General features: G+C 45.4%; 1 long non-coding RNA gene across 1 annotated transcript; it reads right to left on the reverse strand.

Annotated features, from left to right (window-relative positions):
• Positions 1 to 12,065: 12,065 nt before the first annotated feature.
• LOC143818027 (uncharacterized) lies at positions 12,066 to 32,524 on the reverse strand. Its single transcript, XR_013224270.1, has 3 exons — positions 32,434 to 32,524; positions 30,771 to 30,934; positions 12,066 to 12,429 (listed from the first exon to the last, which is right to left on the reverse strand). It is a non-coding gene; the product is annotated as an uncharacterized LOC143818027 (long non-coding RNA).
• Positions 32,525 to 72,089: the final 39,565 nt, after the last annotated feature.

The raw sequence follows: 72,089 nt of genomic DNA on the forward strand, positions 1-72,089 counted from the left end.
TGTCTGGCACCGGCTCTTCTGGCATTTGCCAGAAGTGCCCGATGGCCAGTCCGGCCCTGCTCTGACCTGCCGGCCCCCTGACCTGCCGGGCCCGGTCGCTATGGCGACCGCTGCAACCGCGGTAGTTACGCCCCTGTCCACACTGTACAATGGCCACACATAGTGCTCCATACTGTACAATGGCCACACATGATATTGCCTACAGTATAATGGCCACACATAGTTACTCCTACACACGCGGCTGAGCTCTGTACACATTGCACATGCGGCTCCGCTCCGTACACCTCGTACACACCCGGCTCCGCTCCGTACACCTCGTACACACCCGGCCCCGCCTTGTACACACCCGGCTCCGCCTTGTACACCTCGTACACACACGGCTCCGCACCATACACCTCATACACACACGGCTCCGCTCCGTACACCGCATACACACCCGGCTCCGCTCCGTACACCTCGTACACACCCGGCTCCGCTCCGTACACCTCGTACACACCCGGCTCCGCTCCGTACACCTCGTACACACCCGGCTCCGCTCCGTACACCTCGTACACACCCGGCTCCGCTCCGTACACCGCATACACACACGGCTCCGCTCCGTACACCGCATACACACCCGGCTCCGCTCCGTACACCTCGTACACACCCGGCTCCGCTCCGTACACCTCGTACACACCCGGCTCCGCTCCGTACACCTCGTACACACCCGGCTCCGCTCCGTACACCTCGTACACACCCGGCTCCGCTCCGTACACCTCGTACACACCCGGCTCCGCTCCGTACACACCCGGCTCCGCTCCGTACACCTCGTACACACCCAGCTCCGCTCCGTACACCTCATACACACGGCTCCGCTCTGTACACCTTATACACACACTGCTCTGCTACATCCACACAAACCCCCTCCTGACCTCACACAAAAGCTTACCCTCCTCCAGCACGATGACAACCAGCACTGCACTACTGTCCTGCACTACACGGAAGCCCTTAATCATGTGACTCCGACTCCTCCCCTCCTGTGACCTCATCACAGGTCCTGTGCGCACAGAGCAGCTGCAGCCATAGTTGTGGTGTGCAGCTCTGTGCGGTGGAGGGGCTCTGCTGCGGGACAAGTGCAGTCCCACCCGTGATCGCGCATGCACTGAGAGAGTGCACGCGCACCAGGGCCTGTAGAGAAGATAAGATTTATTTAAAGGGCCGGCGGCCCATTTTGTAGCTCAGAGTTCTTAGGGGCCCCTAAGCACTGGGGCCCCGTCGCAATTGCGACCCCTGCGACCGCGGTAGTTACGCCCCTGGAGAACATACAAACTCCTTGCCAATGTTGTCCTTGGTGGAATTTGAACCCAGGACCCCAGTGCTGCAAAACAACAGTGCTAATCACTGAGCCACCATGCTTACCATGCTTGTGCTCATAGGGGGTCAAACTTGGCAGCAATAGTGACATTCAGGAGGCCCCGGGCTGCATTTATAGCCAGCCTGCACCCCACAATCATGGCATTTAAATGTTTAAACAGCTGCAATTGGTTCAAGCTCCATTTCCTCCCGTTACAGTCAAATGTGTACCAGTCGGCATCTATGACTAAGGGCGCTTTTAACGCGCCAGAAACACGTCAGGTGTTCTCTATGCTTTTAACCATGGCATGGTATGCGGGAATAAAGATTTTTGAATTTTATTAACGGGTTGGTGTGCCGGATCTATTCCTCTCCAATTTTCCAGCTGGCATCTACAGCTCTGAGATGATCCATACATGGGCACCCCACAAAGGAAGTACTATTAGCTATTACTATTAATGTACTATTATGTACTAAAGCTCTGTCTGCAGAAGCGCTTTAAAATGCTGATAGCCTTACAGTAACAATGCAACCTGACAGAGATATATCAGGAATAAAGAAGAGCAAGTACAAAAAAAAAGCCATCACCAACAGAACAGTGGCATTTACACCAGGCTAGGTAAAAAATATATACCGTATTTTGTGGATTATAAGACGCACCAGATTATAAGATGCACCCCCAAAAATAGGAAAAAAAACTTTTTTAATAAAATGGTGGTGCTGCTTATAATCCATGCCTCCTATTGCTTACCAGGGGTGGTGGCTGTGGTGAAGCGGGTCCCAGAGTCGCCGCTGGAGGAGGCAAGAGTGGAGCGTTGCTGCAGGCTGCAAGCTGGAATGAGGGGGTGTTTGGATGTGCGATGCGGCATGCCGCTGCAGGTGTTCGGTGCTGCGGGTGTTCGGTGTTGGCTCTGCCAACATCTTGTGAAAGCCCAGAGTCCCCCACAGTTACATGGTTTCCTATATGGTGGACTGGACTCCGGGAAAATGGCTGCCAGCTGGGGGCGGCGCATGCGTAGATGGAGATCTTGGCACCATTATCTCAGGAGGTGAGCGCCGCACATCCAAACACCCCCTCCTCCTCATCCTGCGGCCTGCAGCAACGCTCCACTCTTGCCTCCTCCAGCAGCAACCCTGGGACCCTGCTCCACAGTATGGTATATACACATTATAAGACTCACCCCCATTTTTCCCCAAAATTTTTGGGGAAAAAGTACATCTTATATTCTGAAAAATATGGTATTTATTGCAGTTTAGAGCTCCCCTTTAATAGTCAACAGACATGGTCCTATTTGAGATTCATTCAAATCCAGAAAGTGATGATCATTTTACTCTTCTAGTAAATAATCAGTCCTCCTTCTTTGCTCCATGTGGATAACGAATCCTACGTCATCCACACAGTGTTCCCCATCGCACCTCTGCTGTAATGCGCATGTGCCAGCGCTCTTTGGCCATTTTCCATTCATGCCCATAATTATACTTTGCTCTTCTCTAGGCACAGCAGTGAGAAATGCACCTACGTAGGAATAAGATGGTGATCAATGTGTGGATGACGTAGGATGCATCATCCACATGAAGGAGAGAAGCGGGACTGCATCACAAGAAGAGAGGAGGTGGCGGATCTAGACCAGAGACTTCCATCGGACCAGACGCCCCATTGGTGAGTATAATAAAATATCTTTTTTTGTTTTGCAAGGCAGCTTGCAGACTTATATTCAGCATTCCAGAATGCCGTAACACAGGACTGAAAGGTGGCGGCCTTAGGTTTTTTGGGAAAAACCTGGTGACAGGTTCCCTTTAAGAATTTTTGTGGGGATAAAAATTTGTAATTTGATGCCATCAACCTAGAAGCAAGGCTGGTACCATTTTTATTGTGTGTCTAAGTATTAAATTAGATTTGGATGGTCCAAAAAAAAATCCAAATCTGGATATATGGATGAGCTTACTGATCTTTCTAGCATTAGAAATTGAGACAGTAACTGTGTCAGATGAGATGAATAAGAGAATGTTCCTAGTGAATGGGAGATCCAGACAGTAATTGCATTCCGCACTTCTATCTCACGCACTCGTTACTCATTATTCATTGCCAATAACCTTGGGTTATAGCTGTAGATGCCAGAAACCCAGCGTACAGCTTCATGAGCCAGATATCGAGTGCATATTCAATGCATGAGAAAAGGTTAAAGCGCAAGGTCTGGGTTCACTGACGACCTCACTCGGACGCAAGCAATTCTGGCTCACACCGTGTCGCTGGTTAACTCCTTGGCCTGGATTTATTTGCTGCTTCTAAAATAGATCACCCATTCACTAAAATGATTGTCCTGCATACCAGAAACACAGATTTATTTGTTAATGCTCTAGGATTGCCTTCTAAATGATTAGCGTTTCACAAAGCAGAAGATACTTTGCTGGGGCTGTCCCATTCAGTGCTTATGGGGTTAATGAGAATTTAGCTCTCCTGCATTTAAGCACAGATTCTCTAATCCAATTTTAATGGCATTTCCCCAGTGAACGCTACTAATTTCTAATGGAGATAGTATTGCGAGGTTTAAGCTCAATCTACCTATCTAAGATCGAATCGCGCTCCTGTTTTTCTGCTACTGGTGCATCCAGCTCAGTTTAATATGCAGCCATCACATGAAGAAAGAGCCCCATACGGCTCAGGGGAGAAGGAAACACGATAAAATTGACACAAATCTTGGCAGCTTCTCCATCAGTCTCCACATTTGGTAAAAATGTCATCAATCCACACTGATTTCATATTCTGCGAATAGATGGAGGCTTAGAGACATAGGATGCACACTAACGCAAAAACAGGGACGAGGATGAAAAGAAAAAAGACATATTCAAAATATATTGATATTATGTATTGCTATGTATTGGTAAGTATGTATTTTTACCATAGTCATATGCCTGTCATTACAGAGGATATCGAACATACATACAGATTAGTACGTATACCCCAAGAATGGAGCTCTTCGGCCATTGATGATAACATTAGGCTATAGTGCTTACCACGGTCATGTCATTGGTGCTGATATTGGATTCGTGTTAAGGATTAAGGATTTGGACACTTTCTTCAAAAATCGCACCAGGACTTTATGTGTCCAAAATATCCAAAGACTATAAATATATGTCAAAAGATGCTACTTTTGTCATGTTTTGTTTAAATTAGTACATATTTGTGTGAGTCAAATATACACTCACCGGCCACTTTATTAGGTACACCTGTCCAACTTCTTGTTAACACTTAATTTCTAATCAGCCAATCACATGGCGGCAACTCAGTGCATTTAGGCATGTAGACATGGTCAAGACAATCTCCTGCAGTTCAAACCGAGCATCAGTATGGGGAAGAAAGGTGATTTGAGTGCCTTTGAACGTGGCATGGTTGTTGGTGCCAGAAGGGCTGGTCTGAGTATTTCAGAAACTGCTGATCTACTGGGATTTTCACGCACAACCATCTCTAGGGTTTACAGAGAATGGTCCGAAAAAGAAAAAAAATCCAGTGAGCGGCAGTTCTGTGGGCGGAAATGCCTTGTTGATGCCAGAGGTCAGAGGAGAATGGGCAGACTGGTTCGAGCTGATAGAAAGGCAACAGTGACTCAAATCGCCACCCGTTACAACCAAGGTAGGCCTAAGAGCATCTCTGAACGCACAGTGCGTCGAACTTTGAGGCAGATGGGCTACAGCAGCAGAAGACCACACCGGGTACCACTCCTTTCAGCTAAGAACAGGAAACTGAGGCTACAATTTGTACAAGCTCATCGAAATTGGACAGTAGAAGATTGGAAAAACGTTGCTTGGTCTGATGAGTCTCGATTTCTGCTGCGACATTCGGATGGTAGGGTCAGAATTTGGCGTAAACAACATGAAAGCATGGATCCATCCTGCCTTGTATGGAGCATCTTTGGGATGTGCAGCCGACAAATCTGCGGCAACTGTGTGATGCCATCATGTCAATATGGACCAAAATCTCTGAGGAATGCTTCCAGCACCTTGTTGAATCTATGCCACGAAGAATTGAGGCAGTTCTGAAGGCAAAAGGGGGTCCAACCTGTTACTAGCATGGTGTACCTAATAAAGTGGCCGGTGAGTGTACTTCTTATTACAATTTTTTACAACTTTTTTACTTATTCCCACTATGGGACTTTCACTTTCTGCAGTCTGGTCTCAGTTATAAGGTATAGCAATGCAGGAGCTGTGCCTTATAACCTGTCAGTGCTGCAGACACAAGTTAGTTAGCTCATACACTGTGAATGATCTAACTAAGTTCCTAGTGCCTGGTAACCCGAATGTCATCATGACGACATCGGGTCACCATGGAAAAGATCGGGACCCCGCAATGACATTGCGGGGTCTCCAATCCAAGGGCAGAGGGGCTTTCTTCCCTTTGCCTGCTCGCTAAATGCTGCCTGATCACAGCATTTAGGGTGGTAAAGTGCCGGAAGCGATGCGAGCACCGCTTCTGGCACTGAGAGCCAGGTGTCAGCTATCAGAATCAGCTGACGGCCGGCAAAATCGACTAGACGTATCTATACGTCCAAGGTCAGTAAGTACCAGGTGACCTAGACGTATGGACACATCTAAGGTTGTAAAGGGGTTAAAGTTAAAGGGGTTGTCTACAAGTCTGCAGTCACTCTATGTAACTGCAGACTTATGAATCCTAACATCACTTGAACTGCAAGCTGTGAGAATTCTCAATGCAGGTGCCGGGAGTATGCGGTCATGAAAGCGCAAATATGCAATATGCATACTCCCGGTCACATTCCGACTAGATAGGCGCATCCTCACTCATTGCAAGTGTATTGAGTAAGGCTGAAACAATCTAGTGAGAATGTGCATATTGCATCCTTGTGGTCACATGACTGCCTGCACCGGAGAATCTTCACAGTGCACAGTGACTACAGACTTGTAGTTTTAGACTGGAGAACTCCTTAAATTCATGTATGAAAGGCACCTTAGAAATCATGTGGTTTCTCACCTGATCCGGTTCCAGATCCTGGCTCTGTTGTTTCCCTCTACTGTCTATTCCCTGTGTGCTGGTCCGCTCCAGGTTACTATGCTCACCTGCCATGCACCTCTGATATTATTATCCAAGGACTTTTAAGGCCGACTCAGGTGGCTACATACTGACTGAGTTTCCAAGAGTCAAACCACACTACCCATTTGGCTCTGAAAAAGCCAAGACCTGACTAGTTAGTTAGCTGATTCTTAGCACATCCAGCTCCTTCGAACTTTTTCTGGTGTTTTCTGCTGTATCAGGGTATACTTGTCTCTACTATTCCAAGTCATGTTCACACTCTTAACACTGCTACATTTATGTATCTGCAAGTGTACTTGTCTCAGCTTTTCCAAAGTTCTGTCTGCAAACTGAACTCTCCAGGAACCTATTCAACTGTTCCTGTGTACTATCCACACTACTGCAATTAGGTGCCTATTTGCTTGCTCAACTCTGCTGTTCCTGTGTGCTATCCACACTCCTGCATCAAGGTGCTATCCACACCTTTGGCTCTATTGCATACAGTGCTTTTTGCTCTGCTAATCCACCGTCCTGCTTTATGGGTCCTCGCTGTTACGCGCACCGTTCTGTAGTCCTGCTCCGTTGCATTAATGCCTCAGGTCTGTGCTGCTTACCTTTATATATGGCTTAACAAATCCAATAAACTAGGTGAGCCCATAGCACATTTAACAAAGGTACCTGTCCATATTCGCGCTCTGCCCGCCTATGCTGCCACACTGACTTTAAGGACAAAAATGAAAGTGGGGGAAGTTATGGAGATGTCATCACTCAGCTGCATGTTTGTCCTGCAATAAATAAAGAAGTAAAGAAGGTAATATTAATGAAAATAAAGGTCAATTGCAGAGGTCGGTTAGCAGACGAATGGCAGGGAATATTCAGAAGCATTAGGGCACATGATGCCCATATTTATGGACCTAGTAATATTATTCTCTTGTCATACATGGCTTTACTGCCCCTCTTGAAGTTACATTTTAATCGACCCTTTGTGTTCTGCCTTGGCTTCTGTACTTTGCTTACTTAGCTGATTAATACCTTGGATGTCCTTCTAGATTTGACCATGGATGCTAGTGTACTCTTATGCCTCATGTCTCTGCCTGGTCGTCTGCACTTGGCCCTCAATTTGTCAGGTCGTTTATTATTACAAGGTGCATGCAATATGTTCTTTCAGTATAAGTAGTGTTCAAGGAAAGCGCTACAATTTACTGAAAATTAAAATTAGAGTTAATGTGATCAAACAGATATGCGCTCATTTGTAATAGGTCAGATTAAAATTATAAATGCTTATTATCAAGTTAGTTTCAATATTTATTTTAAAGCGGATAAAACAGGAGTCTCTGGCATTATGAAGACTTGTACACGTTCTCACTTTTTCACATCCTTGGGTTGGATCCTTAGGGGAAATGGGGTATGTGAACTTTTGATCAGTGTCATTTGGATGTTTTGGGTTGTCATTATGATTTAAAAAGAGAAAACACAGTAGTTTGGCAATAAATGGCTTCACCCAACCACTAACCATGAGTGGAGAAAAAGTTTTGGTGTTATCATTCATATCCTCTGGGAAAAAAAGCCAAGAAAGCAAAAATTCAGCCAGAGTATGTAAACTTTTGAGCACATCTAGAAAACCACTGTAAGGTAGCACAGCATGATGTTAATTATTAACACGTAAAGATGCAGACAATTTCCACTTCTGGTATTTCCTCTATTTTCCAAGCCAGTACCATGAATCTGCAGGTCAGTATGATTACAGCGATAGCAAACATATGTTTTTTTACTATTTTAGTAATTTAAAAAATTCTGAACTTTAGAAAAAAAAATGGCCTGTGTCGGCAGTTTCCGAGACCCATAACTTTCTTATTTTTCTGTCGATGGGCATGATTTTTTGGATACTCATTTGGGATAGATAAAACATGATCACTTCTTGCTACATTCTTGTGTCAGTACCTAAATATGCTTAGTTATTTGTATAATTTTATTGTCTTTATTTTTAGTTACATTTTTTATGTTTTTTATAATTATTTTAACATATGTTTTTAAACTTTTTTTTACATTCTACTTAATTTTTTAGTCCAAATAGGGGACTCAAACCTGTTCAGAATAAAATATAAAACACTGTCTCCTATAAAACCTAGCTCTGTGGCAAAGACGGAGGGCTTTCAGCATGCAACTGACCACCATAGATACTTATCGGCCTAAGCCTGATCTACACAACTGTTACCCATCCTGCTCCTGACGAATATATTTGTCATGAAGTAAGAAGGGGGTTTCTAGGATTCCCAAAAATGAAGCAAGGAGCATGAATGAGTTAAAGACAAAAGTATAGATAACTCTTCAATCCTCAATGGCTGCTCTCCTGTGTTCCCACTGGTCTCTATTTACTTTCTATAGTGTTTATATGCTGGTGTGGTAGGTGGTTCAAGAGGTGAGTTCAGATTTTTATTTTTTTTTTACTTTATTCATTTCTCTTTGAAAACTGAATTTGGAAAATCCATTTAGATTTGACAAACAATTAGTTTATATTGCATTCTCGAGGAGGTAAAATTTATTTTTACATTATTTTAACCTATAATCTAGTACTTGAGCAGAAATACTTGTTTATGCACATTACATTACATTACATTGTTTTTTCTCCATTTGCAGTAATGTTCTAACTCTCAGAAGTCCAGGTATATGAAGCATAAAGATCAGCGATCTTTACTCCAAGTTCATTCACCGGGAAGTGAAGAAAGAGAAACTTTGAATCAGGAAATAACACCCATGTGCAGGAGCCCATAGGATTGCCAGGTCATGCATTTAAAGGGAAATAATCATTAAACCACCAAGTTTAATATGTTGTGGGTGAGTGAAAGGAAATTTTTCTTCTGCAATGTGATATGTGACTGTATGTGACAGCTATCAGGGCACTGGAAATTGGAAATGCTGAAATCGGTAAGCCATTGCTTCAATTCTGAAAGCATTCAGCAAGTTATTAAAAAGGTCAATGGAAAGGTTTCATCTCAAAATATACACCGTTCACAAATTTCACAAATGGTGGAATGCTAACAAAAAATCACAAAGAAACTTGTTAACCCTAGTTAAAAAAAAAATATAAAAATGATAATATCGATAGTAATAATATCTTTATTTTGGAACATAGTTATTATACCTTTGTAAAGGACCTGTCACTATTTTCTCCCCAATGAGACTGGTTTTCCTTGTTGACATGCAGATCGAAGGCTTCTTTACAGCAATGCATCCTGCCAAAATAGCTCTCACCCGGAAATAAATGTTCCCCTGTTACCACCTATGAGATAAACATATGCAGGTCTCCTACTTAATACTCAGGCTTATTTCCTTGTTTTATATGCTTGCCTCTGAGGAATGAGCTATGGAATATTTTCTACAAATAAGAATTTCTAGAGTTTTGGGTAAAAAAAAAGAGTCCTGGCCATATTTGACATGTGCAACTACTTGTTCAAAGGCAAATAAGGAACTTTTGTCCTTTAGACTACGTTCCCACAATGAGCTTTTGGCGCTGTGTATTTTTGCTGCAACATAAGTACAGCATCTTACAGTGTCAGCAAAGTGGATGGGATTTATAGAAATTTCATGCCCACTGTGCTTTTATTTTACTCAGCGTACCCAGGTACGCTGAGTTTTCAGTGCGGATTTCCCCCATAGACTCGCATTAGAGGTGGAAAATTCGTAGGTAAAAAAATGCAAATGCCTTCTTAGTGTGTTTCCGCTAGGGAAACGCATCAAAAACGCATGTAATTCGTACATGATTATATCAATAACGTTTTGTGAAAGCCAAATACCAGGCAATATAAAAAAGCAGCTTTATTTAAAGCATAACAGACCAAAAGGAGACATAAAATGCAGCAACAAAAACACAATAAAAACGCATGTTTGAAAAACGCATAGAAAAATGTAATGAAAAACTGGAAGTAATTGGATTTAAATAATAGGTGTACAAACTCTGCAGCATAAAAAAAACAACAAAATCTCATTGTGAGAACATAGACTAATGGGAAGCTATCATCAGAAACCAGACAATAACCTATTGTTTTATTCAGGATCTTGTAATAAATGTATTTTTTTAAGGAGGGGGGTTCAGGTGAGACCTGGTTTGGTACATTGAGAGGTGAGATACATGTGATAGTGACCATCCATATAAAAAGTACACCTTAACATAGTTGGACGGCTTTTGCACTTTGGTCAAGAAATGCTAACCAAGTACCTTACATTTTTAACGTGTGTAGCAGAAGTGAAATTCATATACCGGTAGTTATATATTGCAGTGTACTGATGCATATTGTGTATATATATATCTGTTTATTTTCTAAATCACAATCTGTATTACAATTAAAAATATAAATCTTGCAATTTTCACACTGGCCACAGGAGCTTTTTCAGACTCTAACTTACTGTTGTTTAAGGAAACAACACATGTACATTAGCTACGGTGAAACGACGCCAACACTATCTTTTGCACTGAAGCATCTAATGAGTTTGTGCAAAGGTCATTGTGAAGGGAGGGGGACAGGGTCAGCAGGTATGCTTTATCTGTTATCAAGCCATTAAAAGGTATCATAAGATTATCTTGTTTTTCTCACTGAGAGCATTCTTTTTTCAACTTGCTAACATGGTACAAAGCTTTATTTTCTTTTAACCAGCCTGTCATATCACACTGAAGGTCTACTATTTAAACCTCCTTACTGCTCGCCTACTCTACTGGTGATAGCCTTTAATGGATTCTGCTTGGAGCTCTAGTCGTAATTCTGAAAATTTAGGCCAGTCAGATAAGTGTATTGCTGAGGTTTCTTTTTATGCTGCGCTCTCCCTCAGTTCCTTAGGAGGTATAAGATATGCTTGATGGCCTTTCAGAGAGCCAGATCCTAGTGGTCATCATCACTAGTTTTTCCTTCAGAGGTCAATCAGGTTGCACTGAAACCACTATGGCCGGCATTACCGGATACTTTAGTCTGTAAAGGAACCGGGTCGGTTTGTGCAGTTTTCTCATAGTTAGTTCCTTTTACCCCGTGTTTATTACCACATGTGCATAACAGGTGTTACCTGTCATTGAAATCCTGTCTCCGATTATCAAAAGCCTTGCTAAAAACACTTCCTGAAAGGACAGGAAGTATGAGTCTAAAATAGTCCCAGTGGAAAAAAATAGAAAGATTACTCATATTGATGGTTTTTATGAATAAAGATGACATGACATAAAGAAAACTGACAATAGTTTTTTACAAAAATGCATGTAATACAAAAACTTGATTTAAACAATCAGTCATTTTCTAATTATAGCTTCCCTTTAAAGCTGTAGATATCAAACAGAGCCAAGAATTTATCTGCTTCAGATTCCATAAATCTACAGTGGCTTGCAAAAGTATCCACCCCCTTGACATTTTGGTGTTTTGTTACCTCACAACCTGGAAATTCACTGTTGTTTTTAGCTTTTGCATCAGTTCATGTAAAGAGCATGCCTACAACTGTGAATATTTGGCTTTCTCTTTTATTATGAAGCAATCAACAAATAGTACAAAATAACTGAAAACTTCTGTGTGCATAACTATTCACCCCCTCCTAAAGTCATTAGTTTGAATGGTGTTCTTTTGCAGCAATTACAGCTGCAAGTCGCTTTGGATAAGTCTCTATGAGCTTTCCACATCTTGCCCATTCATCAATGGCAAAACTGCTCCAGCAAGTTAGATGGTTTCCTCTGCTGAACAGCAATCTTCAAGCCTGACCACAGATTCTCAATTGCATTAAGGACTGGACTTTGACTAGGCCACTCCAAAACATTTACACATTTCCCATTAAACCACACGAGTGTTGCTTTAGCAGTATGTTTGGGTCATTGTCTTGTTGGAAGATGAACCTCCGTCCCAGTCACTGATGGATTGAAGCGGGTTTTGCTCAAGAGTATCCATGTATTTTGCACCATCTTCTACTCGACTCTGATCATTTTCCCTGTCCCTGCTTTCAAAAAACATCCCCACGGCATGTTGTTGCCACCACCATGTTTCACTGTGAGGATAGTGTTCTTGGGGTGATGAGCCGTGTTTTGGTTTGGTGCCAGACATAGCGTTTACCTTGGTGACAAAAAAAAAGTAAAATTTTAGTCTCACCTGACCATAGCGCCCTCTTCTGTACATTTGGAGAGTCTCCCACATGTCTTTTGGCAAACTCAAAATGAGTCTTACAATTTGTGTGAGTAAGTAAAGGCTTTTTTCTGCCCACTCTTACATAAAGGCCACCTCTATGGAGTATGGAGTGTACGGTTTATTGTGGTCGTATGGACAGAGTCTCCAGTCTCTGCTTGGGAACTCTGCAGCTCCTTCAGGGTTACATTTGGTCTCTGTTCTGCCTCTCTGATTAATACCCTCCTTGCCCGGGCTGAGAGTTTTGGTGAGGGGCCCTCTCATGACAGGTTTGTTGTGGTACCATGCTCTTTCCATTTGATGCAGTAGCGTAGCTACCGGGGGGGCAGAGGGTGCGGGCGCCCAGGGCCCAGCGCTCTGATACAGTTACATTCTGCAGCAGAGCAGGGAGAATCAATCTCCCTGATCTACCGCTATGGGGCCCCTGAGCTGGCGGGGGGCCCGGTGCCAGCAGTGGGCTCCTGTTATGATCTGGTGGCCTAAGAGCAGCATGAGACGTACTCTGGAGAAGGTGGTACCTGTACTGACCGCAGACCCTGAACTTAAAACCGCAACTAGAAGTAGCCGTGGAATGTACCTATCACTCCCTAGACATCTCGACACAGCCGGAGGACTAATTACCCCTAGAGATGGGAAAAATATCTTGCCTCAGAGAAAATTCCCAAAGGATAGCCAGCCCCCCACAAATATTGACTGTGAGAGGAGAGGGAAAAAACATACACAGACTGAAATCAGAATTTAGAAAAGGAGGCCACTTCTAGCTAAATAGAAAGGATAGGACAGAGTACTATGCGGTCAGTATTAAAACACTAAAAAATATCCACCACAGAAAATACAAAAATCTCCACAGCTAACTAAAGATATGGAGGGTATATCTGCATCTCCAGAGATACCAGCTTGGCTAAACAAATCCTTATTCAGACCAAGCTGGACAAGACAAAAACATGGAAAAGAACTGAACAATAAGGCCACAGCATGTGGACAGCAAAAATCAAGGCCAGAACTTATCTTTGTTGAAAGGAACAGCAAAGCAGGAGAGAGCAGGCAAGGATGTGAATCCCCCAGGAACAATGGACAACTGGCACTGACTAAAAAGTCAAGCAAGGCTAAATAGCCCAGTCAGGATTGCAAAAACTTGACACACCTGATGAATGCTGCGATCCAGAGACAGCAGCACTACCACTTATAACCACCGGAGGGAGCCCAAGAGCAGAATTCACAACAGTACCCCCCCTTGAGGAGGGGTCACCGAACCCTCACCAGAGCCCCCAGGCCGATCCGGACGAGCCAAATGAAAGGCACGAACCAAATCCTCAGCATGAACATCGGAGGCAACAACCCAAGAATTATCCTCCTGGCCATAACCCTTCCATTTGACAAGATACTGAAGCTTCCGCCTCGAAAAACGAGAATCCAAAATCTTCTCAACCACATACTCCAACTCCCCATCAATCAACACCGGGGCAGGAGGATCAACAGAGGGAACAACGGGCACCACATATTTCCGCAACAAAGATCTATGAAAAACATTATGGATGGAAAAAGAGGCTGGAAGGGCCAAACGAAAAGACACTGGATTGATAATCTCAGAAATCCTATAAGGGCCAATAAACCGAGGCTTAAACTTAGGGGAAGAAACCTTCATAGGAACATGATGGGAAGACAACCAGACCAAATCCCCAACCCGAAGCCGGGAACCAACACACCGACGACGCTTAGCAAAACGCTGAACCCCCTCCTGAGACAACACCAAATTGTCAACAACATGAGCCCAAATTTGCTGCAACCTGTCAACCACAGAGTCCACCCCAGGACAATCAGAAGGCTCAACCTGCCCCGAAGAAAAACGAGGATGAAAACCAGAGTTACAAAAGAAGGGTGAAACCAAGGTAGCAGAACTAGCCCGATTATTAAGGGCAAACTCGGCCAATGGCAAGAAAGCCACTCAATCATCCTGATCAGCAGACACAAAGCATCTCAAATAAGTTTCCAAAGTCTGATTAGTTCGCTCGGTTTGGCCATTTGTCTGAGGATGAAACGCGGAAGAAAAAGACAAATCAATGCCCAGCCTAGCACAAAAGGCCCGCCAAAACCTAGAAACAAACTGGGAACCTCTATCGGACACAATATTCTCCGGAATGCCATGCAAACGAACCACATGCTGAAAAAACAACGGAACCAAATCAGAAGAGGAAGGCAACTTAGGCAAAGGTACCAAATGAACCATCTTAGAAAACCGGTCACAAACCACCCAGATAACCGACATCCTCTGGGAAACCGGAAGATCCGAAATAAAATCCATAGAAATATGCGTCCAAGGCCTCTCAGGGACCGGCAAAGGCAAAAGCAACCCACTAGCGCGGGAACAGCAAGGCTTGGCCCACGCACAAGTCCCACAGGACTGCACAAAAGAACGCACATCCCGTGACAATGAAGGCCACCAAAAGGACCTACCAACCAAATCTCTGGTACCAAAAATCCCAGGATGACCAGCCAACACAGAACAATGAACCTCCGAAATCACTTTACTAGTCCATCTGTCAGGAACAAACAGTTTCCCCACTGGACAGCGGTCAGGTTTATCAGCCTGAAATTCCTGAAAAACCCGTCGTAAATCAGGGGAGATGGCAGAAAGAATCACCCCTTCCTTCAGAATGCCGACCGGCTCAAGGACCCCAGGAGAATCAGGCAAAAAGCTCCTAGAGAGGGCATCAGCCTTAACATTCTTAGAACCCGGAAGATACGAGACCACAAAATCAAAATGGGAGAAAAACAGGGACCATCGGGCCTGTCTAGGATTCAGCCGTTTGGCAGACTCGAGGTAAATCAGATTCTTATGATCGGTCAAGACCACAATACGGTGCTTGGCCCCCTCAAGCCAATGTCACCACTCCTCAAATGCCCACTTCATAGCCAACAACTCACGATTGCCGACATCATAATTGCGTTCCGCAGGCGAAAACTTTCGAGAAAAGAAGGCACACGGTTTCATCAAGGAACCATCAGAATTCCTCTGAGACAAAACGGCCCCTGCCCCAATCTCAGAAGCGTCAACCTCAACCTGAAAAGGAAGAGAAACATCCGGCTGACGCAACACAGGGGCAGAAGTAAATCGGCATTTAAGCTCCTGAAAGGCAGAAACAGCCGCAGAGGGCCAATTCGTCACATCAGCGCCTTTCTTCGTCAAATCGGTCAGGGGTTTAACCACACTGGAGAAGTTGGCAATGAAACGGCGATAAAAATTAGCAAAGCCCAAAAATTTCTGAAGGCTCTTCACGGATGTGGGTTGGATCCAATCATGAATGGCCTGAACCTTAACCGGATCCATTTCTATAGATGAAGGAGAAAAAATGAAGCCCAAAAAAGAAATCTTCTGTACTCCAAAGAGGCACTTAGACCCCTTCACAAACAAGGCATTATCACGAAGGATCTGAAATACCATCCTGACTTGTTTCACATGAGACTCCCAATCATCTGAAAAAATCAAAATATCATCCAAATATACAATCAAGAATTTATCAAGATAATTCCGAAATATATCATGCATGAAGGACTGAAACACAGATGGAGCATTAGAGAGTCCGAATGGCATCACAAGGTATTCAAAATGACCTTCGGGCGTATTAAACGCAGTTTTCCATTCGTCACCCTGCTTAATACGAACAAGATTATATGCCCCTTGAAGGTCAATCTTAGTAAACCAACTAGCCCCCTTAATCCTAGCAAACAGATCAGAAAGCAAAGGCAAAGGGTATTGGAATTTGACCATGATCTTATTCAAGAGGCGATAATCAATACAGGGTCTCAAGGAGCCATCTTTTTTGGCAACAAAAAAAACCCTGCTCCCAATGGTGAAGAAGATGGCCGAATATGCCCCTTCTCCAAGGACTCCTTAACATAGCTCCGCATGGCGGTATGTTCTGGCACAGACAGGTTGAAAAGTCGGCCCTTAGGGAACTTACCGCCTGGAATCAAGTCAATAGCACAATCACAGTCCCTATGCGGTGGAAGGGAACTGGACTTGGGCTCATCGAATACATCCTGGAAATCTGACAAAAACTCAGGAATTTCAGAAGAGGGGAAGAGGCAATTGACATCAAAGGAACATCACCATGAACCCCCTGACAACCCCAACTAGTCACAGACATAGATTTCCAATCTAACACCGGACTTTGCACCTGAAACCATGGGAAACCCAGCACAATAGCATCATGCAAATTATGCAACACCAGAAAACGACAATCTTCCTGATGGGCTGGCGCCATGCACATGGTCAGCTGTGTCCAAAACTGTGATTTATTTTTAGCCAATGGTGTAGCATCAATGCCCCTCAAAGGAATAGGACTCTGCAAAGGCTGCAAGCAGGGTGGATTGATTTAAATCACGCCGATTTAAATCATGATTTAAATCACGATTTAAATCAAAAGATTTTTTTCTATTTAAATCGGATCGATTTAAATCATGATTTTAATCATGATTTAAATCACTGATTTAAATCAAAAGGTTTTTTTTAATATAAATCACGATTAAAATGAGAAGTGAGAGCAGTGCGCATGTGCGCCCATAGTTACACGGACGAAACTAGGGGCAACGATCTAACGCCAGGGTGAGGGGGGGACCCCAAAGTAAGTAAAAATCTTTTTTGTTTTACTATATGGCAATAGGTAGGTGTTTAAAAGCAGCATGTCTTAATTGTATAAACTATTAATAGCCTCCACATTTTGTTCATACTGCCCCTTTAATTCCACACTTCTAGCTTGGTTTCACTTTTGGTTTAGTTTCTTTTTCCATTCAGTTGACATGCCCAAACTTGTTGGATAGTCAGCAGTACTTGGCTGTAGTAACAATCAAACTTCATAAGTGATCTGTGTGAGCCATGGCAGGTCGTAAGAGAGACCCTATTTGGGTTCATTTTGTTGAGATGCCAGCAGCAGATCTTGGAAAGAAAGGTGCAAGAGCAAAGTGCAAATACTGTCAAAAGGATATCCAAGGACTTGTTTGCCGTTTGAAATCACATTATGAAAACTGCAACCAGAAGGGAAATGAAGATGTTGATAGTGAAGTGTTTCTTTGGTCATCTTCATCACCGCACTTCTCATGATGTTGCCTCATTCACGCCACCAGGCCTTGCATCTCTTTGTTGCATCGTTTGCATTTTGCACGCATGCCTGCCTTACCGATAGGCGAAGGAGCTTCATTAAAATATTCCCAAACTGGGTCTCTTTTACGGCCTGCTGCCATTATAAGGAAAGAATGTAATAAACCTCAGATCGTACACACAAACAGATCCAGACTTGTCTGTCTGTGGCTATGCTGCAGTATTGTGCTCAAAGTTTCACTTTCATTTTCTTATCTGCTTGCCCTTCCTCCTCAAAACACTTAGATTCACATTCTTCTTGTGTTGTGCAGATCTATTCCACTCCAAACAATCAGAAACATATTGTCTAACTTCTTGGACTTGGCACTGAAGGGGTTGATTCTGTATTCATAGGTTTGTAGAACAATAGGATTAAGGTCTTTTTCTCAACTCTGTTCATGTTGTAACATTTTTGCCATGAAGAAGAGGCTGGGACCTCTGCGGAGTCCAATTCAGTTTTGAGAACTGCGTAAGTAAAGCGAGCGTCTGTGATAATATAGGAGAGAAACTGCCCACTAATCCTACAGAAACCTCTGGAAGAGCATGGCATTGTGAATGTTACACATATACAGCCTTTATTCTACTGAGTTAAACAACTCAGCTTTATCTCATGATGGAAGAACCTTTGGATGGTAAAATATTTTCCTCAAAAAGCAGTTTATTGAAAAAAATCCGATTTAAATCAAAAAAATCCGATTTAAATCAAAAAAATCCGATTTTTTTGATTTTTTTTAAAAAACATTGATTTTTATCCACCCTGGCTGCAAGGGGAAACCACAACGTCTGGCAAATTCTAAGTCCATTAAGTTTAGAGCGGCGCCTGAATCCACAAATGCCATGACAGAAAATGACGATAATGAGCAGATCAGGGTCACAGATAACAGAAATTTAGGTTGTACAGTACTGATGGTAACAGAACTAGCGATTCTCTTGGTACGCTTAGGGCAATCAGAAATAACATGAGCAGAATCGCCGCAGTAAAAACACAACCTATTCTGACGTCTGAATCCTTGTCGTTCAGCTCTAGACACAATCCTATCACACTGCATAGGCTCAGGACTCCGCTCGGAAGACAATGCCATAGTGTGCACAACTCTGCGCTCGCGCAAGCGCCGATCAATCTGAATGGCCAGAGACATAGAATCACTCAGACCAGCAGGCGTGGGGAACCCCACCATAACATCTTTAACGGATTCAGAAAGACCCTTTCTGAAAATTGCCGCCAAGGCATCCTCATTCCATTTAGTCAGTACAGACCATTTTCTAAATTTCTGGCAATATGATTCTGCCGCTTCTTGACCCTGACACAGGTCTTCTCAGCATGATCCACTGAATTAGGTTCATCATACAATAACCCAAGCGCCTGAAAAAAGGTGTCTGCATTAAGCAACGCCGGATTCCCAGGTTCCAGGGCAAATGCCCAATCCTGGGGGTCACCACGCAGCAGAGATATAACAATTTTAACCTGCTGGATGGGATCACCAGAGGAACGGGGTTTCAGAGCAAAAAACAGTTTACAGTTATTTTTAAAGCTCAAAAATTTGGACCTGTCCCCAAGAAACAAATCAGGAGTTGGAATTCTAGGCTCTAAAACCGGAGTCTGAACGATATAATCAGAAATACCCTGTACTCTAGCAGCAAGTTGATCCACACGAGAAGCCAATCCCTGAACATCCATACCAGCGCCGAACTCCTGAGCCACCCAGAGGTAAAAAGGGAAAAAAAAAACACAACAGACTACAGAAAAAAAAATGGCTCAGCACTTTCCTTTCCTTCTTCTGAGATCCGGTTAACTCATTGTAGGCCAGTTGTACTGTTATGATCTGGTGACCTAAGAGCAGCATGAGACGTACTCTGGAGAAGGTGGTACCTGTACTGACCGCAGACCCTGAACTTAACACCGCAACTAGAAGTAGCCGTGGAATGTACCTATCACTCCCTAGACATCTCGACACAGCCGGAGGACTAATTACCCCTAGAGATAGAAAAGGGAAAACTATCTTGCCTCAGAGAAAATTCCCAAAGGATAGCCAGCCCCCCACAAATATTGACTGTGAGAGGAGAGGGAAAAAACATACACAGACTGAAATCAGAATTTAGCAAAGGAGGCCACTTCTAGCTAAATAGAAAGGATAGGACAGAGTACTATGCGGTCAGTATTAAAACACTAAAAAATATCCACCACAGAAAATACAAAAATCTCCACAGCTAACTAAAGATATGGAGGGTATATCTGCATCTCCAGAGATACCAGCTTGGCTAAACAAATCCTTATTCAGACCAGGCTGGACAAGACAAAAACATGGAAAAGAACTGAACAATAAGGCCACAGCATGTGGACAGCAAAAATCAAGGCCAGAACTTATCTTTGTTGAAAGGAACAGCAAAGCAGGAGAGAGCAGGCAAGGATGTGAATCCTCCAGGAACAATGGACAACTGGCACTGAATAAAGGGTCAAGCAAGGCTAAATAGCCCAGTCAGGATTGCAAAAACTTGACACACCTGATGAATGCTGAGATCCAGAGACAGCAGCACTACCACTTATAACCACCGGAGGGAGCCCAAGAGCAGAATTCACAACAGGCTCCCCACCGTCATCGCATGGTGAGCTGTATCGGCATCTACCCGATACAGCTCACCGCATTGATGAGGGAAGGAGCCCTGTGCTGCACTCCTTCCCCATCATCCTCCTGTCAGCATCTGACATCACTTGCAGACGCCGACACTGACAGTGGGCGCGGTAACGTCACTGCCCTGCGCCCGCTGTCAGGACAAGAACGGGAGCAGGGAGCACCGCTGGAACAAGGAGGAAGAGAGGTGAGTATTGTGTGTTTTTTTATGGGGGCTTCCTAATATACTACTGGATCTGCCTAATACACTACAGGATCTGACTATGGGGGGGCTGCTGCCTAATACACTACAGGATCTGACTATGGGAAGGCTGCTGCCTAATACACTACAAGATCTGACTATGGGGGGGCTGCTGCCTAATACACTATATGATCTGACTATGGGGGGCTGCTGCCTAATACACTATAGGATCTGACTATGGGGGGCTGCTGCTTAATACACTACAGGATCTGACTATGGGGGGGCTGCTGCTTAATACACTATAGGATCTGACTATGGGGGGGTGCTGCCTAATACACTACAGGATCTGACTATGGGGGGTGCTGCCTAATACACTATAACATCTGACTATGGGGGGGCTGCTGCCTAATACACTACAGGATCTGCCTATGGGGGGCTGCTTCCTAATACACTACAGGATCTGCCTATGGGGGGCTGCTGCCTAATACACTACAGGATCTGCCTATGGGGGTGCTGCCTAATACACTACAGGATCTACCTATGGGGGGGTGCTCCCTAATACTACAGGATCTGCCTATGGGGGGGCGCTGCCTTATACACTACAGGATCTGTCTATGGAGGTGCTGCCTTATACCATAGGGTCTGCCTATAGGGGTACTGCCTTATACTACAGGGTCTGCCTATAGGGGTACTGTCTTGTACTATATTGAGGACTATCTGGCACATTATACAATATGGAGGTTATCTATGGGGCCATCATACAGTGTGGGGATTACAGTGAAGGGGCAATTATACAGTGTTGGAGCCATCAAACAGTTGGAGTCTACTAAGGGGTCAGTATACTGTGCGCGTGGTACTATACAGTGAGGGAGCATCATGTTGTGTATAGGGGAGCTGTACAGGGGGAGACTCGGGACATTACTAAATGTAAGGTGGGCACTTATTGTTATAGGGGAACTCGGGTTACTGTGACTATCAAAGGGGCACACAGGGCAATATTACTTTCTAGGGGGCAAAATATGGGCAGTGTTTTCTAGGGCACTTGCACCTGGCATTACTATATTATAGAGGGGGTGCTTTAGAATTTACACAGCAGGTGCAGTAATAGAGACACATACTGCAGCAGCAGCTCAGTATTGGGGTATCAGGTGCAGTAATAGGGACACATACGGCAGCAGCGGCTCAGTATTGGGGTATCAGCAGGATGAGGAGTTTGTGCAGGTTGGGAATAGATGGTGATGGGGCTGGAATATGAGAAGTGAAATGTGTCTTTGTTGTATTCTCTGCAGACGAGTCCTGGCTGAAAGAAGTTGTCATGTCGGTATGGGCCAGATGGACAAGATGGGAAAAGTGAACGATTCGCCGCTCGTGCCTTTAATGTTGTTGCAGCCTCTGTGGCCTTTCAGAAAAGATGTGTATATACTGACAGACCATGTGACACTTGCACATAGGTGGACTTCCTTTCATTAAGCATGTGACTTATGAAGGTAATTGCTTGCACCAGAAACTTTTAGGGACTTCTTCATAAAAGGGGTGAATACATATGCACATGCCAAATTTTATTATTTGATTGCATAAATTTAATTTTATGCCTATATTTTCCTCATTTCACTTCACCAACATAAACTATTTAGTGCTGATGTATCACACACAAATCGGATGACAAAAATACACAGGTTGTAATGTAACAAAACAGGTAAAAAGTCGATGGGGTGAATATTTTTGCAAGTCAATGTAATTTAACAGCAGAGAAGATATTTCCCCATAAATTGTATATAAACCAACTTAGAAAATGCAAGCAGCTAAATATTAGTATTGTACAAAACGGTGACCGATTATCTTTTATATTTAAGGATTAAGGAAATCTCTATGATTAGAAAAACATGTCCGTTTTCTTTTTATAACAGTACCACACCTGTCACAGATTGTGTGTGGTATTGCATCTTAGAGGGCACGTCAGATGAACTGAGCAGTAATACTAGACACAACCCATAGCCAGGTCAGATGTTGTTTTTGGAAGAAAGCAGACACAGTTTTCTAATTTCTATTTTACACAAAAGATGTGCCACTGATAAAGATTTTAGCATCTTTTCCCCCAATTGATAAGCATTTTACTCATTCATTGGGTGATTGACATTGGCCAAATATCTGGAAATGAGCATTGATAGGAATGCCTATTCACAATTATTGTTCAATGAAAAATACACTTTGAACCAATATTTTCAGATGCACTGAACAGAATTTATCAGTATATATGTTAGAATCTGCAGCTTAAAGAGAATAGACATGAGCTGTTCAAGCAAGTAGACAATATACTGTTAGAAAATCCCAGGAATAATAGGATGTCCTGCAGACCAGGGCCAGACCTAGCGCTGATACAGCCAGATCAGCTGCACAGTGTTCTGTCAGGAAGGTCAGGGACAGGCCCCAGCATTTGTCTGCGCTCGGTAGACGCTTACTTATTTAGTCAATTATCTGCTATTCTTGAAAAGAGTGGTCTTTCACAGGCTTCAAGCTGACAACCTATAGCATGGCAGACAGAAACATAAGCAGTGAGCCACAGGTTGAACTGCAAAGTACAGCCTAAATTTGTCTTCCCAAAGATCTAAATAGTATTCTTCTTTACAGGCATATTGTAGTGGTACATAAAGATAAATTCCTATATACCAGTACATCTCATTAAACGTGTGGGTAAAATAACAGTCAGAGCTTTTCTCCCAAATGACTAAAAAATAATGACAATTGAAAAAAACACATTTTTACTATACTTTTTAAAAATAAATGCAACTTACTAGTAAATAACATAAGGTATATAGTTGCAGGGGCACACACACAAATCACTGAACAGAAGTCCTAATTGAGAGCTCCCCGACTCAAGAGTAAAAATTAAAACATTAAGCAGGGTCATAGAAGGGCATATATTCCCCTTTCATGGCTCTATGAGGCAAACGAAAGTGCCCCCCAAAAACACAGTATTATATCCCCACGGTGAATTCCTCCACAGTATCCTCCACACGCACAGTATGATGACCACATAGTCCCACACACACAGTATGATGGCCTCGACACTGTCCTCCCACATCATATGAGACCCCCCCACAGTTCCCCATATAGTATAATGGCACTCCATACAATATTATGTCCTTCCATACAGTATGATGGCTCCCACACAGCACTCCAAACAGTATAATAGTCATCCATACAGTATAATGGCCCCCCCCACAGCCCTCCACACAGTTTTACGGTCCCCACAGCCCTCCACACAGTATGATGGCCCACCACACAGCTCTCTGCACAATACATACAAGTTTGGCAGATCGACATTTAAACAACCTACAGCTTGTCTTGCAAAACACATAATGTGTGTAATTTATATATTTATATACAGTTGTGCTCAAAAGTTTACATACCCTGGCAGAATTTTTTCTTTCTTGGCCTTTTTCAGAGAATACGAATGATAACACCAAAACATTTTCTCCACTCATGGTTAGTGGTTGGGTGAAGCCATTTGTTGTCAAACTACTGTGTTTTCTCTTTTTAAATCATAATGACACCCCAAAACATACAAATAACCCTGATCAAAAGTTCTCATACCCTGGTAATTTTGGCCTGAGTGGAGAAAAGGTTTTAGTGTTATCATTCACATTCTCTGAAAAAAGGCCAAGAAAGCAAAAATTCTGTCGGGGTATGTAAACTTTTGAGCACAACTGTATGTGTAAATGAGTATGTAGTGTATTAGCACGCGCATACTGTATTTAATATATGTTTGTGATTATGAATGCATTATGTGGTGTGAAGGAGGGGGGCAGCATACTCAATTCCTGCACAGGGGCCCTTTACTGTCAGTGGCCTCCCCTGCGACAAACAATTGGATCTATTTGTGCGCTGTGGGAGACCCATGGGTATTATTTCTAAGAGGGAAAATGATCAACCATGCTGAATTTTTCAACTACCTTTTATTGTTTTCCCTTCTAGGCGCAACATCTCAGCCCTCAACCCTCAACATTAACTGCACAGATAAGTAAAACATGAATCCTAATAGGCAGATCGTTGTTCTTAATTGCTCGTCTTAAGATCTTCATCAGACAATTCATTTATGGATATGGACGGCTTTAGTGCAACAGCCACAAGAGTCAACTCACAGCTTCAGGTTATGAGAAGGGAGATAAAATCCATGGTGAGAGTCCCCTTCTACAATGAAAAAATGATTTTGTAAAATTATGACTACCCCTTTAAGGGACCCCCAAGCTAAATGGGAGATGTGTTTGTCAGATGTGAGGAATTTTTTACTGAATTGTCCAATGTGAAAAATTCTCACTTCATGTAGAAACTCTATGATGGGAGCCTTTAAAGGGAACCTGACAGTAGAGCCAGGTGCGACGACCACCAGGGCCATGGGGTACTCGGAACCGGGTCAGGCACTTCTTTGGGGAAGTCACAGGGCTGTGAACCGACTCCGTGGCCCTGGGCGTGCAGTAAAAATGCAAGGGGAAAAGTTATATGGGATAGATTCGTGATGCCACCCGTGGTGTTCGGCAAGGGATGGCCGACGCTGCGGTTCAGGTCCACTGGGGCCGATGGTGATGAGCAAAGATGGTGCAGCTCCCCACGGGTGGAGCGGGCCCCAGGGCAGATATAAGTCAGTTCAGGTAGTGGTGAACATTGGGGTGCAGAGAATAAGCAAGGGACACAGAAAAGTGCTTTTCTTTAACTTTACTTCTTGGCAGATAAACATGCAGTCCGGGGAACCAGTTACAGATGACAGCAGGAGTCCAGCTAGCCTGGAAGTATTCAGGGGGTCCACCTTGCCAGGTGGGGTTGGAAGCCTTCCTGCTGTGCTCTATTTTCTGGTCCCTGCTGCCTGTAGCTAGCTGCAGCCCTCTCCTGTGTGTTGGCTTCAACCTGTATGGCAGACAGCGCGAACCTATCACGGGCACTGCCTGTTCACTAGCAGCCCCAGGCTCTAAGTCTGCTGTGGTGCCTCTGGGTGTTTGGGGTGGCCAGGAAGCTTGCAATCCCCCGCCCTCCAGATTCGGCTGTTGGGGCGTAAAGCACCCGCACAGCCAAGGACTCTGGCATCCTTCTTGTCAGCGCTCCGCTGCGGGGTCAGCTCTGATGCAGCTGCAATTCCCCAGAGCCCTTGTCTCTGCTCCTCTCTCTCCTCTCCTCCGACTGTCTTCCTAACAGCCTGAAAACTGACTCCTCCTCCCGACCAGAAAGAGCAGCTCCCCAGAAGTCGGGTCTAGAGCTCCGCCTTCTGGCCTGGAGCAGGAATTGTGATTCCAGGCTGATAGGTCTCCCCCTACTGTATGTGTGTGTACAGAGAATGAACTGTCAGTCTAGGGAAGCAGGCTGGGGAGAAGCCACCAGGGACCTGCCTGGAACTATTCAATTCAGACTCAAAAAGTCTGATTCATCAAAGCTTTTTCGCTAGTATTCTGGTGTAAAAAGCTTTGAAGAGGTGCATATTATTTGTGCAATTGGGGGCTGCACTGAAATTATGAAACTTTTGGTCTCACACCATTTTCTCACAGCTCCGATAAAGTGGACTGAGCTGGGACAAGGAAACGATGACCACCGATCGCTAAATTCATGACAAGGGTCATTTGCTACGAAAATTAATACAGCAGAGACTGGAGTAAGGTTTACAGTGAGACAAATATGTCACCAATTTGTTAGAGAGAACACCGGAGAGATCACGCAGATCCCATCATTGCCACCATTTTGTTAAGGAACCAATAGGGGAATCACACAGATCTCCTGGCTGGCACCAATTTGTCAGAGAGAACACCAATATGCCAGTGAACAACATTTTGCTGCATCCAATCATCAGAGCAATTACGCATTTGACTTACAAGTGATTAGACCTATGCATCTTTATGAATCAGGAATGTCTGTCGCCAGCACATCTCCTCATAAAGACCGGCATGAGTAACAGCAGACTTGATGTATCGGGCCGCAGTCCACAGCTAGTTGTTCAAACATACAGTACAGACCAAAAGTTTGGACACACCTTCTCATTTAAAGATTTTTCTGTATTTTCATGACTATGAAAATTGTACATTCACACTGAAGGCATCAAAACTATGAATTAACACATGTGGAATTATATACTTAACAAAAAAGTGTGAAACAACTGAAATTATGTCTTATATACTAGGTTCTTCAAAGTAGCCACCTTTAGCTTTGATGACTGCTTTGCACACTCTTGGCATTCTCTTGATGAGCTTCAAGAGGTAGTCACCGGGAATGGTCTTCCAACAATGTTGAAGGAGTTCCCAGAAAGGCTTAGCACTTGTTGGCCCTTTTGCCTTCACTCTGCGGTCCAGCTCACCCCAAACCATCTCGATTGGGTTCAGGTCTGGTGACTGTAGAGGCTAGGTCATCTGGCGTAGCACCCCATCACTCTCCCTCTTGGTCAAATAGCCCTTACACAGCCTGGAGGTGTGTTTGGGGTCATTGTCCTGTTGAAAAATAAATGATGGTCCAACTAAACGCAAACCGGATGGAATAGCATGCCACTGCAAGATTCTGTGGTAGCCATGCTGGTTTAGTATGTCTTCAATTTTGAATAAATCCCCAACAGTGTCACCAGCAAAGCACCCCCACACCATCACATCTCCTCCTCCATGCTTCACGGTGGGAACCAGGCATGTAGAGTCCATCCGTTCACCTTTTCTGCGTCGCACAAAGACATGGTGGTTGGAAATAAAGATCTTGGGGAAACTGCAAAGTTTTCCCAATTTTTCAGACTGACTGACCTTCATTTCTTAAAGTAATGATGGCCACTCATTTTTCTTTACTTAGCTGCTTTTTTCTTGCCATAATAAAAATTCTAACAGTCTATTCAGTAGGACTATCAGCTGTGTATCCACCAGACTTCTGCACAACACAACTGATGGTCCCAACACCATTTATAAGGCAAGAAATCCCACTTATTAAACCTGACAGGGCACACCTGTGAAGTGAAAACTATTCCCGGTGACTACCTCTTGAAGCTCATCAAGAGAATGCCAAGAGTGTGCAAAGCAGTCAACAAAGCAAAAGGTGGCTACTTTGAAGAACCTAGAATATAAGACATAATTTCAGTTGTTTCACACTTTTTTGTTAAGTATATAATTCCACATGTGTTAATTCATAGTTTTGATGCCTTCAGTGTGAATGTACAATTTTCATAGTCATGAAAATACAGAAAAATCTTTAAATGAGAAGGTGTGTCCAAACTTTTGGTCTGTACTGTACATGGTTGCAATAATGCAGCCAGTGTCTCATTCAGACTGCCCATGGATCAGGAACCATAAATCTCACATCAGGTTTGGTTCCCTTTAAAAAAGAAAGGAGTGGAGTCCATGAATTGTTTGTGCTGACTAATAAGTCTATCCTTTATAACCGACGTCTCCTAACATATATGGGTGCTTTGTGATATCATCCTTTTCTCATTGTGTAAATTAGAATATGGCTGTACGGCTGAACAGAAAACCATGCAACAGACTCAGTCCCGACATGGTTTCATGTGTGGTCCGTTAATTTTAAATAATAAAACAATAGCCTTGTCTTCTCCTAGGTCACATCTTGTGTTACCCTCCCCGGCCTCATTGTGTTGGGGATTGGGAGGGCCTCTCTAGTTGCAATATAATTATTGTAAGAGCACTGGATGTTATACAATGCTGGCGGACACTGATTCAGGTCACGATGTGACTCTTGTCACAGAACGAGACAGCCTGCCTGTCTATCTTGGCGGCCCGGACTCTAACCTGTCTGCCCTTCCTCGTTCACACCTTCACTTATCCTGCTCCTAATCTTGCAGGGAGGCAGTTAACTGCTTGAGTGCGAAGAATGACTGACAGCAGCTGTCTCTTTCACAGCAGATTGGACCAAAAGCTTCCTCGTCACTGGCAGCGCTGTGATTCTGCTTAACCCGTTGCTAGCTAAAACTGCCTGAGGACTCGAGAGCGGAAAATATCTGCTTCTGTTCCTTTCCCTTACGTTCCTCATTTAGTAATGTCTATGCATAGGCTTTTTCAGGTGCAATCAAAATTCTAACTCTTAATTTCCTAATGAATAGAGATTATTGAGCCGATTTGCCAAGCTTGAGAATTGCAGTAAATTTCGCTGATTTATCTCTCAGTGAATTATAAGATGGGAAAATTGATTTGTCGAGATTTGTAGCAAATTGAACTGATTTGGAGAGGAATAAAAAAAAAAAGGAAAATACTATTTCTGAAAATTCAACTACATCTTTTTGGCACTGTTAGCATCGAATGCTGTGAAATGGAAACATAAAATAATGGAAAAGATATTTCTACCGCTCTAAAAACAGAAGCTATTTACTGTTAACAGGAGCGAGGTATGAGGCATTAGCTTCTACCTCATTTCTGGGAAATGTACCCAGGGAGCTGCAACTAGAGAGGGCTGAAGAGGAATGTACCCCGGGTTGCTGGATTCCAGGAGAGGGCACCAAAAAGGCACTAAGCCTTTGCCAGCGAGTTTAGACTTAGCCGGGCAGCATACTATATCTTTCGGTGATGGAAAGCCTTGTTACTAGTGATGAGCGAGCGTGCTCGGATAAGGCGTTATCCAAACATGCTCGAGTGCTAACCGAGTGTCTTCGGCGTGCTCGAAAAATATGTTTGACAGCGGCAACACATGCAGGTATTTCCTGTTTGTTAGGCAATGTCTGCATGTGTTGTGGCTGTCGAGCAGCCGCGAGACATGCAGATGCGGGGGCTCGAACATATTTTTAGAGCATGCCGAAGTCACTTGGTTAGCACACAAGCGTGTTCGGATAATACTTTCGCTCATCACTACTTGCTACGACACTGATAAATGCTCCAAAAAAGAAAAATGGACAAGTAGGACATATAGTGGTTAGGGACCATCCATATTAAAAGGTACACCTTGACGTGGTTGGATGACCTTTGCGCTCTTCGATAAAAAAAATACTAAATACCTTACATTTTTAACTTTTATAGTGACATTGGAGTTCATATATTCATGAGTCGCCGTGTGCTGATGCATAGTGTATGTATATGTTGAGTGCTCCAGTTCACAAATTACCATTTACATGTGCTTTTTAAAAGAAAAACAAAATTTAATTGTGAGAAATATCAGAAAAGCATTGAAGAGATATAGAACTAATAAAACTTTCCTTTGGGAAGTTTTATTCTGTTTCCCTTTTTTTAAAGACTTCTCCCTCTCTAGGTTTGTTCCCAATTTACCAGAAAAAAAAATTACCAGTGAAAACAGCATGTAGAACAGGATGTGTGAAGTCGGCCTTAAGGTGATGTCAAAAGTGTGATTTTTAGTGCTAATGTTTTTCTGCTTTACAAAAAAAACTGTGTGAAGGGTAATACACATCAGCTGTCGCAGAGGTGCGATTAAGTTGCTTAATGCCGAGTTTCCATAGTCTCAAATATATCGGCAATTTTTATAAGTTATGCTAATAATATTGCCTGCGATCATATGTGCTTTCTGGACTTTTTTTTAATGTTTCTCCCTCATTAGCTAAATATTTCCCCCTAAAATAAGCAATATTTTTTCACTCATGTTTTCCCTTCATTAAATACTAACAGGAAAGAAAATGCAATACAAGTTTGAAATTATGGGCGATGTGATAGCCTGATTTTGGGAATGTATGACTTATTAGGGTGTGTGCTGTAGTTTCAATACAATCAGTGTTTTATCAGCAGGAGATTATCACTGTAGGACTAGGTCTCACATGCAGGCAAGTCAGTCTAAAAGGTGTAACCCCGCCCTCACCACTGATTGGCAGCTTGCACAGTGTACACAGGATGCTATCAATCAGGGTTGTGGGTGGGGTTATACAGAGCTCACCACTCTGACAACTGCTACATCTACAGCACAGAAAACAGGAATTTTGTCAAAACTACACCAAGAAGTCCAGTAACTTCCATATTACTGGAACCATGCTCTCTGCCATGCAGCTCTGAGTTTCCATAACAAGAACCTGCTGAGATTCCCTTTAACAAAAGTATATTTGAGGCTATTTGGCATAAAATTTAATTTTAGTTTTAGTCCCTTATTTATCAGATGGAGGACATAAGTGTGCCTGCTTACCAATTTACTTTATAGGAGACACTGCAGGCTGCACTTTTATATACGCTGGGTCATCACAAAAAAATATACTATGCTGTATTTTATTTTTTTTGTAGTAGCTCCCTATATTGGCCAAATGCCTAGAAATCTAGCCAGATTGTGACCACTTTCTGGGAGTATACGTCCAACATTGCCTTAAGCTGCATGTCCACCTAAAAAAATCAGTAGGTGCCGCAGATGTTATAAATGAAAAAAAAGTTATACTCACCTCCACATTCCCTTGCCGATCCTGACCAGATGCTCTGATGCTTCTCTGAGCCTTTGCTGTAGCTTCCAGCAGATGACCACTGCAGCCTCACCAGATACTTGCTGAACTGCTGGCATCCACATGCAGATCTGAGCCATGATACCAGTATGTACGACAAAAGACCACTGCAGAAAATCAATGGTTTGGACAGGTAAGAAATTAGCTGGGACGCAAGTTCGGCTGACACATCATTCGCAGATATATGGGGTATCACTATGTGGGCACCCGTAGCACTCAAAGGTGCACCTGCGGGAAGCACTTAAAGTTTGTTCTACTACTGTGATATTGGCTACAATGGCTTTCCCAAGGATAAGCTATCAATATCGGATTGGTGGGGGTCCAACACCTGGCACCCTGGCTCATCAGCTGTTCTAAACTGCGTGAGCGGAGAGATCTGAACAACACAGCTCTGACACTACAGGTCCGCTCCACAATCATGTGAATAGGAGTTGAGGACAGATGATTGGTGGTGGTCCCGGATGTCTAACCCCCAGCTATCTGATAGTGATGACCTAAGGAAAGGTAATATCATAGCAGTGAAACACCCCTTTAAAGAAGCATCTAAATCTTTATAGTACAAGCAGGGTATGAGGAAGAGGAGTGAAAGGTTTCGCCCATGTTGGATTTTGATGTTACATGTTTTTGATGAGTTTTGGTGCAATAGCAGTGAACACTTGATCTCATTTATCTTTTTCTTCTTATATGAAAGCGTTAAATTCATGATTACTTCTGGTTTAGTAATGAAGGCTGACTCCTACCTTCTAAAATGTATAAATTATTTCGCATTATTTCTATTAAAGCTTAATTTGATGATTGTTCATAAAAGCCAAAATGCGCATTAAGTCAAAATCTATGAACATTAAAAATGTGCGCACAATCTGCAATCATGACTGCGAGTTTTCAGCTAAAGGGTTAATTCCAAGACTGCTAATGGCGTCTGAAGACATTAATCTATAAATCCATTCACGCCAAATTTTTTTCCACACGTCCTCGCACACTTCTCATACTCTGGTGAGAATGGATTAATCCATTTGGTGCCTGAGGAAGCGTGCAGAATGGTTGTGCAACTGGAGACCTGCGGGCTGGATGTGGTCTCCTGAGGGATTAAATCCTTTCCCACAATCTAGCTGCGAGTGAGTCAAAACAAGCAGGAGAGAGGATCAGGCAAGCCGCGGCGGTACTCCGACTGTCGAATGGATATCAAAGGCACGAACTACGCGGTGGAGGGCGACAGATTCGTGCGCCTCTTAATGTGACAGGAACCCACAGACGCGTCTGATAAATCATACGGGCTCGGCATCTATACGCCAAGCGAGTCTTGATTTGTATAAATAATCCTATTATCTCCGACCTCCCCCTGCCTTTACAGTGGCGCGCGGTGTCACACTCGTACACTCAGAATGTCGCACGGAGGTAGCAAAATTAAGCAGTTGCTTGGAGGCCCGATTAATGCTGCGGCTCTGGAGCTAAATCATTTTCTTAAAGAGACAGATTGATTATATGAGGACATGAGGATGCTCACTGCACATTTGCTTTCTGTTTGTCTGGCATTGAAAATGCAAGTCATCTCTAGATGGCAAATAAAAATAGGGAATTGCCTAAACTGCGATTCCTTAATAATTACCTTAATTGCTCCCTTGTGGGAAGATTTTGTGTAAAAGTCGAGTTCAGGAGGATGGGAGACAAAATTGACGATGCCTGCTCGCCGTGCTGTCATTCCATTTTATAATGCCTGCATCATCTGAATACAGAAAGCAGGGGGCTGTCATGGGCTGACGGCCATCTCTTCCCTCCGCTGGCTTAATACAAGCGAACGGCAAGCGGCACCTGTATTCTGATGACAACGCAGGCACCGCAGCCATGACTAATGTCATTTCCCTTTCTTGCTTTCCATGATTACCTGGATCGCGTCTTCATATAAAGGAAGAATTTCCGATATAGTACTGTATTAGTTAATTGCTGTATATGAAATTCCTTATAATTAAAGCAAACAGGGACTGAAGATAAACTTTTGCTTACAACCTGTCGGTTGATTTAAATATTACGTTTTTTTCCCATGATCTAAAAATGATTTAGGTGCAAGTTTGTCTTTTTGGTCAATTAATATATAATTTCACCGCCCGTATTAGAGTCGATGAGAGGATCAAACATCAACTACAGGCATGGACTGGACATATTTATTTATTTTACTCACTTATATATCACAATTAATTCAACATCGCTTTACGGACAAGTGGAGACTTTGTCCGAAGACAGGCAAAAAACTAACAGTTTTCAACACAACAGTTCTCCTTTTAAATTATTTTGCTGCAACAAAATGGAGGCATTTAAGCAAATCTACTTCATGTGGAGATCATGTCTAAAGTTAACGACAGGATCAGGGTCCTAATGATTGCGGTCGCAGAGGATTTGACTGCTACTGGACCCTTGCGGAAGGGAGGCACACTGACGCCAGCACCTATTTCAGCTGGATATCAGTCTGAAGACGAACATTCAGCCGAAGTGTTTTGAGGCACAGTAACCTGCCAATCAGAGTCCAGCAGCTGACGTCGTCGTGACTGTCACAGGCAGCGCATAGCAGTGACATCATGTGTAGCAGGCACTCTGAAGTCATGTGTCAGCCTCTGCACCAACTAAAGAAGAGAAGCCGTGTGTGATGCTGAGTCACTATTGATGGACAAGCCGTGAGAAAGGATAGTCAGCAGGTCCAAGGTCAGATACCAGGAGGGCTCATGGTGCAGAGAGTAAGACAAAGACGTGGTCAGGTAACAGTATGAAGTCAAACAAGAGGAAGGTACGTCAAAATCAGGGAGTACAACAAACGGATAGTCGGAGGCAAAATCCGAGGTCAGATTCCTGAAGTCAGAGAGTGTCAAAAGCAGAAGGGATAGTACAAACGAAATTTTGACAACAGATCCTAGGTCATCAACAAGGTCAGAAATCAGACACAGCGCAAGCGCACACACCTATCTAAAGTCAGCTACAACTGACAATCTGCTGCTCACAGCAAGCCAGCTAAATACATAGAAAATAATTTGAGGACAGGAGGCACCTGGGCAAATGCCCACAGAGCAGATCAGATTGAACAGAAGGGCTGTCAATCAAAATGCTGATAGCCCAGCATGCCGCAGGATTATATTGGATGACTGAACTGTCACTCACAAAATACAGAGCCCAGCACACTTCAGATCCTATAGGGTGGCTGAGCTGTGCCCATAGGTCACAGTCATTGATGAAACTATTTCACCATGCATCTTAAGAGTCGTGGAAGGTAAGAAGAATTGTTTTTTTTATTTTTAAATGTGTTAGGGAACAGCGGTAGAACTGGAGACATTATTATAGTATGGACCCAGGAGCTGAGACATTACACCAGGAAGGGGTCCATTATACCAAGATGGGAAACATTATTGCTAGAAAGGCCCCAGAATTTGGGACATATATTACTGGAAGAGGCCCAGGATGGGGGACATTATACCAGGAAGGGACCCATTATGGATGACATTAGTACAGGATGGGAGATATTATTGCCTTACTCGGGGGCAACATGTATGCCTTTATAGGATTTAGAACACTGCAAGGGCTAATGCAGTACATCTGGCCAACATGTAGGGAGGGGCCAGGGTCAAAATTTTGCACCAGGGCCCATCAGACTCTTGTTACGCCAATGCATGGGATCACACAAAACTGTGGCTGCCACGTTATCCACATAACACTGACATCATTAGTGCACCTTATGGAAGTCAAACCTCTTTGTCTCCACAAGAGTGATGGCAACAGGGTCATATAACAGTGATAACTATAGTGCACAGAAAATGATAACAGAACTGCCAAGCAGTGACCGCTATGGTGCTTCCAAAACAGTCATATTCACAGTGCCCTTGTAATAAGGTGGAAGGCTCGTGTCATCTTTTTGTTGGGGAAAATGGTTGATATTTTTATATGTTTGGGACTGAACAATACCCCTTGTTTTATGATGTTTGCTTGTATGGAAGGGGCCAGAAATTCACCTGCCTTTTTCCTTTGTATTGGAAGGTATAAGTTGTTCTGTTATGGTTATGCTGACGATTCACATGAAAATATTTTATGCAAAGCATATGGTACCAAATAATTATCATTATCGTGGCACAAAGATGTGTTGAGGGCCAGAAGATTAAATATAATTTGAGATCAGTGCTTAGTAGGTGAGAAAGTGTACCATGAGGGAAAGTTCACTAAGGTAGAAAAGTAGTGCTACTGAGACAAAAAAACCAAAATACCACCATTCCTCGAAAGGAGGAGCAGAGAAACCAGTGAGGTGAGAGGCATTGTGGTTTGATGACAGCATTCCCATGAACTATGGGTATTGTATTTATAGGCCATCAGCAGAGTGACAAAAGTCGGTGTCAGGTTGATAGGGAACAGTGAGATAACATGGCCAGTACCCGAAGGAAAGAAGCCAAGAGAGGACTGCAAGTGACCAAGCAGGTGTGCAGTTGACACATCGTAAGAAATGTCAAAGAAGCAGGGGAGAAGTAGGCATATATCATAGGGTATGTCTGCTGTGTAACCATAAAAGTGAGTGAAGGAGCCCTCACTAGAGTACAGAGTGTGACAGCTGTAGCAAAAAAACGTGCGTTTCCTTGCACTTCAGTGGGGAAGAGCCGAATCTGTTTACAAGCACAAAAGTGTTCCATTGTTGCTTCTGTTCTATTGGAACGTTCTAAGTCATATATCTCGCTCTTGGAAGACACTATAAGGAAAATTCAAGTTAGTTTTAAAAAGCTTCAAAGACAAGTGTTTTTTCGGGAAGCGCTTTGCACTCCGATCTCTGAGGGGTGCAAGACCTGCAGCTCCGTCAATGCATTTTTAATCCTTATACCTGATTAAGCTACAGTTCCCTCTCATAAGTGTCATTCGCAGTGACCCCACAACCATGGTCTTCCATAATGCCCCATAACATAGCATCCCTTTATAACCACAGCAAACTTCATTGCACGAGTGAGAGTACTGTTCATTGTCTCCATAAGAGGCAACTATATTATCTTTTTCCAGACTCTTATATTGTTTTGATATTTGTAAGGAGGAAATTATTTATTTTATGGCACAAATAATATTCTCCCTGTGGTTATGTGGGCTTCCTCCAGATTCTCCAGTTTTTGCTCACTTTAAAAAGTGATGATATGGAATTTAGATTGTGAGCCCCATTGTAGAGCATATTCCACCATATATGCAAAATATATAGATGGTTCAGCATTGGAGACGTCTGCCTGGCAAAAGCTATCTGGGACAGATCTCTAATTCTAGAAAACAAGTGCACTTTTTTCTTTAATGTGAAATAGTTGGCAGTCCCGCACCATAACTGATTAGGTTTTTATTGTTTTTTTTTTTTTCCATCGCATAGGAACATACTCGAGAACTGGGTTTGCTACTTAAATGCTGTAGATGTACGGCTCAGTCATTATACATTTTGCATTGGACCTAGTAAAATCCGCAGTGAAAATCTACAGCATAACTTGACAAGCTGCTGATTCTCTTTCTGGGTGCGGATGAAATTTTGGAAAATCTCATAAGCAACACTTGCATTGCAATATGGCATATATGACCTGGGGTAGATCAGCTCAATCAGCTGCACACGGATGTAGGCACAGGTACACTGTCTCTTTAAATCTTTCACCGGTTTATTATACATGCGGCAAAACCCAGTGCGAAGTGAAAATAAACAGGGCCCTTCAGGCAAAACAGGAAAACAAAACAAAATGGTATACAGTCTCTGCAGCTGCGGGGATCCACCCGCTCAGGATATAACAACCAGGTTCAGTACAGTTTAACACAAAACTACTTCTCTGGAGCTGCAGTATCCAGACCTACTGAACACTGAATGCTTTAGAAGACCGACTATTTAAGCCCAGACCACACCCATTGGTGGAGATAAGGTGGACAACCTCCCGGCTGCTCTATGGTTGTCCTCAAAAACCCAGCCCTTAACATGGCTGATTAACCTCTCTCAACAAATAGTATGCTAGAGCAAACTTCTGGGTTTCAAATCACTGAAGCTAAAAGCCTCAGTGAAATGTATCTCCCCTCAAGCACTTTGCCAGTGACTTTGTCACAGACCCTTGTGACAACCTAAAACATTGGCCTTTACATTTTTAATAGATTTCATGCCACCTTAATGTCACAACTACAGACATAGTTGACACTAGGCTGCCATAAAATGCAGTCTATAGTCACCAAACAGGAAGCACAGGAGGACTACATGAATGTTATGTGCTTATCTGAAGTTTTTTTGTCTTGAGAGCATATTAGGGGATTGCAATTCCCCAAAAATGAATTAAGATCTTGGTATCTGGATTTAGGTATTTAAGATTGTGCGGTATGCAGCAATGTATAAATAATGGCATGCCGGGAATGTGCTCATTGTTTTGCTTGAGGTAGACAAATAAGCACTTTTGACTTACTAGGAAAATATTATACAGCCTCGTATTTTGTGGTTTATAAATGACCCGTAATGACTCTTATTTCCTGGCAAGCAGTTTCCTTTTAACTATATAATAAGCCTGCGTGTGAATTTTGTGGTCATGCACACGCTTCTAGTGCATCTTAGAACATATTAATTACCATTAATTGGGATACGCGAGTTTGGAAGGATTGGAATGACTGTGTACATAACTGTTGGGAGAGGTGATAAAATGGAAAAGGTTATTAGAAAAAAGTACAGTGTACTCAACTATAAAGATTGCAATTAGTGTATAATGAGCAACGTCTGGACGCAATAATCACCTTTATGTGTCCATATTTTAGAACAGGTTAAAGGGGAATGTCTAAGCGGTATTATGAATGAGTATTAATATGAATGCTTCTCCTGCGTAAAAAAGAAACTAATTATTTTCGTAAAAAGAAAACAAAAATGTATCTTTATGGAAAGTAGCCATGGAATTGTATAAGAAAAATCAGAAAGCAAAATTTTAAATAAGTAGTTTGAATGTCATAGTGAGAATATATTTGCCAAAATTTAGACACAAGGAAATCTGGGAGCATCACCCATCCGCAGGCGAACTGTTGCCATCCCCTCTTCTTGGTCATACCTCAACAACTAACTTGAAGCCCGTTCATACCTCTCTATCCCCCAATTCTCACCTCTTTGGTTGGAAAAAATCTCCCAAAGTACCTGGCCAGTCTGGCAGAGCTTGGGTGATTTATAACTCTTCAGGGCACCAGAAGTTTTCCCATTACTGCAGCATGCTAATTAGCTAATTTTTTTTCTCCATGTCATAGCCTATGGTCGAGGTCAAACAATCGTATAAAAAATCAGTCGCATTCTCATCCAGAAAAGTGGGATGATTTTTTTTTCACTTCTCATCCATGTGCTGTCAGTCGGCTATCCATTTGTTTACACAGCATTTAATCATTTACAGGACCATGTACACTTTCCTATGTCACAGAATTGTAATGTATCCGTAAAAATCTAGTGCCGCTTGGAAGGTCCATATGGCATCCATTTTTTTTCTTGTGCACACTTGTTTTCGCAGTGAAGTTGCAGCATGCTGTGATTTTTTCTCACCCTGAATACACCTGAAAAAACCCACATATCTGCACTGGCTCGTTAAATACATCCCTTTATTTATTGGATTGCACTCGTCCAAGTTATACACGTGTGTGAGAGAGCCCTCTGAGTGAGAGATGTGGCCCCTACAGCCAGTGTCGGACTGGGGTGACAAGGGCCCACCAGTAACATTGACTTTGGGGGTGCCCGCTTTTCACCTGCATGCAAATATTATACTACCTTTGTTCACAAATTTACCTCTATCTCTATATAATAATAAACTGGGTAGCATGGTTATTGAATCATGAGATGGTGCTTTTTTCTGTACACAGTGAATCAAGTGAATTATGCCACGTACTGCCCATACAGAGGGGTTAGGGGCCCAGATCTACACAGGGGCCCTCCGGGGGATTCCCCTGTTACCCTGAGGGCCAGTCCGAGCTTGTGAGATAAGGTGCCAAGTAAATTGCTCATATATCCGGCAACCAACAAAACAGATTTTAGCTGATCGGCGGGGGGGTTCCAGGTGTCTCAAATTGATGACCTGTCCAGCTAAAGGGCTGTTTTCACATGGAAGTAATTTTGGTCAGTATTTCATCAGTATTTGTAAGCCACAACCAGGAGTGGCTACAAAACACGAAGCAGGTGTGAATCTAATCTTTCAATTATAGTTTTTCTCTCCATTAATTCCCCTCCTGATTTTGGCTTACTAATACAGTTGCATAATACTGTCCAAACACTGGGGGTTTAGTTCAGTGCTCGATATATAGCCTATACTCCACACATACTGTATAATAGATATTTCCATATCGGAATGAGATGCAAAATGGAAAAAAGTCTGCTGACACACGGAGCTGAAAGCGTAAACATGCAAGATGTTGGGGGAAGGGACGTCTCTATGATTCCTTACAGGCAAACGGATCCTTGTGGTCTCCTTTTAACAGCGGAAAACGTGTGATTAGCAGCCAGACAGGCAGCGAGTCTTATGAGCACAGGCCATCTTATTCCTTTACAATGTAATCCTTAACAATCCTCCACCCTTATTTCAAGGGAAAAAGGCCACAACGTACTTTAGACCTCATAAGTGTGTAATACTCTGCTGCCTCCAGATCAGCCCAGTGTCTGGGGAGTAGGCTAGGTTTATGTGGTCTGGGGCACGACAGAGTAAACGCCACAGCGATTCCTATTTACTAGTTTTTCCATTCAACCAAATGAGAATGAAGGGGGAAGAATGAATATAGATATTTTAGTTCTTATTAGAATTTACATACAACTACATATGCTAGTGCTAACATTTTGGGCTGTATCAGAAAAGAAGTCTTGAATTTATAATCTTTATGACACTTATGTCCTGACTTCTTTTTTGTAGACACCATGAGACATATGATAGAAAAGTTTTTGATTCTTTTTATCATGGTCCCAACCTTCAGTGTGTTTAGGATGCAGTTACTGACAGCTCAGCAATTTAATCTGGTACAGGGGAGTGCTGAAGCTGTCAGTACTTTGATTGACAGCTCACTCGTCCAGTCTGGTGCAGGCTGTGTGCTGAGCTGTCAGTGTGTTGATTGACATCTCTGCTGTCCAATAAGAGACTGGGAGGCGCTGGCTGTCTCCAGGTGATCATTGTCCCATGTGATTGCCAGGCTACTTAACTGGGCTGTTACTCCCAGACCTCTGCCCAACATGTATTCAGCTAAGTGTGGTTTGTCGCTCTGTGCCTAGTGTCCTGTGTCTTGATCTTTCATTGCCTGACCTTGGACCTCATTCTGACATTGGTCTGTTTAACTCCTTCTGCTCTGATCCGCTATACTCCTTGTTTTCTAACCTCGGAGCATTACCTGACTACACCTTTGTTTCTTCTTTCTGTTTATGATGCATTCCCCCGGGCTTCTGACCTCAGACTCCTTGACTATCCCGACTCACGGCTTGTCTGTGAGAAGTGACTCAGTGTCACACTTTTGTTATGGATTCTACTAGACTCTGACCTGGGCTTGTATTGTGGTTTACCTTTCCTCGATATATTATACACTTCAAAGAAGACAAGCTGCAGCACACAAAGCATTTTGGTTACGTTCACTTTTAGGTGAGGTTCACATCAGGTTATAGCTAGGGTTGAGCGAAACAAATCGGACAAATTGAAAAATAGCCGATTTTCGGCAAAGTCGGGTTTCATGAAACCCGACCCGATCCCAGTGTGGGATCGGCCATGCTGTCGGCGATCTTCGCGCCAAAGTCGTGTTTCGTATGACGCTTTCAGCACCATTTCTCAGCCAATGAAGGAGGACGCAGAGTGTGGGCAGCGTGATGACATAGGTCTCGGTCCCCACCATCTTAGAGAAGGGCATGACAGTGGTTGGCTTGCTTTCTGCGGCGTCACAGGGGCTATAAAGGGGCGTGCACGCCGACCGCCATCTTACTTCTGCCGATCTGAGCATAGGGAAAGGTTGCTGCAGCTTCGTCAGAAGCAGGGATATACTTACGGAGGGAAGATTAACCCCCAAACCGCTTGTGCTGTAGCGATTTCCACTGTCCAACACCACCTTTTCTTTGCCTGGACAGTGGAGGCTAGATTTCTGTGCATTAGCTCTGTAGCTTATAAGGCTCCCTGATAGCTGCATTGCTGTTTGTACGCCGCTGTGCAAACCAACTGCTTTTTTAAAAGCAAAAATCCTGTTGCTCCTTTCTGCACAGTTCTATTGTTTATTTGTCCACACTTTTGTGTGCAGCAATCCTTTTTATTGCTGGCTGCCATACTTGTCCTGAGATCATTGTAGGGAGATTGTTATTGTAGTACAGTCCCTTTTTTCTTTATATATCTTCCAGCCACGTTCTGCCACTTACATTGTGTAGTGTAATACAGTGGGCCTGGTTTTTGCAGCAGTCTCCCACACAAAAAAGGGAGATTTAAATTGCCACTAAGTGGATCTGCGTCAGTTCTGTTTGTCGTATATCTGCCAGCCACGTTCTGCCACTTACATTGTGTAGTGTAATACTGCAGCGCCCCAGAGTCCTGGTCGTTGCAGTACTGTGGCTCCGCCGCTAAGGGGGGCTATGGTATGTCTGATGGCACTGAAGGAGTTCATCTGACCAGGTATCACAGACACCAATACATTTCACAGTCTGGCCTCCAGGGGGAGCTAAGGGTACTATTCATTAGGCCACTCCTCACAGTCTGGTAAAACTGGGGGTTAGGCAGGAAGTGAGAGAGAAAGCTGACTGGGTTGGAACCAGGCAACACCTTGTGGCAGAGGGTGTTGTAGGGGAAGATTCGGTAGGGTCCCTGTCAGGGGTGGGATCCTGACAGAGGCCTGGCAATCAGAGAGAAAGCTACGGGACCGCGCCTGCACTTCATAGTGGCGGTGCCCTAAGAAAGGACAAGAAGCGAGATTTATTGTGCTGAGTGAGAAACGAGATCAACGCAACAGGGAGAATACCAGTAGGAGTCGTGCTGTTAGACCGAGGCAACATCCTACTGAGGCGTAACTAACCGGTGGCCGGAACGCTGAGGAAGTACAGAGCTCTAAGCATTACTTCAAACCAACGGCAGGGCAGAGAGCTATAGGCTGGCTGTCTCACCTACATCACCTACGCAGACATAGGGGGCAACTTGTGGAGAGGGGCGACTCTAGGGTCCCGGAAGAGCTCCGAGCCTTCCCGTCATACGGGTGCATCCTACCATAAGATCTGGGGGACGAGAAGAAGAAGAAGAACATCAGAATCGAGTTGTGAGGGAACACGAGAAACAGACACAACAGTTGTGGGGTACTATCCTGTAAGCACACCGCGGAAGGACCACAACACATAAGCGCTAGAAGGTAGGCACAGATTTCCACCTGCGAAGGGAACTCTGGAGGTGCCATCGGACCGGCCGGACTTGCGCAGCCCGGCTAACCGTATTCCGGACTGAGGACCCAGAAGCCTTCAGTAAAGAGGTAAAGAGACTGCAACCTTGTGTCCTCGTTATTAACTGCAACTGGCACTACACCGCACCACTACCACCATCCACATCTATTACTGTACGCCCCTCAGCAGGGTCACGGACCGGGTCTAGCCACCGTGACAACCCCAGAGCAGAGACTCAGAGGCCCGGTACCGGGTACCCCTCGTCCCTGCGGCAGTGGGGGCGCTACAACTTGGCGTCACGAACAGGATCTACTTAAGCCTGAAGAATCGGGTCATGTGTGCCTTGGAACTGTGATTTATTATACTTGGACTGTGATTTATTGCAAAGACTGTGCTGTGCCACTTGCCGCCAAAATCCGCCGCCATTACAGCGCTGAGGAGAGCGCAGGAGAAGAAGAAAGGCGTGGAGTGGGCGTAGACAAGCTGGAGAGCGCGAACGACCATGGCCGCCCAGTCTAAATATTTCTGCACCGTGAGGACGTGTCCGTCAGCAGCCGAGATCCGCCTCCTAATCCTCAATGGAGGGCGGAGACAACGAAAACGAAACCGCCCACGAAGGAGAGAGCGGGAAAAGGATCAGGAAGCGACCCACGTGGAGGACGCCATGGCCAGCAGCTCGGAACCCGAATGTGGGGTGGAAGCAGAAGTCTCCCCCAACTACCCGGACGAGTACCGCAGCCAATTCTCCACGGACAGTGCTGATCTGTTGCAGACTGAGATGGGAGACCTGATCCACCAGCTCCTTCAGCTAAACGCGGAGGCCCAGGCTCCGCACCAGGTGGCGCCGGAAGGAGGTCCTCTGACATCGGATCCTGTACCACTACCGGAGTTCTTGCTGGGGCCCTCGCCGACACCGCCAGCGGAACCTGCCACGGAGGAGGAACCTGCATCGGCTGGTGAGTCCGTCAACCCTGTCCCGCCAGCAGAGGACTTGTTAATAGGCCCCGTTGCAGCACCCCCTCTCCCTGGGACCCATAGACTCCAACGCCTGTTACCATGGGAGGAGGCAACGGGCATGGAACACCGCCTGAAGGCCCCGATCGCGCCAACCACCCTGTTGTGTGAGACCCGTGCGGAGCGCACGGTATGCCGCTGGGTGAACCCAGGATCCGACCTCATGGGGTTCCCCGGGGTGAAGACACGGGAAGGGGAGATGGTGCAGGCCCTGAGCTGGGAGGAATACCAGGCCCAGCTGGAACAGCAGTGGAAGGTGAAGGAAAAGGAGTACCAGGCCGGGCTGGAGGCCTACCATCAGAAAGACCTGGCAGTCAAGGACCGGGCCCGCAAGGACCCCACCGCTCACCAGGCCCCGCGCAGGCAGGGCATCATCACCACCTTCAAGCTCCGCGGAGGCTGGGGCTTCATTAAAGAGCCGAGCCTGTATGTGGAGGTGTTTGTAAACCGGAGGGATGTTGAGTCGCACCTCAGAGAGGGCCACCCAGGCCGGGATCTCTACCCGGGGGACGGGGTTAGTTACACCAGGCACTTTGGGGAAAAGGGGTGGTTTGCCCTGAACGTCCACAAGAGGCAGAACCCTGTGACGCCCCCGATTAAGGTGCCAGTGAAGCTGACCCCTGTAGCAAAGGTGCCCCCATGGGGCCAGCCCATGATCACCACCAGGACCACCGAGGTCACTCCAACGTGCACTATGGTCAAGACCACAACGTGCAGCATCGTCACTTCAACCACCATCGTGGCCAAGGAGGCGCCTCCTCAGGTGGGTGGTGCTTCTGCTGCTCCAGGATTGAAGACAGTGGGTACACAAACCCCCAGATGGGACAGTACTCCACCTTACGCCGTGCCAGGCAGCGGGCAATATCCTAAGGGGTTGCCTCCGCCGGTGCTGCCCCCTGATTGGTTTAAGTAAAATATCTGAACGCTTTGCCATTGTAAATAGTTCATTGTTTTTCTCTGCTATTTTGCTGCTAAAACCCGTCCAGGGTTAACTCTTAAAGGGATCCCTTTGTTGACCCGGGATCCCTATTGTTTTTGTTTGTTTTCTACGTTTTGCACAAGTTATCAAAGAACTGCTGAATCATGAACAATGCATGATACAAACTCCTTGTATATAGTTTGCACCTTCTTAAAGGTGCTCTCTACTGGTTTTACATAAAAGACGGACTCTTTGCAAAGATACGGTTCTTGAAACCTGCACTGGAGTCCTTGCTGCATACGGACTTGCAGCTTGAAAAGTTGCACTACCTCATAGAGACTTGGTCCCCTCTTAAAGGGGATGTTCACATCTTGCACTTATAAACAGTGTTGCCTTAAGATGGTTGAATGGCAATAATGTCTTGAAAAGAAAGTATTGATGATGTTGATATGTGAAAGTTAAATGTAACTAACTAGTTGATTGTAAGAAATGTTCAATAATGTTAATAGAAGAATGAGGACAGGAAGTGAACCCGTAGGGGTTAGTGGTGAGTCCTCTTAGGAGCCATATAGGGATGGCTCAGTGATCTTGAACTGAAAGAAAAATATGTTCTATACTGTGTATAGTAGTGGAAGGACAGTAGGCTCGGGCGGAAAGGAGCGGTCCTGTAACAGAAAGGAGAGGCAGTAGGTCTGGAGCAGTTAGGACAGGCGGTCCTGCAGACGTAAAGTAGGAGAATGCATAAAAGTTAATTAGCCTTATATGTGATATAAGGTCTTTAGTGGATTTAGCGAGTACGTCCTTAAAGGTAAAGTTGGATTATTGTTCAGAATTTGCACTCAGTAGAATACCCGGTTGGGTAAGAAATTTATTTATAGTAAAGTTATTTAACAGTGTTTAACCATGTTTGTAACGTTCAAGTGTCCTCACCTCCCATAAAGGGAAGCTCTGTTAAAAAGTTGACTTGTACTTGCATTTTCAAAATTGTATGTCTTTTTGCTGACATGTATTGTTGTTTTCTTCCCAGTCCAGGAGTACTGGATTTAACCGGGGGGGAGTGCAGTGCCCCAGAGTCCTGGTCATTGCAGTACTGTGGCTCCGCCGCTAAGGGGGGCTATGGTACGTCTGATGGCACTGAAGGAGTTCATCTGACCAGGTATCACAGACACCAATACATTTCACAGTCTGGCCTCCAGGGGGAGCTGTCATGGTTCCCAATGGCAGGGAAACATCAGAACACAAAAAATAACGGACGAGCTCTGGGTGATGGAATCTAGAGCTGACCGTGAGCTAAATCTACCACACAACTAACAGTAGCCAGGGAGCATACCTACGACTTCCTAGATGCCACGCGCCAGCCGGAGGACTAACTACGCCTGGTAGAGGAAGGAACAGACCTGGCTTACCTCTAGGGAAATACCCCAAAAGATGATAGCAGCCCCCCACATGTAATAACGGTGAGTTAAGAGGAAAAGACATACACAGTATGAAAGTAGATTTAGCAAAGAGAGGTCCACTTACTAGATAGCAGAAAGATACAAAAGAGGACTTCACGGTCAACTGAAAACCCTTTCAAAAACCATCCTGAAATTACTTTAAGACTCCTGTGTCAACTCATGACACAGGAGTGGCAATTTCAGCCCGCAAGAGCTTCCAGCTACAGAGAATAACAAAAACTGCAAACTGGACAAAAGATACAAAACAAAAGGACAAAGTCCACTTAGCTGATCAGCAGACTAGTAGCAGGAACATGCAACCGAAGGCTCTGGTTACAATGATGACCGGCAAGGAAATGACTGGAGAGCAAGGCTAAATAGGAAACTCCCAAACGCTGATGGAAGCAGGTGAACAGAAGCAGCAAAGTGCAAACAAGTCACCAGTACCACCAGCAACCACCAGGGGAGCCCAAAAAGCGGATACACAACAGTACCCTCCCCTTAAGGAGGGGGCACCGAACCCTCACAAGAACCGCCAGGGCGATCTGGATGAGCCCTATGAAAGGCACGAACCAAATCCGAGGCATGAACATCAGAGGCAGTTACCCAAGAATTATCTTCCTGACCATAGCCCTTCCATTTAACCAGATATTGAAGTCTCCGTCTGGAAATACGGGAGTCCAAGATCTTTTCTACCACGTACTCCAATTCACCCTCCACCAGCACAGGAGCAGGAGGTTCAGTAGAAGGAACCACCGGTACCTCATATCTCCGCAACAACGACCGATGGAACACATTATGGATAGCGAAAGATGCCGAGAGGTCCAAACGAAAGGAAACAGGGTTAAGAATCTCCAAAATCCTATAAGGACCGATGAACCGAGGCTTAAATTTAGGAGAAGAAACCCTCATAGGGACAAAACGGGAAGACAACCACACCAAGTCCCCAACACGAAGGTGGGGGCCAACACGACGACGGCGGTTAGCAAACTGCTGAGTCCTCTCCTGGGACAATTCCAAATTATCCACCACTTGTCCCCAAATCTGATGCAACCGATCCACTACCGCATCCACTCCAGGACAATCCGAAGATTCAACCTGACCAGATGAAAAACGCGGATGAAACCCTGAATTGCAAAAGAAAGGAGAAACTAAAGTGGCAGAACTAGCCCGATTATTAAGAGCAAACTCCGCCAACGGCAGAAAGGCAACCCAATCATCCTGATCCGCAGACACAAAACACCTCAAATAAGTCTCCAAAGTTTGATTAGTTCGTTCCGTCTGGCCATTGGTCTGAGGATGGAATGCAGACGAAAAAGACAAATCAATGCCCAACCTGGCACAGACTGCCCGCCAAAATCTAGACACGAACTGGGTACCCCTGTCAGAAACGATGTTTTCCGGAATACCATGCAAGCGAACCACATTTTGAAAAAACAGAGGGACCAACTCAGATGAGGAAGGCAACTTAGGCAATGGCACCAAATGAACCATTTTAGAAAAACGGTCACACACCACCCAGATGACAGACATCTTCTGAGAAACAGGGAGGTCCGAGATAAAGTCCATAGAGATGTGCGTCCAAGGCCTCTTCGGAATAGGCAAGGGCAACAACAACCCACTAGCCCTAGAACAACAAGGCTTGGCCTGAGCACACACATCGCAAGACTGCACAAAAACACGCACATCTCGAGACAGGGAAGGCCACCAGAAGGATCTAGCCACCAAATCTCTGGTGCCAAAAATTCCCGGATGACCTGCCAGAGTAGAAGAATGAACTTCCGAGATGACTCTAGTGGTCCACTCGTCAGGAACAAACAGTCTACCAGACGGACAACGATCAGGTCTATCCGCCTGAAATTCTTGCAAAGCACGTCGCAAATCTGGAGAGACAGCAGACAAAACCACTCCATCCTTAAGGACACCAGCAGGTTCAGAATTCCCAGGAGAGTCAGGCTCAAAACTCCTAGAAAGAGCATCTGCCTTCACATTCCTAGAACCCGGTAAGTATGAGACCACAAAATTAAACCGGGAAAAGAACAACGACCAACGTGCCTGTCTAGGATTCAGGCGCCTGGCAGACTCCAAATAAATTAAATTCTTGTGATCAGTCAAAACTACCACCTGATGTCTGGCACCCTCAAGCCAATGACGCCACTCCTCAAATGCCCACTTCATGGCCAAAAGCTCCCGATTACCAACATCATAGTTTCGCTCGGCGGCCGAAAATTTTCGCGAAAAGAACGCACAAGGTCTCATCACTGAGCAGTCGGAACTTTTCTGCGACAAAACCGCCCCCGCTCCGATCTCGGAAGCATCGACCTCAACCTGAAAGGGAAGAGAAACATCAGGCTGGCGCAACACAGGGGCAGACAAAAAGCGGCGCTTAAGCTCCCGAAAGGCCTCCACGGCAGCAGGGGACCAATTGGCAACATCAGCACCCTTTTTAGTCAAATCCGTCAGAGGTTTAGCAACGCCAGAAAAACCAGCTATAAATCGACGATAAAAATTAGCAAAGCCCAAGAATTTCTGGAGACTCTTCAGAGAAGTAGGCTGCGTTTAGTCGTAAATAGCCCGAACCTTGACAGGGTCCATCTCAATAGAAGAAGGGGAAAAAATGTACCCCAAAAAGGAAATTTTTTGAACCCCAAAAACACACTTTGAACCCTTTACACACAAAGAATTCTCCCACAAAACCTGAAAAACCCTCCTGACCTGCTGAACATGAGACTCCCAGTCATCAGAAAAAATCAAAATATCATCCAAGTACACAATCATAAATTTATCCAAATATTCACGGAAAATATCATGCATTAAGGACTGAAAGACCGAAGGTGCATTAGAAAGGCCGAAAGGCATTACCAAATACTCAAAATGGACCTCAGGCGTATTAAATGCGGTTTTCCACTCATCCCCCTGCTTAATTCGCACCAAATTATACGCCCCACGAAGATCAATCTTAGAGAACCACTTAGCCCCCCTTATGCGAGCAAACAAATCAGTCAGCAAAGGCAACGGATACTGATATTTGACTGTAATTTTATTCAGGAGTCGATAATCAATACAAGGCCTCAGAGAGCCATCCTTTTTAGAGACAAAGAAAAAACCGGCTCCTAAAGGTGATGAAGAAGGACGAATATGTCCCTTTTCCAGGGACTCCTTAATATACTCGCGCATAGCAGCATGTTCAGGTACAGATAGGTTAAACAAACGACCCTTTGGAAATTTACTGCCAGGAATCAGATCTATGGCGCAATCACAATCCCTGTGAGGAGGGAGTGAACCAATCTTAGGCTCTTCAAAAATATCACGATAATCAGACAAAAATGCCGGAATCTCAGATGGAATAGATGACGAAATGGACACCATAGGAGTGTCCCCATGAGCCCCCCGACATCCCCAGCTTAACACAGACATAGCTTTCCAGTCAAGGACTGGGTTATGAGACTGTAACCATGGTAATCCAAGCACCAAAACATCATGTAAATTGTACAACACAAGGAAGCGAATCACCTCCTGATGGTCTGGAGTCATACGCATAGTCACTTGCGTCCAGAACTGTGGTTTATTACAAGCCAAAGGTGTAGAATCAATACCCGTCAGAGGTATAGGGACTTCCAGAGGCTCTAAATCAAACCCACAGCGCCTGGCAAAGGACCAGTCCATAAGACTCAGAGCGGCGCCAGAGTCCACATAGGCATCCACGGTAATAACTGATAATGAACAAATCAAGGTTACAGACAAAATAAATTTGGACTGTAAAGTGCCAATTGAAATGGACTTGTCAACCTTCCTAGTACGTTTAGAGCATGCCGATATAACATGAGCAGAATCACCACAATAGAAGCATTTTTACCCCTATAATTTTACCCATTTTTACGCCTATAATTCTGCCGCTCGCTTCTGGACATAACTCTGTCACATTGCATTTTCTCTGGCGTCTCTTCAGAAGATACCGCCAAATGGTGCACGGGGTTGCGCTCCCGCAAACGCCGATCAATCTGAATTGCCATTGTCATGGACTCATTCAGACCTGTAGGCGCAGGGAACCCAACCATAACATCTTTAACGGCATCAGAAAGGCCCTCTCTGAAATTTGCCGCTAAGGCGCACTCATTCCACTGAGTAAGCACAGACCATTTATGAAATTTTTGGCAGTATATCTCCGCTTCATCTTGCCCTTGAGATAGGGCTATCAAAGCTTTTTCAGCTTGAATCTCCAAATTAGGTTCCTCATAAAGCAACCCTAAAGCCAGGAAAAACGCATCCACATTGAGCAACGCAGGATCCCCTGGTGCCAATGAAAATGCCCAATTTTGAGGGTCACCTCGCAGCAAAGAGATTACAATCTTACTCCTGAGGAGTGAGGTCTGAGAGAAAGGAATAATTTACAATTATATTTGAAATTCAAAAACCGAGATCTATCTCCGGAAAACACCTCTGGTGTAGGGATTTTAGGTTCAGAAATAGGAGCATGTATAACAAAATCTTGTAAATTTTGAACCTTCGTAGCAAGATTATTTAAACCTGCAACCAAACTCTGAGGATCCATCTTTAAACAGGTGAGCTCAGAGCCATTCAAGGATTATAAGGAGAGAAAGGCAAAGGCTGTAATTAGAGCTGAAATACAACTGATCCAACTATGGAGCAAGCATAGGTGAAAAAAAAAAAAAAATTAACAGACTTCTTTTTTCTCTCCTTTCTTCTGCCAATAAGTTTAACACTGGCCGGTCATACTGTCATGGTTCCCAATGGCAGGGAAACATCAGAACACAAAAAATAACGGACGAGCTCTGGGTGATGGAATCTAGAGCTGACCGTGAGCTAAATCTACCACACAACTAACAGTAGCCAGGGAGCATACCTACGACTTCCTAGATGCCACGCGCCAGCCGGAGGACTAACTATGCCTGGTAGAGGAAGGAACAGACCTGGCTTACCTCTAGGGAAATACCCCAAAAGATGATAGCAGCCCCCCACATGTAATAACGGTGAGTTAAGAGGAAAAGACATACACAGTATGAAAGTAGATTTAGCAAAGAGAGGTCCACTTACTAGATAGCAGAAAGATACAAAAGAGGACTTCACGGTCAACTGAAAACCCTTTCAAAAACCATCCTGAAATTACTTTAAGACTCCTGTGTCAACTCATGACACAGGAGTGGCAATTTCAGCCCGCAAGAGCTTCCAGCTACAGAGAATAACAAAAACTGCAAACTGGACAAAAGATACAAAACAAAAGGACAAAGTCCACTTAGCTGATCAGCAGACTAGTAGCAGGAACATGCAACCGAAGGCTCTGGTTACAATGATGACCGGCAAGGAAATGACTGGAGAGCAAGGCTAAATAGGAAACTCCCAAACGCTGATGGAAGCAGGTGAACAGAAGCAGCAAAGTGCAAACAAGTCACCAGTACCACCAGCAACCACCAGGGGAGCCCAAAAAGCGGATACACAACAGGGAGCTAAGGGTACTATTCATTAGGCCACTCCTCACAGTCTGGTAAAACTGGGGGTTAGGCAGGAAGTGAGAGAGAAAGCTGACTGGGTTGGAACCAGGCAACACCTTGTGGCAGAGGGTGTTGTAGGGGAAGATTCGGTAGGGTCCCTGTCAGGGGTGGGATCCTGACAGAGGTCTGGCAATCAGAGAGAAAGCTACGGGACCGCGCCTGCACTTCATAGCGGCGGTGCCCTAAGAAAGGACAAGAAGCGAGATTTATTGTGCTGAGTGAGAAACGAGATCAACGCAACAGGGAGAATACCAGTAGGAGTCGTGCTGTTAGACCGAGGCAACATCCTACTGAGGCGTAACTAACCGGTGGCCGGAACGCCGAGGAAGTACAGAGCTCTAAGCATTACTTCAAACCAACGGCAGGGCAGAGAGCTATAGGCTGGCTGTCTCACCTACATCACCTACGCAGACATAGGGGGCAACTTGTGGAGAGGGGCGACTCTAGGGTCCCGGAAGAGCTCCGAGCCTTCCCGTCATACGGGTGCGTCCTACCATAAGATTTGGGGGACGAGAAGAAGAAGAAGAACATCAGAATTGAGTTGTGAGGGAACACGAGAAACAGACACAACAGTTGTGGGGTACTATCCCGTAAGCACAGCAGGGAAGGACCACAACACATAAGCGCTAGAAGGTAGGCACAGATTTCCACCTGCGAAGGGAACTCTGGAGGTGCCATCGGACCGGCCGGACTTGCGCAGCCCAGCTAACCGTATTCCGGACTGAGGACCCAGAAGCCTTCAGTAAAGAGGTAAAGAGACTGCAACCTTGTGTCCTCGTTATTAACTGCGACCGGCACTACACCGCACCACTACCACCATCCACATCTATTACTGTACGCCCCTCAGCAGGGTCACGGACCGGGTCTAGCCACCGTGACAACCCCAGAGCAGAGACTCAGAGGCCCGGTACCGGGTACCCCTCGGCCCTGCGGCAGTGGGGGCGCTACAATACAGTGGGCCTGATTTTTGCAGCAGTCTCCCACACAAAAAAGGGAGATTTAAATTGCCACTAAGTGGATCTGCGTCAGTTCTGTTTGTCGTATATCTGCCAGCCACGTTCTGCCACTTACATTGTGTAGTGTAGTACAGTGGGCCTGGGTTTTGCAGCAGTCTCCCACATAATAAAGGGAGATTTAAATTCCCCCTAAGTGGATCTGCGCCAGTTCTGTGTGTCGTATATCTGCCAGCCATGTTCTGCCACTTACATTGTGTGGTGTAATACAGTGGGCCTGGTTTTTCCAGCAGTCTCCCACATAATAAAGGGAGATTTAAATTGCCCCTAAGTGGATTTGCGTCAGTTCTGTTTGTCGTATATCTGCCAGCCACGTTCTGCCACTTACATTGTGTAGTGTAATACAGTGGGCCTGATTTTTGCAGCAGTCTCCACACACAAAAAAGGGAGATTTAAATTGCCACTAAGTGGATCTGCGTCAGTTCTGTTTGTCGTATATCTGCCAGCCACTTTCTGCCACTTACATTGTGTAGTGTAATACAGTGGGTCTGATTTTTGCAGCAGTCTCCCACACAAAAAAGGGAGATTTAAATTGCCACTAAGTGGATCTGCGTGAGTTCTGTTTGTCGTATATCTGCCAGCCACTTTCTGCCACTTGCATTGTGTAGTGTAATACAGTGGGCCTGATTTTTGCAGCAGTCTCCCACACAAAAAAGGGAGATTTAAATTGCCACTAAGTGGATCTGCGTCAGTTCTGTTTGTCGTATATCTGCCAGCCACTTTCTGCCACTTGCATTGTGTAGTGTAATACAGTGGGCCTGATTTTTGCAGCAGTCTCCCACACAAAAAAGGGAGATTTAAATTGCCAACAAGCTTATATACACCTTCTACCTTGTTTTACAGTACCATATAACGGTTGTTAGTTTGGTTACATTTTCCCAAAAATGAGGCAGTCTGGTGGAAGAGGCCGTGGGTGGTCATTGCCAGCTGGTAATGATGGTGGTGGTGGTGGTGGTAGTGGTGGTGGAGCATCTGGTGATAGTGGGAAAAGCAAAATAGCACCTAAGGCTCGAGTTGTTCAGACAGCGTCATCGTCTGGCTACACAAGGCCTCGAAGGCTCCCTTATCTGGGAGTAGGAAAACCGCTTTTAAAGCCGGAGCAGCAGGAACAAGTTTGGGCTTTCATTGCTGACTCAGCCTCTAGCTCTTTCGCCTCCGCTTCAGAAAGTTCGAAATATAAAAGCAGCGAGTCGTCAGTGGATGCTCCCGGTCAGGAACAAGTCGCTTCCTTGTGTCCTTCACCCAAAGCAAAAGTGAAGGATGCGGCAGGCGACACTACAGTTTACTCCATGGAGCTCTTTACACATACCGTGCCAGAGTTAGAAAGGGAAATAGTTAACAGCCCATTACAAGATGAATTGGACATGGAGTGCACAGATGCACAGCCATAGCTAGATTATTATGCTGTTCCATTGACTCAGATCACTACATTGCCCTTGCAGTGTACTGAGCCAGAATCTGACCCTGATGAGACTATGGTGCCCCGTCCCGAATGCTATAGCACCTTACACGGTGACACAGAGGAAGGTGCACAGGACATTGAAGAGGAGGTGATAGATGACCCAGTTGTTGACCCAGATTGGCAGCCATTGGGAGAACAGGGTGCCACTGGCAGTAGCTCTGAAGCGGAGGAGGATGATCCGCAGCAGGCATCAACATCGCAACAGCTTTCATCTGGCAGGCCCATATCAGGCCAAAAACGTGTGTCTGAAACAAAAACAGTTTTAGGACAGTGTGGCCATCCGGTGAAAGTAGCACAGCGTGCAATGCCTGAAAAGGTATTCCATAGTAGGAAGAGTGCAGTGTGGCAATTTTTTAACCAAGATCCGAATGATCAGTGCAAAGTTTTCTGTAAGAAATGCTCAAAGACCTTTAGCAGAGGGAAGAATCCCCTAAATTTAAATACAACGTGCATGCGTAGACATTTAACCAGCATGCACTTGCAAGCCTGGACTAACTACCAAACGTCCCGTAACGTTGGTGCACCTTCTCAGAATGAAGGTAGTCAGCAACGCTACATTGCTTCCCTCACTGTAAGCCCACCGTTTAGGACACCACCTGCAGCAAATGTGGAGGTATCGTCGCAAGGCCAAGGCAGTCAGGGAATCACCAGGTTCTTGGTAGGAAACACTGTATGTAGGCCAACATCAAGAATACCATCACCAACCCTCTCTCAATCTGCCATGTCCACCACCACCCCCGCTAGTCCCACCGATCCCTCTGACCTGAAGACTATCCCGCGTCACTTTAGGACTTTTCACAACTGTGACGCGGGATCTCTTCGGGTCAGGGGGATCTAAAGTCTTCACCTTGGGGTTAGAGGTGGAAATTATAAAAAATTCTTAGCCCAACGTGAGGCGAGCTGGATAGTTCGCCTCAACACCATGGTGCCCAACGGGCTCAATGAGACACTAAGCTTCTCGTCCTTTTTATAATATAGTACTGTAGTCTGGAGCTCATTTGCTCTACCCCTTTTTAACATCGTTATGCACCTTTTGGATCATACAATCGGATCCTTTGTATTGCTTCTTATGTTTTTAATTGTTTTCTTTTCACTTATCCTTTTAGTTCTAATGGATTTATGCAGGAATCAACGTATCCCAGATATATTATGATGTGTCTCCATTTGGACCCTAAAGTCTCCCTTATATGCACCTAATACAAAATGGCAATTTTATTTCTATCAAGATATATATATCTTCTGAAGCAAAGAGGATCTTTCCTGATTACAAAGAGAACATCACGGATGGACATTTTGTTATTTGCACATACTTTGTACCGACGATTAGATGCTGTGGGGAGTGGAGTGGGTTAATCTTACCCAGCCGTGCGCGTGCACGCTGTTGGTGCGGCGGCTCCTTCCCCGGCCTCGGCGTCTCCAGGCTCTCTGCAGCTGCGCAGTGAATTACCTTCCCTGCGCATGCGCAGTTATGCCTGACGCCGATCGCCGGTGCAGGACCTGCCGCTCACAGCGCGCACGCGCCGCTCATGCTGGAGTGATTGGCCGGTACACAACACGTGACCGGCCCCACAATCACCACCAATGGGATATATAAGGTCCTTGCAGGGATAGAGAGCTATCCCCTTGAGAAAGCTGACACATTGAAAAAGCGAAACGTACGTTGGGGCGCTCTCGGATGCGACCTAGTGCCACCTCACCCATTCATACTTTGGTGAGTGTTGCTCTTGTTATACATTGGTACACTTTTGACCACTTGGTCTGGACGTAGACATCTTATATTTGGAACACACATGTTCCATTTACTATATATTATTTATTATTGGGGTATAGGTGGCGCTATTTGATCCGGTACATCATCCGGTTTTAACATCACTTTTTTGAAAATAAATTTGTACTATTTTATAAATATTTTTGTAATAAAGTTTACTATTTTTTAACCCCATTTACTCTTGTTTCCTCCGATTCTTCATAGTCCCACCATATGCAGCTCTCCAATCCAGCTCACCCTACAAGAGACTCTCGTTAGGGAAAGGAAGTACTCATCCTCTCATCTGCGTACACAGGGTTTGAACGCCCACATTGCTAGACTAATATTGTTAGAGATGATGCCCTACCGGTTGGTTGAAAGCAAAGCTTTCAAAGCCCTGATGGCCTTTGCAGTACCACGTTATGACCTACCCAGAAGACACTTCTTTGCGAGAAAAGCCCTCCACCAGCATGTCAAAGACTGCATTGTCCATGCACTCAGGCAATCAGTCAGTAGAAAGGTGCACCTCACAACAGATACATGGACCAGTAGGCATGGCCAGGGACGTTACGTGTCCATCACGGCACACTGGGTTAATGTGGTGGATGCAGGGTCCACAGGGGACAGCCATAGTGGGACAGTTCTGCCTAGCCCATGGTCTAGGAAACAGTTGGCAGTAGGCGTTCGACACCCCTCCTCCTCCAGAAGCGAAAGCTCGTCCACAGAGCGCAGTCGCCCTACCACTCCATTCGCAGCTGCAAGTGTTGCACACGAGGTGTCCCATTATGGAACAGCTAGTGGTAAGCGTCAGCAGGCTGTGTTGGAAATGAAGTGTTTGGGCGACAACAGACACACCGCGGAAGTACTGGCAGAGTACTTGCAGCAATAAACTCAGTCATGGCTGGGCAGTGTACATCTTGAGGCAGGCAAGGTAGTCAGTGATAACGGAAAGAATTTTATGGCTGCCATAGCCCTTTCAGAACTGAAACACATACCTTGCCTGGCTCACACCTTGAACCTGGTGGTGCAGTGCTTCCTGAAAAGTTATCCGGGGTTACCAGCTCTGCTCCTGAAGGTGCGAAGACTTTGCTCGCACATCCGCCGGTCGCCCGTACACTCCAGCCGCATGCAGAACCATCAGTGATCGCTGAAAATTCCCCAGCACCGCCTAATAATCGACGTTGCAACAAGGTGGAACTCCACACTGCACATGCTTCAGAGGCTGTGCGAACAGAGGCGTGCTGTGTAATGTATTTGTGGGAGGATACATATACACGGGCAGGCAGTTGGATGGCAGACATGGAGTTGTCAGGTGTGCAGTGGTCGAAGCTACAAGACCTCTGTCAAGTCCTTCAGTGTTTTGAGGAATGCACATGCAGCGCCCCAGAGTCCTGGTCGTTGCAGTACTGTGGCTCCGCCACTATGGGGAGCTACGGTGCGTCCGATGGCACTGAAGGAGTTCATCTGATCAGGTATCACAGACACCAATACATTTCACAGCTGGGCCTCCGGGGGGAGCTAAGGGTGCTATTCATTAGGCCACTCCCAACCATAGTGGGTAAACTGGGGGTCAGGCAGGAAGTTAGAGCAGAAAGCTGACTGGATTGGACGAAGCAACACCTGGTGGCAGAGGGTGTTGTGGAGGAAGAGACAGTAGGGTCTCTGTCAGGGGTGGGATCCTGACAGAGGCTTGGCATTGAAAAGAACGTAACGGGTCCGCGCCAGCTCCGGGAAGCGGCGGGACCCAAGAAAGGATTAGAAGCGAGATAGATTGTGCTGAGTGAGAAACGAGATCAAGCGATAGGAGAATACCAGTAGGGGTCGTGCTGTAAGACCGGAGCAACATCCTACTGAGGCGCACTACCGGTGGCCGGAACGCCGAGGGAGTATTACAATAACCAGCTTCAAGCAATACTCTAAACAGCGGCAGGACAGTCAGTCTCAGGCGGGCTGTCTCACCTAAATCACCTATGAAGTCTTGGGAGGCAATTGCGGGAGAGGGGCGTCTCTAGGGTCCCTGAAGAACTCCAGGCCTACCCGACAAACGGGTGCCGTTCTAACTGTAACATCAGGAAGGGACGGAAGATTAGAAGAACATCATTTAATCGAGTTGTGAGGGAACTTAAGAAACAGACACAACAGTTGTGGGGTACTTTCCGTAAGCATAGCAGGGAAGGACTACAACACATAGCGCTAAGAAGGAAGGCACCGATTTCCACCTGTGAAGTGAATTCTGGAGGTGCCATTGGACCGGCCGGACTTGCGCAGCCTGGTGAACCATATTCTGGACTGAGGACTCAGAGATCTCCAGTAAAAAGGTAAAGAGACTGCAACCTGGTGTCCTCGTTATTTACCGCGACCTGCACCCCACAACTGCACCACCAACATCCACACCGATCATTCACTGTGCGCCCCACGGCAGGGTCACGGACCGGGGCCTAGCCGCCGTGACAACCCCAGAGCAGAGACTCAGAGGCCCGGTACCGGGTACCCCTCGGCCCTGCGGCAGTGGGGGCGCTACAACTTGGCGTCACGAACAGGATCTACTTAAGCCTGAAGAATCAGGTCATGTGTGCCTTGGAACTGTGGTCTGCTGTGTTAGGACTGTATTATGTTGCAAAGACTGTGTCCCGACATTCCCCGCCAAAACCGCCGCCATTATAACACTATGTGGCGCGCAGGGAGCATGGGGCGTGTCTTCGTGGGCGTAGCTTGGAAGAGTGGCGCGAAGATGGAGCCCGCCCCTCACCGATATTACTATGTCCAGAGAATATGCCCATCAAGGAGAAGGGCCCGCCTCCTAGTGTGGGATGGTGGAGGAGAGAAAGGCCGCCCTCCGGACGGGGAGGGGCAAGAACTTCTGGGGACCACGAGGCAGAATCCGATTGGCAGCATGGAGCGCGGAAGTCACCCCGGGGAGGGAGAGAAGACCCATGCCGGGTTCTACCAATGGGAGCCGGCGGAGTCCATACCAGGCTGCGCTAACCAGGAAATCCTCGGGGCAGAAGTGGAGGAGCTGTGCCGGCAGTTCCGGAGTCTGTGCCAGCGAGCAACCACCCCTGGCGAGGAGCCGCCCCCGCACCAGGTATCGGCCCTGCAGCCGACTACGGAGGAGGCCGACACCGGGGGTGCATCGGAGGCAGGTAACCGCGCCGATCCCGGCGTGGCGATTGAAGAGCCCCTGCTGGTGGATGTAGACTCACCCCCACCACAACCACCCGGGCGAGTGTGTAGCCGCATCGAGTGCGAGAGGCCCTGGGAAACTCTGCAGACGGCCGATCGCCCCCTACGGCCCATCAAACAACCCACGCAGCTCCAGGGAGAATGGGTAACCTTCAAATGGACCCGTGCGGCCACTACCAACCTGATGGGGTTCCCAGGGGATGCCCAAGAGGAGGGGGAGAGTATCGAAGTCATCCGCCAGCGGGAGTACCGCCAACAGCTGCGCCAGCAAGAGGAAGAATGGGCCCGCAAGAAGGAGCTCCGGCGTCAGGCTGAGCGAGAGAAGGACCTTCAGAATAAAGCCCAAGTCAGGCAAGTTGCAGAGGAGAACTGGGGGCCGCAGCGCTATGGCGTGATCAATACCTTCTGGCTGCAAGGAGGTTGGGGCTTCATTAAGGAGCCCGGTCTTGCCTTGGAAGTGTTTGTAAACCGGCGGGATGTAGAGGCGCACCTCATTGAAGGACACCCAGGCCGGGATCTTTACCCAGGAGACCGGGTTCGGTACACCCGCCATTGGGGGGATAAGGGGTGGTATGCCCTGCACGTACGCAAATACAAGCCGGAAGTGACCGTACCATCCTCTGATGATTCCTCAAGGCCGGCGGTCATTGCCCCGATCTCCCTGTGCGCCAAATGCCTGCGGGCCATCACTCCAAGGAGAACCGTGAGTACCCAGACCCCTATCCAGGGTGCGGACGCCCTCTATGTGGTGGCGGGGGGAGACCGGTACTCGCGGAAGCCGCCTCCAGCTTTAGAAGAATAAACCTCGATACCCTGAATCTGTAAATAGTTACTGTTCCACTACTTTGTTGCTATACCCGTAAAGGGTTAACTCTTAAAGGGATCCCTTTGTTTACCCGGGATCCCTATTGTTTTTGGTTATTTTTCTATTTTTCTATGTTATTCAAAAACTGCTGAAATCATGAACAGTGCATGATCCGAACTTCTTGTAAATAGTTGCACCTTATTAAAGGCGCTCCCTACTGGTTTTACTTAAAGACTCTTTGCGAAGATACCGCACTGGAACCTTTGCTGAGTATGGACTGGTAGCTTGGGAAGACACGCTACCTCACAGAGACTTGGTCCCCTCTTAAAGGGGATGTTCATTTATCGCATTTCCATAGTAAAATTGCTTAAGATAAATAGCAATAATGTCAATGAGAGAAAAGTGATGATAATGTTTGTACAAGAGAGTTATATGTGTTTAATTAGTTAAATGTGAAGGAATACTGATGATGTGATGATGTGCTCTGAGAAGTAAAAGGTGAAAGATAGAAGAAGGATGCAGTGGGCCCGTAGAAATAGATGTGGTGTCCAGCATGCAAGAAAGGAAGAAAGATAATGAGAAGGCTTAGGCCATGTTCACACGCTGCGGGTTCCTCTGCGGGTTAATCCCGCAGCGGAATTGAAAATCTGCAGGGCAAAACCGCTGTGGTTATCCCTGCAGATTTATCGCGGTTTGTTCCGCGGTTTCCGCTGCGGGATTACTGCTGTACTATTGATGCTGCATATGCAGCAATATGCAGCATCAATAGTAATGTAAAAAATAATAAAAATTGGCTATACTCACCCTCTGACGTCGCGATCTCCCCGGCGCTGCAAGCGGCTGTGCCGACAAGGACCTTCGTGACGTCACGGTCATGTGACCGCGGCGTCATCACGGTCATGTGACCGCGACGTCACCACAGGTCCTGTTCGGCACAGCAACTGAGACCGGACGCCGCGGGCAGCGCTGAGAGATGAGTATAGCTTCATTTTTTATTTTAATTCTTTTTTTTACACTATTTTATGGTTCCCAGGGCCTGGAGGAGAGTCTCCTCTCCTCCACCCCGGGTACCACCCGCACATTATCCGCTTACTTCCCGCAACGTGGGCACAGCCCCATGCGGGAAGTAAGCGGTTCAATGCATTCCTATGGGTGCAGAATCGCAGCGATTCTGCACAAAGAAGTGACATGCTGCGGGTTGTAAACCGCTGCGTTTCTGCGCGGTTTTTCCCGCAGCATGTGCACTGCGGTTTGCGGTTTCCATAGGGTTTACATGTTAATGTAAACGCTATGGAAACTGCTGCGGACCCGCAGCATCAAAATCGCGGCGGTTCCGCGGTAAAAACCGCAGCGTGTGAACATGGCCTTAATGTTCGATAGACAATGTTTAGATAATGCTGATAGAAAGTTAGGATAGAAGGTAAACCCTGAGTCCTGATAGGAGTCATGTAGAGATGACTCAGTGCTCTTAAGCTGAAAGAAATGTTATGTTCTATACTGTGTATAGTAGTTGAAAAGGCAGTAGGCCCTGGCTGAACGGGGCGGTCCTGTAAAAGAAAGGAGAGGCAGTAGGTCTGGTGCCGATAGGACAGGCGGTCCTGCAGATTTAAAGAAGGAGAATGAGAAAGTTAAAGTGCCTTATAATCTGATTATAGGAAGGTCTTTAGTGGATTTAGAGTGTGAGTCCTTAAAGGCAATGTTAAATTATTGTTCAACAATTTTGCACTTAAGTAGAATGCCCGGTTGGGTAACAGGAGTTATTTATAGCCTGTAATTTATAATGTTAACCATGTTTGTAACGTTTAAGTGTCTTCACCTCCCATAAAGGGAAGCTCTGTTCAAATATGCTTATTGTTATTGCACTCAACAAAATTGTATGTCTTTTTGCTAACTTGTATTGTTGTTTTCTTCCCAGTCCCGGAGTACTGTGTTTAACCAGGGGGGAGTGCAGCGCCCCAGAGTCCTGGTCGTTGCAGTACTGTGGCTCCGCCACTATGGGGAGCTACGGTGCGTCCGATGGCACTGAAGGAGTTCATCTGATCAGGTATCACAGACACCAATACATTTCACAGCTGGGCCTCCGGGGGGAGCTAAGGGTGCTATTCATTAGGCCACTCCCCACCATAGTGGGTAAACTGGGGGTCAGGCAGGAAGTTAGAGCAGAAAGCTGACTGGATTGGACGAAGCAACACCTGGTGGCAGAGGGTGTTGTGGAGGAAGAGACAGTAGGGTCTCTGTCAGGGGTGGGATCCTGACAGAGGCTTGGCATTGACAAGAACGTAACGGGTCCGCGCCAGCTCCGGGAAGCGGCGGGACCCAAGAAAGGATTAGAAGCGAGATAGATTGTGCTGAGTGAGAAACGAGATCAAGCGATAGGAGAATACCAGTAGGGGTCGTGCTGTAAGACCGGAGCAACATCCTACTGAGGCGCACTACCGGTGGCCGGAACGCCGAGGGAGTATTACAATAACCAGCTTCAAGCAATACTCTAAACAGCGGCAGGACAGTCAGTCTCAGGCGGGCTGTCTCACCTAAATCACCTATGAAGTCTTGGGAGGCAATTGCGGGAGAGGGGCGTCTCTAGGGTCCCGGAAGAACTCCAGGCCTACCCGACAAACGGGTGCCGTTCTAACTGTAACATCAGGAAGGGACGGAAGATTAGAAGAACATCATTTAATCGAGTTGTGAGGGAACTTAAGAAACAGACACAACAGTTGTGGGGTACTTTCCGTAAGCATAGCAGGGAAGGACTACAACACATAGCGCTAAGAAGGAAGGCACCGATTTCCACCTGTGAAGTGAATTCTGGAGGTGCCATTGGACCGGCCGGACTTGCGCAGCCTGGTGAACCATATTCTGGACTGAGGACTCAGAGATCTCCAGTAAAAAGGTAAAGAGACTGCAACCTGGTGTCCTCGTTATTTACCGCGACCTGCACCCCACAACTGCACCACCAACATCCACACCGATCATTCACTGTGCGCCCCACGGCAGGGTCACGGACCGGGGCCTAGCCGCCGTGACAACCCCAGAGCAGAGACTCAGAGGCCCGGTACCGGGTACCCCTCGGCCCTGCGGCAGTGGGGGCGCTACACACACGGCTGGTAAGTGCAGACGACGCCATCATAAGCATGAGCATCCCACTAATGCGTCTGCTGATGCAAAGTTTGATGCACATTAAGGAGCAGGCGTCTGCAGCCGAGGATGAGAGAAGCTTTGATGACAGTCAGCCATTGTCTGCTCAGGGAACTCTCCTGGACGAGGTGGCGGACGAAGAGGAGGAGGAGGAGGATGATAGGGATGAATATTTATGGGAGGAGGATGCTTCTCAGGGGGCAATAGAAACTGGTGGCGTTGCAAGGTCAGGTACAGGGTTTTTGTGGGAGACAAGTGATGTTGATTTGCCAGAAAGTGCTCTTCAACCCAGCACAAGCAGTGAATTGACACCTGGAACATTGGCCCCCACATGGCTGATTATGCCTTGCGTATCTTAAAAAGGGACCCCCGCATTATAAAAATGATGACCGATGACGATTACTGGTTGGCCTGCCTCCTGGATCCATGCTACAAAGAAAAATTACAAAATATCATGCCACATGAGAACCTTGAGCAAATATTGGCTACCAAACAAGCAACTCTTGTAGACCGTTTGGTTCAGGCATTCCCAGCACACAGCGGCGGTGATGGTTCTCACACGAGCTGCAGGGGGGAACATGGCAGAGGTGTTAGAGGTGCACAAATCAGAAGTGGCGTTGGACAGAGGGGTTTTATGACCAGGTTGTGGAGTGATTTTGCAATGACCGCAGACATGACAGGTACTGCTGCATAAATTCAAAGTGACAGGAGACAACATTTGTCCAGTATGGTTACAAACTATTTTTCCTCCCTTATCGATGTTCTCCCTCACACGTCATTCCCCTTTGATTACTGGGCATCTAAAATAGACACCTGTCCTGAATTGGCAGAATATGCATTACAGGAGCTCGCTTGCCCAGCTGCTAGTGTGCTATCAGAAAGAGTCTTTAGTGCTGCTGGTTCAATACTGACCGAAAAAAGGACTCGTCTGGCTACCCAAAATGTTGATAATCTAACCTTCATTAAAATGAACCAATCATGGATTTCAAATTATTTTTCCCCACCTTCCCCTGCTGACATGTAGCTTGCTTGAAAAATGTCTTGCTTTTGGCCTCCTCTTACTGACTGCTCCGATTCCTCCATTTGCAGCTGCTGAATGTCCACCAAAGGCCATTTTTTTACCTCCCTAAATGGGCTGACTCCCCCCACAGGGCCGTGGTCACCACCTAGCGCAAGCACCCGTGCGAGTGCCATTTGCCTAGACAGGTGGGTGTGCCCACTCTTGGGCGACGGCACTGGCACAGGGTCCCTCATAGTACAATGAAGTGTCTCTGACGGTGGTGGTGCACAACCAACATCAGACACACCGTCGTAATATGAGGGGCCCTGTGCCAGTACCGCCGCCCACAAGAGAGTGTTCCCCCCCAGTCGAACAGTGCTCTACCACTTGCAATACTTATCTCTCCCTGCTGTACCACAGTGTAGTCTGTGCTGATAAATACTTCAATGGAACTGCCAATACAAATTTGTTTTAATGATAGATGATAGTTAAAATATACAGGGGCCCTGGCCTCCATTTAGACCTTTTAATACTTTGCGCCAACTACCACTGTCTGCTACTCAGCAGAGGAGCCCACCCCTGTACGTAGCTATGCTACCTGTTTATTTTGGAAAAAAATTTTGGCAGACATTTACCTCACTTTATTATTTTGGCCTACTAACTGTGTCAGCCACTCCTTACAGTTGTCCTCCACTGAACAAATCTATGCCGCCAGTTTACTGCTGTTACCAATTTTGAACTGCATTTAGCCTACTTACTTTTTTGGGCCTACTAACTGTGTCTGCCACTCCTTACAATTGTCCTCCGCTGAACAACGCTATGCCGCCTGTGTACCCCTGTAACCAATTTTAAACTGCATTGAGCCTACTTTTTAATTTTAGGCCTACTAAGTCTGTCTTCGCCACTCATTACAATCGTCCTCCGCCGAACAACGCTATGCCGCCTGTGTACCCCTGTAACCAATTTTAAACTGCATTGAGCCTACTTTTTTATTTTAGGCCTACTACTTGTGTCTGTCTGCGCCACTCCTTACAATTGTCCTCCGCTGAACAACGCTATGCCGCCTGTGTACCATTGTAACCAATTTTAAACTGCATTGAGCCTACTTTTTTATTTTAGGCCTACTAACGGTGTCTGCCGCTGCTTGTTGTCCTCCTCCACTGAACAAAGCTGAGCTTCAACTTTCAGCCTATATCAAATATTAAACTGCATTTGACCTACTTGTTTGGTTGGGCCTACTAACGGTGTCTGCCGCTGCTTGTTGTTCTCCTCCACTGAACAAAGCTGAGCTTCAATTTTCAGCCTATATCAAATATTAAACTGCATTTGGCCTACTTGTTTGGTTGGGCCTACTAATGGTGTCTGCCGCTCCTTGCTTTTCTCCTCCACTGAACAAAGCTGAGCTTCAATTATCAGCCTATATCACATATTAAACTGCATTTGGCCTACTAGTTTGGTTGTGTAATAATTATAGGGGATAACTCAGGAGACTCTTTGCGTGGAACAAGACAACTACAGGACACAGTTTTATAAGTGGTAAAGTCTATATTATCACATGGTGATTCAAACAGGTGCAGAGAGAAACTCAAGTCCACAACACTTGGTGCAAATAATAAACGCAGCTTAGCAGTCTATAGGAAACTTCAGAGGAAAATGCAATCAAGCAGAAAGTCTATGAAGCACAGTTATTCTTGAGGATACTTGACACGAAAAAATCCTTGTCTTAGTCCAAACACAGATAGATAAGCTTATAAGGCAGTTCAAATCATATCTTAGCTCAACCAGGGATGCCTGGTTAATAGTCTCAGGTTTTTGCAGAGCAAAAACAGCTTACATGTCCAGCGAATGAGATGGAAGTAAACATGAGCAGCAGATGAAGGAGGATTACTGGAAACTGGTGTATGCAGCAGAAACTCAGAGCAGAGTAGCAGGATCACCACACAGGTTCACAGGAGCAGGTATATAGCCAGGGAGTAATCAGAGGTCAGGAGCTGGATGCAAGGCAGAATACTCTAGCACAGACTGAAGGCTGGGGTGGAGTTTTATAGCAGATAGACACAGTGCACATGAGACCAAAGACGCCTTCTTGTAAAAGGGTAGTAATGCACAAAAGGTTAAAAATGTTCAGAGTCCTGACAGGTTGGGCCTACTAACGGTGTCTGCCGCTCCTTGCTTTTCTCCTCCACTGAACAAAGCTGAGCTTCAATTTTCAGCCTATATCAAATATTAAACTGCATTTGGCCTACTTGTTTAGTTGGACCTACTAATGGTGTTTGCCGCTGCTTGTTGTTCTCCTCCACTGAACAAAGCTGAGCTTCAATTTTCAGCCTATATCAAATATTAAACTGCATTTGGCCTACTTGTTTGGTTGGGCCTACTAACGGTGTCTGCCGCCGCTCGCTTTTCTCCTCCACTGAACAAAGCTGAGCTTCAATTTTCAGCCTATATCAAATATTAAACTGCATTTGGCCTACTTGTTTGGTTGGGCCTACTAACAGTGTCTGCCGCTCCTTGCTTTTCTCCTCCACTGAACAAAGCTGAGCTTCAATTTTCAGCCTATATCAAATATTAAACTGCATTTGGCCTACTTGTTTGGTTGGGTCTACTAACGGTGTCTGCCGCTCCTTGCTTTTCTCCTCCACTGAACAAAGCTGAGCTTCAATTTTCAGCCTATATCACATATTAAACTGCATTTGGCCCACTTTATTACTTGGCCCTACTAACTGTCTGCCACTCCTTACAGTTGTCCTCCGCTGAATAAAGCTATGCCACCAGTTTACTCCTGTTACCAATTTTGAACTGCATTTAGCCCACTTTATTATTTGGACCTATATCTGTGTTTCCTCCTCATCCTGCCCATTGCCCAGCCACTGCTAGATGAGTCTGCTGGTACATTGACCCAGACCACTACATTCCCCTTGCATTCTACACAGCCAGAATCTGACCCTGCTGAGAGTCAGGTTCCCCTTCCCGCATACTATACCACCTTACACGGGGACAAACAGGAAGGTGCAGATGAAAGTGCAGGTTCCATCAACAGGTGGGGGGCATACTCTTTGGCAACGTCACTGGCACAGGGCCCCTCATAGTGCGCAAAAATGTCTCCGCCGGTGGGAGGTGCCCCCGCCGTCAAACACACCGCCGTACTTTGAAGGGCCCTGTGCCAGTGCTGATGCGAACCCGGCTTCAGGAAAATGGCCGCCACGATCTCCATCTGCGCACGCGCGGCATCCCGTGGCCATTTTCCTGAAGCCCCGGGAAGCAGAGCACTCCATCTGCGCACGCGCGGCCTTAGGAAGATGGCCGCCGTCACCGATAAACCGTTGAATAGTGCAGATCGCACTCTTTTTCTGCCGCTGCGCAGTGCATTCGGCAGTTGCGCATGCGCGAACCACTACGCCAACGCCGGGAAGAAAAGCAAGAGGTGGGGGAGAAACAGCGATTTCACCATGCCCATTTGACCAGACCTGCGTGATTGACAGCCGAAAACGGCGACTTTACTAAGGTATTTTGGCAGCAAAGGTGGGGAATCAGGGAATAATGAAGGCACTATTGTACAGCACAGGCCCTATTGAACACTATTTTTACCTCATATTGAAAAACGGGGTGACAGGTTCCCCTTAAAGCACCTGCAACACATAAAAAAACTACTGAATGTTTAGTTACTCTTCCAGTACTACTACTATATCCTATATACTATTTCAATTGTTGGCTTGGCCACAACTTTCTATATGAGCCTCACCTTCTCCTATTTTTGTAACTCTTAGGGTAAGTTCACACAGGGCGTTTTTGCTGCGTTTTTTATGCTAATTTTCAGCTGCTTTTTAAAGTACCAGCAAAGCCTATGAGATTTCAGAAATCTCATGCACACGCATTGGTTTTTTGTGTCATCAGGATTTTGTGCTTTGCTGCTTTTTTTGGACATAGAGCATGTCACTTCTTTCAGCGTTTTTGCACTCATTGGCTTGAATGGGCGTTGAAAAAACGCTGCAAAAACGCAGCAAAAACACAGGTACCATTATTTGCAGTGTTTTTACTGCAGAAAGTCAATGGACATTAGCATGGACAAAGAGACACAAAAACGCACCAAAAACACAACAAATCCACACCAAAAAATGGACCTAAACCTGAGTTTTTGCCGCAGCTTCTTTCCTGCCAATAAGATCAGGTTTTGCTGCAGAAAAAAAGCAGCAAAAACGCTCTCTGTGAACTTACTCTTACTTTGTCAAAAAGAAGGACTTCCTCATAACAGGTACTTTACTTTATGCACATGATCTAGACCATGAATGAGTAGTTGAGTCTGAATTCTTCAAATAACTGGGGTATCTTGCTTTGGTTTGTTCTTCCACCAGTTATGGTATACTCATCAATGTACAGTATTTATGCCAGAACACACTCTGAAAAGTCGACAAATTTTTGTGCAACCTGAAGTTTGTGTTTTTTGGTGTCTTTACTCCAGTTTCAGACATCTGCACCAAAATGGGTAGAGCTGGAAAGGACTTGGACCTAGAAGCGGTGTGGTTATATTCGGCCATCAAATTCTTAAAAACTGGCAGCTGCTGTTTCTTACTCCAGAAACTATTGTTAGCGAGGAGGACAGAGAATTAATTTGATGCACCATTTTAGTGGTGTGTGCCTCTTATTTAATTCAACTCACCTTATTGCTGTACACCTTCATTAAGACTGGCACACTAATTGCCAGTCTTAGTGAATCAGGGCCTCTGTGTACTCCCTTTCAGTTTTAACATCATCCAATGTCCTGGAAAGGTTTTCTACAAGAAAGGTTTTCTTCATCCAAAAGAGCATTTGTGAGGTCAGCACTGATGTCCGACAGGAGAACCTGGCTCCCAAACTCTATTCCACTGTAGTTCATCCCACACGTTTTATGAAGTTGAGGTCAGAACTCAGTGCGGCCAGTTAAGTTTTGCTGTCATGCTGGAACAGAAAATGTCCTTCCCCAAACTGCTGCGACAAAGTTGGAAACATACAAGTATCCAAAATGTCTTGATATCCTGAACCATTAATATTTGCCTTCACTGGAGCCAACGTGCATAAGCCAACTCCTGAAAAACAAACTCATAGCATTATCTCTCCTCTACCAAACTGTACAGTTGGCACAATGCAGGTACATAATGCTCTCCCAGCATTCATCAAACCCAGACTCCTTTATCATACTTTCAGATAAAGAAGCATGATTTGTCTCTGGAGTCCAGTGGCAGTGTGCTTCACAACACCCCTCCTGATGCTTGGGATTGTGGTGATGTAAGGCTTTCGTGCAACTGTTCAGTCATGGAAACCCATGTCATGAAGCTTCCGGTACATAGTTTTTGGGCTGTTGTTAGTGCCAAAGGAGGTTTAGAACTCTGTAGTTATTGAGACAGCATAGCATTTGTGACTTTTATACTCTTTGCCCCTCTGCTCTCAGTAACCGTACTTTATCCTTACATGGCCTGCTACTTCATGACTGGCTTGCTGTGATTGCTAAACATTTTCACTTTTCAATAATACCACTTAGAGTTTATTGTGGAATATGTAGGAGGGCAGAAATCGCACAAACTGACTTGTTGCATACTTTAACGATACCATGCTCGAATTTAGTGAGCTCTTGATAATGAGACATTCTTTCACAATTTTTTGTAACAGCAGACTGGGGCTGTACTTTATACACCAGTGGCAATGGGACTGAATAAAAAATATTGAATTCAATGATTAGGAAGTGTGTCCCAAAATACTTTATATTGAATGATATAATTACGAATGCCTTAAAGAGTAACTATTGATCCGGCTCTGCACAGTTATGTATTTTTGTAATATACTTCATCACCTTATTTTATCTCTCCCAAGTACCACGTTGCATTGCTGTTTTAACTGCTTAGTTTAAGTAGTTTAAGCTCCCGAAGAATCACCTTTCAACTGTTGCTCAGCAAGAATCTGTACTCCATAATGTGCCCCTGTCTGAGCCTCTTCACTCGTCTCCCTCGTACTCAGACGGGGAAAGTGCCTAAAACAGATTGGTTGTAATTGGGTAAGGATTATTGCTGAGCAGCAGTTAAAATAGCACTGTGCCATGGTGTTTGGGAGAGAAAGAGGCAAAATAAGGTGATTACATATATTACAAAAATGCATAACTTTGTAAATGCTGAACGAAAAGGGCTGTTCCCTTTCAATTAAATTTCTCCCCTGACTGCAGTTTTCTATTTTAAAAATAATGGCGCTGTACTGAAATTTACTGGGTCCATTGGCAATTCTCCGCCACTGTTGCCAGTGTCTGGAATTGACTATGATGATGACGCCATGTCGGCAGCGCACCAAATATAATCAGTGAGCTCAGCAGCTCTGAATGGGGGGTCTCATATACACGGGAACGCTCTCGTAGAGCCTGTCAAGGCGATGCAGCCAATGCCGGACGCATGGAGCAGGGGAAGAGTCTCGCTGGTGGACACAGCATGGTTTGTTTTATTTTATAGAAAACTGAAGTCAGGAAAGAAGCTTACTTAAATGGGATAATCCCTTTAATTAAAAAAGTTCAGTAACTCTATAAAGGGACTCTGTCAGCACACAATGAATGTTCAAGCTAAGTACAGGTGCTCGGTGCGAACCTTGGTGCTCCTTCCCACCTACTTGTTTTCCCTCTTTTTCACCCCTCCCTTTTTTGATTAACAGCTCCGGCTTTATAGAGCAAGGCAAGAATAAAGATAGAGGGAACACAATTAGGTGGGAAGGTGCTCTTAAAGGGGTTCGTCACCCCAGAATTCATTTTAAATAGGCTATACAGTGTTTTAAGGGACTTAGTGCCTATAACAACCATACTAGCACTGTACCTGTTACTGGTACAGTGCCTGAGAAAATAACTTTTAGTTCATATGCAAATGAGGAAGCTTTGGTGCACTGTTATGCCTCTTCATTTGCATATTGGGCCCTTCCCCCACCTCTGATTGCCAGTGCTCGCTTCCCAGAGCAAGCTCTATCTAAATGCTGTCGGCATGTGTGTGGCAGCACAGCGTATTCTCATCACTGGCACCTTTCTTCTGACGCTGCTCACTACTCTACAGTAATACATGTGGAAGTGCAGCCAGCGGCCTCACACATGCTGGAAGCATTCAGATAGTGCTCGCTCTGAGAAGTGTCAATCAGTAAATCACAGAAACAGAATCAGAGAAACTGTCAATCAGAATCAGGGGAAGGGCCCCAACATGCAATATGCAAATGAAGATGCCTAATGGTGCACCAAACTTTTGGCCAAGCTAAGGGTGCACAGAAGCCTCCTTATCTGCAAAGGAATGAATTCTCAGGCAGTATACCAGTGACAGGTACAGTGCTACTATGGTTGTAAAGCTACTTTCACACTTGCGTTTTTCAGCTTCCATCACAATCCGTCGATTTTTGAGAATGCAGGATCCTGCAAAAAATTTGCAGGATCCTTCATTTTCCCATAGACTTGTATTAGCGACGGATTGTGACGGATGGCCATCCGTTTGATCCGTCGTGCACTGGATCCGTCGGAAAATAGCGGTCCGTCGTGCGGAGAAAACGTTGAGAGGAATGTTTTTTCTGCACGTCGGAAAATCGGTCAGCGACGCATCCTGCGCTGCCCGTCCTCGGCTATAATGGAAGCCTACGGACGCAGGATCCGTCGGTGACCGTCACACACAGGAAGCCCCTCTGAGCATGCCCGGAAGGATTTTCATATCGGAAAAAGCCTCTCTCTCCCAGGGGCATTTAATTCCATGAAATTTCTCCATTGAAATTGAGGCAACAACACAACCGACGCATCCGTCATTACACTGGATGCGTCACACACCTTTTTCACTATTTTCATAACGTCCGTCGATACATCATTTTACTAGACGACGACGCACAGCAGAAAACTCAAGTGTGAAAGTAGCCTTATAGGGGTTAAGTCTCCCACAACACTTTATAGCCTGTTTAAAATGCATATTGGGGTAGAGTACTCCTGTTAAATGTTTGGGCGTGCCAAGGGTGCACTGAGCTCCTGTAGGTGGCTTGAACAGAATCCCTCTAAGTATATCAAAAAGTTAAGATACAAGAACCTTTTTGGAGGCAATACTTATTTTCAGTTTGTTAGACACATATTTGGCCTCTGTGGTAAAAGAACTATTAGTTTCACAGGTTGCTGTGTGGATTTAGGGTCTCATTTCACCTGTATGTCAGTAGAATTTGTGGTACAGGAAAAAGGAAAAAGCTTTCAGCTGTAAATTGCTACAACAAAGATAGTTTCAGTTTATGGCTTGTAATCCTGCCATTCTGATCTATGCCTTTTTTTGACACTCATGTCTAGTGATATTCAGTGTTAAACGCTCAGCGTTGTCATCTTAATGCTTTTATTCACAACTTCTAACTTTAGAGGTTATCATATCCAGTCTTTATCTTCCAGTCTGAACAATATCAGATTGGTAGGGGGCTGACTCCAGACGTCTACCATTTTATTTTTAATGTAAACCAGTACAATTGCCTCAAATCTAGGGAATACTTGAACTTGTTGCCCACTTTGATTTATGCTTTTTAGTTAGGATATTCCCTTGACAATAAACTTCTTAGATTCTCATTTATCAACTTCTATCTTCGTGCATATACACTAGGAAGAGTTCCTGAGGGGAAGTGCCATTGGTGCAACCTGTGCATATGCACATCGGGCCACGTCCAGTTCCAAAGCAGGTGGAAATGTGCTCC

Source organism: Ranitomeya variabilis, chromosome 3 (genome assembly GCF_051348905.1).
Source record: "Ranitomeya variabilis isolate aRanVar5 chromosome 3, aRanVar5.hap1, whole genome shotgun sequence".
NCBI lineage: Eukaryota > Metazoa > Chordata > Amphibia > Anura > Dendrobatidae > Ranitomeya > Ranitomeya variabilis.